Genomic DNA, 72,089 nt, shown 5'->3' with positions numbered 1-72,089 from the left:
TTCAAAATAATGTCTAAGCTTCCTTTTTGCGTTGACCAGCGACAAGATCATTTGTTCGGCCCTAGAGTACCTTCTCTCCGGTTCAGGCATTATCTTGCTAACATAAAACACCGGGAACTGCTTGCCCTCTTTGCAACGGATCAGAACGGCATTGGTTGCTATACTGGACACCCCGAGATATAGAAAGAGTTTCTCATTCGGTTCTGGAGCAAACAGAACCGAAGGACTACGCATGTACTCCTTCAGGCTGGTTAGCGCCTGCCATTGCTCATCCCCCCAGGTTTGTCTTCCGTGCCCTCGAATTATATCAAAGAAAGGTTTACAGCGGTCTGAAAGCTTGGAAATAAATCGGCTCAGTGCGGCTATCCGGCCTGTGAGTGCCTGCACCTCTTTAATTGTCTTTGGCTCTGCATTTCTGATCAAGGCTTCTGCCTGCGCTGGGCTGACCTCAATTCCTCTATGATTGACCACATGTCCCAGGAATTGACCGGAGCTTACGCCGAATGAGCATTTGGCCAGATTAAGCTTCATCCCATACTGGCGCAACACACCGAACACATCTTGCAGGTGCGCTAAATGATCGCTCTTCTTCTTACTCTTGACCACCATATCATCAATATAAGCCTCGACAGTGCTACCCATTTGGCCCTTAAAAATCTTGCTGATCAGCCTCTGATAAGTAGCTCCAGCGTTTTTTAATTCGAATGGCATGACTTTGTAGCAATAAGTCCCTCGTTCAGTAACAAATGAAGTTTTCTCTTCATCAACTAGGTCCATAGGAATTTGATTATAACCGGAATAAGCCTCCAGGAAGGTTAACCGCTCATATTCTGTGGTGGCATCTACCATTTGATCAATCCTGGGCAATGGGAAATTATCCTTTGGGCAGGCTTTATTCAGGTTAGTGAAGTCGATGCATACTCTCCATTTCCCATTCTTCTTCTGCACTACAACAACGTTAGAGAGCCAGGCCGGGTACTGAACTTCTCTGATGAATCCGGCTTCAAGCAGCCGATCAACCTCCTCAGCTATAATCTAATTTCGTTCTGGAGCAAATCTCCTTTGCTTTTGCTTCACTGGCTTTGCATTCGGATCCACATTGAGGGAATGACAAGATACAGCAGGATTTATCCCTAGCATATCTGAATGGCTCCATGCGAATATATCCGCATTCCGAATCAAGAAATTAGTCAACTCTAGTCTTTCTTCTTCAGTGAGTCTAGTTCCCACCCTTGTTGTTCAGTCTGGTTTCTCATGATCAATCTTCACTTCATGAAGGGGTTCTATGGTCAGAACTGGTGGCTCCTCCTCCCCATCCTTACTGGGAGGAGGGTTCTGTAATTGCTATTTTGGACTGGCTGAACGGATGGGATTTTTGCCTTTTCCAGCAGATTTCAAAGTTACTGAATAACATTTTTTAGCCGCAACCTGGTCCCTGTGTATATCTATCACCTTGGTCCCATCCGGACCCAAACATCGCATCACTTGATGTAAGGTTGACGGAACGCCCTGAATTCTGTGAATCCATCCTCTGCCCATCAAGAGGTTGTATGATGGATGAATTTCCACTACCACAAAACTTTCAGTCAAAACCCGCTCAGCAGCTTGTACTATCAATTCCACCATTCCAATGGGTTCCACTCGCTTCCCATCAAATTCGAGCAACGGATTTCCTGTGGGTTTGAGTTTTTCGGGTTCGATCTCCAGTCGATCGAACGTCACCCTGGGCATGACATTCGCACTACTTCCTGGATCAATCAGGACTCTTCGAACCAGGCACTCTGTAATCGTCAGACTGACGACTAGTGGATCTTCATGAGGAATCTGAATGCGTAGCAGGTCCATTTTATCAAACTTTATCGATGTGGACGCGTTCTACTGGTGCAAAGCATGCACACTACCAATTCTTCTTTTCAGCTGGGTCTGGCGTAACCTCGTTCTGAGCAACTCCTCTGACTCCGTCATTTGTTCAGGCCGGCCATGAATTACGTTTATAATCCGGACGGGCTGAGAGTTGTGTTGGTTCGGCCTCTGGTTCCGCTTGATTTGTTCAGTCGGGCGGTTATGCTCTTGCGCCGGACCTTGAACATAGCTTGCAAATTCCCCCTTTGCGATTAGCATCTCTACCTGCCTCCTTAGGTTCCTGCATTTGTTAGTCTAATGCCCAAAATCACTATGGAAAGCACAATGTTTAGTCTAATCCCTCTGTTCAAGAGGTTGCCTGATTGGCAGAGGAGGACGAAACTTATCTTTGTTCTCCTGGTATAGCCTTGCTAAGGTGACTCTGAGTGGAGTGACTGATTCCTCCTCCCTAGGCCTCTTCTCCGCCTTCCATAAGGGGTGACGTTGCGATTGAGCTTGTTTCTGCCGGATCTTGGCTTTGGACTTCTCCTCTGTCGAAATAATTGACGTCTTCCTTGAATTAGCTGCTTCTTCCTCCTCAAGGCGAACAAAACCGTCAGCTCTCTCGTTCAGCTCGTCCATTGTCTTTGGCGTATTAACCACCAAGCTGGTGTGGAACGGCGTCCCCCGGTTCATTGCGAGTTTAAATGCTTGGACTGCTGTTGACAGGTGACACTCCATTACCATGCTTTTAACGAGGTTGAACCGGGTGAGAAAAGCTTGGAGCCGCTCATCCTCATGCTGCTTCATTGTGAAAAGGCTCGATACATCCTTAGCCGGACGCTTATTCCCGTAGTACTGGCTTATGAACTTATCGCATAAGTCCTAGAAACTGGCGATTGAGCCTTAAGCCAGATTCTTGAACCAATTAAGAGCTGGTCCAGCCAAGCTCGTAGGGAAACACTTGCACATCAAAGGATCATTATTAGTATTCAAAGCCATTTTCAACTGAATATGGTATATGTGATCGACCGGATCGGTTGTTCCGTTAAACAGAATGAAGATCGGCATGGAAAACTTTTTCGGATTCGGCGCGTTCATAATTTCATCAGTGAACGGCGATGCGACCGTCCTTGCTGAAGAACACAATGCTTCGTTTTCTTTTGAAAATCGTGACGGAAATCCCCGATCGACAGATCTCCTTTCTGAGCTATGGTAATCAACTGTCGCTAATAAAGGTCGGTATGGCGGATCGAACGACCTGTCCTCCGTAAATTCACTCCGCCATGGTGACGCAATCCCATGTTCATATGCCGGTGCTTCCTCCCTCATAATCCATTTGTGATGCGGTTCCAGACGAACAGATCCTTCTCGATCCTCTACTCGGCCGACATTCGGAGGCAGATTACCGATTATACCTTCATCACGACGTGGACCACCACGATTGATATCTTCTGGATCACCTTGACGATCAGCTTCGGACGGTAAAGCTCCCTCTCCTTCAGGAGGCGGCCTCGAAATTGCAGGAGCCTCACGATGCTCTATTCCAGCTTGTAGCTCTGCATTTTCTTTCCTCAGAGCATTGATCATGTTCATTAGCTTATCGAGCTTTGTCTGCTAGCCGTTCTCCAAAGAATTCGAGTTCGCCTCTCCGATCATCATTCCAGATCGGAGCAAAGTCATCAACTGTAGGCTTCTTGACCAAATCAGAGTTCCGCTAACGCGCGCACACCAGATCTGAACTTACACTTGCCGAATTCAGTCCACTACTGGCCGGATTCAGTAATCACAACCGCGCAGTTCACCGGATCAAGCACGGATCTGATCTGCTTGGATCGGACGCCAATTTTCCGAAATCAACCGGAGCCTGGACTCGTCAAGACAGATCGTATTATTACTAATGTTGATTCAGCTTTCACAGATTAATCGTCTTCCTCGCAGAATGCGTTGAATCGATCCGATCCGGAATGATATCAATCAATCCTTCCTGTTCTTCCCACAGACGGCGCCAATTGAAAGTACAAAGAATTTCCCCTTCTTACAAAGAGAGAACATCTTCACTCCAATTGCCTTTTTCCCTCTCGATTCCCCTTATTTATAGACGGTTACAACCTCCTTTGGCCTGGGCCTTATCCGCTTCCCTTTGCCTAGACTCAACTTCCCTCATTTTAATATGGGCTTCTGAAATGACTTGATGGACCTGGGCCCATCCGGCGCGAACTTGCTCCATCCGTTTGTCCACACCCGACCCGTCCTATGCAATGTGGATCACACCAAACCCGGGTCATTTTGGTGTCCTCAGTATTATCATTAGTTTTTTTTATTTTATCGATATTTCAACTATGTTCAATCCGATATATAAGATTATCATTGGTTTTTTTTATTGCTAACAGTTTCATAGCTGAATGCACAGAGATCAAGCCTCTACAACACCCTGCAACACTATAAGCTACCAGAGACTGCCTCACTTCAAATGACCCAAAAAAATAATAATAATAATAAAATTTGCTCTCACCGGACCGAAACACACCATGAAATACAAGTTACAACCATGTGAATTAAGTTCTATACAAAGAAAATATTTAAATATAAATTTCAAAACTTATCCGATTATTCTCAATTTGATACACGCGAAGGAACTTGTTAAGGAACTCATGAATACCAAGTTAGAAACTTAATCAAGCTCATAGAACAATTGAATAGATTTTAATTAATTCTTTTAATTAAAATCTCTAGATTTTGAAACTCATCAAAATGCTCTCAAATTAAAGTATGGTATAAAATATGCCAAGACTTGATTTAATAGCATGATACAAGTAATTTTCATGCAAGTTACAACCATGATAATTAAACCTTCATACAAGAAAAATAATAAATGAAAGGTTTCAAAACCTAATCAAATATTCCCGATTTAATATATGTGAAAATATATGGCATGCACATCAATAATATCAAGTCAGAAATCTATATCAAGTCAGAAATCCATATCAATTCAGAAATCTAATGGAGTGAATAGTACACTTGGAATAAATTAATTAATCAAATTAATTAATCATCTCTAGATTTTAAAACACCTCCGATTACTCTCAAATTCACCTATGTTAAAGAGTATGCTAAGGCATAATATAATATGATATTAGATAATGATTTCAAGCTAGATAAGGCCACATGAATTAAATTTTCTTTCAACAAAAATATTAAATAAAAACTTTAATACTTGTCCAAATACTCTCAATTTTAATATATGTTAATGAACATATCAAGGGGTAATTTAATGTCATGTCACATGTTTAAACTAAGCTATAACCAACCGAGAAAATCAAATCTCACACAAGAAAAATAAATAATAAAATTTATGGATTTAATACAAAGACATGTAAATGAGTTGTATAAGCATCAATAGCATGCAATACATCAAGAATATAAACTATAACATCCCTTACCTCAATTTGAGATGAAAATCTCAACTCCCCACCGAAAGAAAAGTGTTCTGAATCCGACGATACTGCAGGGTTATGTCGGGGACAATGAGAGGAACAACTTTAACCTTTGAGGTACCATAAAAATCCAAACCCGAACACAAAAATGGTCAAAAATGGATAAAAGGTAAAGCACGAAGAGGCCTACGATAAACGTTAAGGCGGAAGACTTTTTACAAAGGAAATCAAGTGGAGAAGAAGAAAGAGTGGTGGCAGCCCCTTGGGCTCCCATGGCTGCCGGCCAAGAGGAAGAAGAAGGGCTGAAATGTTGTCTTTAGAAATTAGGGCAACCTATTTATAGAAATTCCAAAAAGTGCCCCGAAAGGGCCACGCCAGGTCTGGAAAAGTGGAATTTTAGCAAACGCGCTCAAATGGCAAAACTCCATGAACAAGAAAGAACCAAAATGAGAAAATATGAATAACGGAAGAAACAACATCAAAAACTGAGTTCCGAGCAAAAAGATATGCCCCAAACAAGTTTAGCAACAACCAGGGTCAGAAATCCCTAAAACTGGGGAAAACGACCAAGAGGAAATTCTAAGAGTTCACGAGTTGACGAAAAGTGAAAATGAATTCCGTAAGAGAATTCAGGATCAAAACGAGATATTTTGCAATAACTTTCATTAATTGCACAATAGCCCCTACAAAAAGGGTTAACTGTACTAAGACCTAGAATGAAAATATCTTCCAAAAATATTTTCTTAAAAACCCCTAAAATAAAATATCTTCGAAAAATATTTATGAAAAACACTCCAAGAAAAGAAAAAGATTTTGAAGAATTGTGCATCAATGCCCCTATGGACACCGAGAGCAACCAGAATACTTTTTTACAAAAGTAAAGATACGTATTTTGTGGAAACCACATAGAATGAAGATATGTGAAGTCAAAAATCAACTCCGAGCACGAAAAGTGAGGTTGTGCCAAAAAGTGACAAACGGAGAAAAGACAAAATAGAGAAAATGACGAAAAGTGAATAGTGTCTAAAAAGTGAAAATGTGGAAATGATTCGGTCCTTAAAGAAAGTTGTCAATCCAAACGAAAGAGTCTCAGAAACAATTTCCAAGCACTCGAGACGAGACGCAATCACGAGAAACAAAACTCGGAAAAGAAAATTAAACGAAAAAAATTTATCCATAAAATTTGAAAAAAAAAAAAAAAAAAAAAAAAAAGGGAGAAAAATGACTGGGTCATTACATGTAATACCCTTAATTTTAAAAAGGATATTCCTGGTATCTAATGGTATTTAATTTATTATTTAAGTGCATTTTATTTGATTATGTGTCATTTTTTTTTATTAGGTGCTTAATTATTTCTTTTGTGGTGATTTAATTTATTTAAATGATATTTATTTTTAGTTATTTGATTGGAATTACTTGTTAGTATTTTAATTATTTAATTGGCATTAATGGTTTAAGTGTAATTGGTTTAATTATTCTATGTGTGTCTTATTTGGTTTAATTGGGTTTACTAATTATTATTTTGTTCAATTAGATTATTTGTTAAGTATTTAATGGTGAATAGGGTAATTAGGTAAATACATCTAACTAGGGTTTTAATTACAGTATAAATTAGGGTTTTATATTATAGCCGTCGTAGGTTTGTACGTTAATTGGATGGGCCGGTTAGGATTGTGAGTTGGACTTAAATGAACCTAGGGTTTAGGAAAACTCTATAAGTATAAGGTAGACGTCTGTGTAGGGTTTTTTTAAACAAAACACACGTTTTGTGGAAGTGGAAAAGGAAAAACGCAGTTTTTCACATTCTGTCAAGGTTTGATCAAAGCTCCGATCCCGCTTCGTCCGTGGTCCGATCGAGCTGAATTTTGGAGGAGAGGTTCACGACTCAGTGACGCACAATCTGAACGGTGAAGATCATAGTTTGACCTTGGGAACAGTGATTCGTACTCGTGAGCAGTAATTGGGTCGCACAGGTTTTTTTCCATTCTGCCCAGATTTCATCAAACATCCGATCCCGCTTTGTCCGTGGTCCGATCGAGCTGAATTTTGGAGGAGAGTTCATGACTCAGTGATGCACAATCTGTACGGTGTAGATCAGAGTTTGACCTCGGGAACAGTGTTTCGTACCCGTGAACAGTATCCGGGTTTTGGAACTCGCCGGGATTTTTTTTAAGAAGACGACGTTGAAACTTTGAACAAAAGTTTCTGAGACCGGCCTGTAGTCCAGTGAGAGTCCTTTAGTGTGACTATATATATATATTTACGGACTATTAGCTATTGTTGAATTGTTTAGGATGTACATGCGTATCGGGCCTCTGTTTGGATTGTAGTAGTATAGAACTTGCGCGTGGGCCTGACCCACTTCTATTTTTCAGGTATACGACAGTTCCAGGCTTAGACGTGTTCGTGCTGAGCAGAGGTCTCTATTCACTCTTCCGACGATGTAGGGCTCTCTCTATAGTTTTATTTCTGGACGTTTATTACAGTTGTTCTATCTTCCGTTTGGATGTTTAATAGGGGTTCACTAGAGATGGATTCCCAAGTTGTAAACTGATGGAGTTTTGGAGTTTGGGTTTGATGGATTTTAATAATTATAATATTTTGCGGATTCTATTTTTAGTTCTTTCCAGCTTTAATTTCATTTCTTAATTTATTTTGTATTCCGTGTTCATTATAAAATATTAATTGTTTGATATTCCCTCGGGTTTGGGCCTGGGCCTGATCAACCCGTGTCTCGGATCCGAGGGGTATATAGAGTTTTCCTAAACCCTAGGTTCATTTAAGTCCAACTCACAATCCTAACCGGCCCATCCAATTAACGTAGAAACTTACGACCGCTATAATATAAAACCCTAATTTATACTGTAATTAAAACCCTAGTTAGATGTATTTACCTAATTACCCTATTCACCATTAAATACTTAACAAATAATCTAATTGAACAAAATAATAATTAGTAAACCCAATTAAACCAAATAAGACACACATAAAATAAGACACACATAGAATAATTAAACCAATTACACTTAAACCATTAATGCCAATTAAATAATTAAAACACTAACAAGTAATTCCAATCAAATAACTACAAATAAATATCATTTAAATAAATTAAATCACCACAAAAGAAATAATTAAGCACCTAATAAAAAAAATAATGACACATAATCAAATAAAATGCACTTAAATAATAAATTAAATACCATTAAATACCAGGAATATCCTTTTTAAAATTAGGGGTATTACATTCATCCCCCCTAACAAAAGGAATTCCGTCCTCGGAATTCACTCTTACCTTCTTCCAATATTTCAGGAAACCGTGAGCGAATGACATCCTCTCATTCCCAAGTGGACTCAGACTCACTGTGATGACTCCACTGAACACGAACCAAAGGAATAACCTTATTACGAAGAATCTGATCTCGTCGGTCGACAATACGACACGGTGACTCTAAATAAGTTGCATCCGGCTGCAACGCAATCTCCCCAACATCGATATGCTGATACCGATCCTCATCTCGAAGAAATTTCCGCAACATGGAAACATGAAACACGTTGTGGACGTGATCCAAAGTATCCGGAAGTGCCAACCGATAAGCAACAGCTCCAATGCGATCCATAATCATGAATGGACCAACAAATCGCGGTGACAACTTCCCTTTCTTCCCAAAGCGCATAACACCCTTCATAGGAGACACTTTGAGTAGAACCTGATCCCCAACCTGAAACTCCAAAGCCCGAGTACGACGATCAGCATAGCTCTTCTGCCTACTTTGGGCAGTACGCATGCGATCTCAAATAAGAGCAATCTTTTCAGAGGTATCCTTGATGAACTCAGGACCTAAGAATCGATTTTCTCCAACCTCCATCCAACAAACAGGTGACCGACACGGTCGACCGTACAATGCCTCAAATGGTGCCATACCAATAGTCTTCTGGAAACTATTGTTATAAGCAAACTCCACAAGTGGCAAATATTCCTCCCAGTGGCCCTTGAAATCCAGAACACACGACCGAAGCATATCTTCCATAATCTGATTCACCCTCTCAGTCTGTCCGTCAGTCTGAGGATGATAAGCAGTATTAAGGTGTAACTCCGTACCTAAAGCCTGCTGAAAACTCTTCCAAAATCCAGATACAAAGCTCGAATCCCTGTCCGATATAATAGACAATGGAATGCCATGTAGCTTCACAATCTCTGAAATGTAAAGCCTCGCCAACTGCTCCGAAGTGTAGTCAGTGCAAATAAGCAAGAAATGAGCTGACTTGGTCAACCTATCCACAATGACCCATATAGAATTATGCCCCTTGAAAGAATTTGGCAACCCTTCCATAAAATCCATAGATATGCTCTCCCATTTCCACTCCGAAATTGGTAGTGGCTGTAGAGCTCCTGGCGGCCTCTGATGATCAATCTTAACCATCTGACAAGTACTACATTGAGAAACAAAAAGAGCAATGTCCCTCTTCATACCTGCCCACCAAAACTGCCGCTTCATATCTTGATACATCTTATCGCCTCTTGGATGAACAGAGAACTCAGAGTGATGAGTCTCAGTCATCACATCCTTCCTCAAATTATCAGCAGAAGGTACCACTAACCGTCCCTTGTACCTTAAACCTCCATCAGCCCCAACATAGTAGAATGGAACCTCTCCGGAAGCTATCTCTGTGACCTTGTCGACACACTGCTGATCGGTGAGTTGTGCTTGTAAAACCTTGCGAATGATAGAAGGTGTAACCACCATGCAAGCCATAAAAGCATCCGATAACTCATCCACACTCTTTAAAGCATTCCACTCAGTAGTGAATAGAGCAAAAAGACTACCAATAGGTCGGCGACTGAGGGCATCCGCCACTACTTTCACTTTCCCTAGATGGTACTGTATAGAAAAATGATAGTCTTTTACAAACTCCAACCACCTGCGTTGTCTCATATTTAGCTCCCGCTGAGTGAACAAGTACTGCAGACTCTTGTGATCACTGAATAATCTGAAGGACTCACCCAATAGATAATGCCTCCCAATATGCAAGGCAAAGACCACTGCTGCCAACTCCAAATCATGTGTTGGATAATTAAGCTCATGAGGCTTAAGTTTCCGAGATCCATAAGAAATCGGTCGCTCCTCCTGCATCAATACACATCCAAGACCCTGCAATGAAGCATCCGTGTAAACAAGATACTCTATCCTGCTCTGCGGAGTAGCCAGAACCGGTGCAAAAATCAGCTTCCTTTTCAGCTCATCAAAAGCTCGCTGACAGTGTTCATCCCACACGAACTGTACACCCTTCTTGGTCAGATGAGTGAGTGGTCCTGCTATCTTGGAGAACCCTTGGATGAATCTCCTGTAATATCCTGCCAGACCGAGAAAACTCCGAATCTCAGTAGGTGATATAGGCTGTCCCCACTCAACCACCGCTGAAACCTTGGCCGGACCCACTGCTATCCCCTTTTCTGACACCACGTGACCCAGAAATTTCACCTCCCACTGCTAAAATTCACACTTCTCGAACTTGGCATATAACTGGTGCTCACGAAGCGTCTGCAAGATTATGCGAAGATGTCTAGCATGATCGTCCTCCGACCGAGAATAGATCAAGATGTCATCAATAAAGACAATAACAAATTGATCCAAATAAGCCCGGAAGACTCTATTCATTAAGTCCATGAATACTGCAGGTGCATTAGTCGTCCCAAACGGCATAACTCGAAACTCATAAGAACCATATCGCATGAGAAATGCTGTCTTAGGAACATCCTGCTCCCTGACCCTCAGCTGATGATACCCAGAACGCAGATCAATTTTAGAGAAATATGTGGCTCCCTTTAACTGATCAAACAAGTCATCAATCCTGGGCAAAGGATACTTGTTACGAATCGTAACCTTGTTTAACTCCCTGTAATCTATACACAGACGAAGCGAACCATCATTCTTCTTTACAAACAGAACCGGTGCTCCCCAAGGTGATGTACTCCTACGAATAAAACCCTGGCTGAGTAACTGCTGAATCTGATCCCTCAGCTCTCTCATCTCTACCGGTGCCATCCTATAGGGTGCCCTAGCAATAGGCGCAGTGACTGGAGCTAAGTCTATCACAAAATCGGTCTCACGACTAGGTGGCAACCCTGGAATCTCCTTAAATACATCCCGGAAATCCTGTACAATCGGTATGTTATCCAATGACACAGTAATCCCCTCCTCATTTTCCTCCTCCACATGGAACAAATAGGTGCTACCGCCCCCTTTAGAACGTGGCATAGCTACTACATACATATCCTGACCAGGTATGGTAAAAATAATAGATCTATCAAAACAAACAACTTGGGCATGGTAGTGAGACAACCAATCCATCCCAAGTATCACATCATAAGTGTGCATGTCCAGGACCAATAGATTGGCTAGAAATCTGAGTCTGCCAATATCTAGTGTCACAGGCCCATCACTCTCATGTATAATAGCTGTATCACCCAATGGTGTAGAAATACCCTGAGGTCTAGTGCATACCCTCGTCCTCATCCCAGACAAAACAACAAAAGTCCTAGCTACAAATGAGTGTGTAGCACCCGTATCAAATAAAACACGTCCATGCAAACCATGAATAAGAAACTTACCCTCAATAGTCTGAGGTGCCTGAACATCCTGTGGCATGGGGTTATACACCCTGCTATAGTGCAACTGCTGTGGTGTCTGTCCCTGAGTCTGCGGCGGTGCCGGTAAAGCCAGATGTGTCTGTCCCTGAATCCGTGGAACCTGTGGAGCTGGTAGAGGCACTGGCGCCCTCTGTCCCTGCTGCACATACTGTCTCTGTCCCTATCCTTGTCCTGCTTTAGGACACTGCCTGGTGGTATGACCATACTCTCCACAAGTGTAACAACTACCATGGAAAGTACCAAATGGCCTCCTCTGTCGGTTAGCCTGTGGCTGACCCTGTCCTGCCTGTGGTTCCCCATTCTGTTGCCTCTGAATAGGTGCCCCATTCCGGTGAGCATCTGAACCACCTTTGTGCTTCTTCCAAGGCTGTTGTCCTTGGAACTTGCCTTTGTCATTCTGCCGGTGACCATTGCCATTCCCCTTTTCAGCTGACTGATTAGTAGAGTCTTTATCTCCCCGCTTCTCACCACAAGCCTGTCTGATGTCCACAGTCAACTGATACTGTTGTAGAGCGGCGTCTACCACCTGAGCAAAAGTAGTATAGGCTGGACTACCTATAATAGCTCTCTTGATAGACCACATCAGTCCCTTAACAAAACTGTTGTGCTTCTTCTCCTCTGTATCCACCTCCTCCGGTGCAAAGAGAGACAAGCGTGTGAACTGTTGCTCATACTCCGCCACTGTCATGTTTCCCTGCTGCAGACTTAGAAACTCGGTCTTCATAGCTGCCCTGACTGCATAGTGAAAATATTTCTCATCAAAGTGAGCACTGAACTCATCATAAGACAATGTCATCTTCTCCTCTGAGGTGGTAACTGACTCACACCACTGTAGTGCATCCCCGACTAGCTTGAAAGTAGCAAGCATCTGCTTCTGAACCTCCGTGCACTGAACCAAACGAAGATGACGCTCAATGTCCTGTTTCCACTAGTGAGCTGCTCTCGCATCGGTTGAGCCTGAGAACACAGGTGGACTCCCCTTTATGAAAGAGCTCCTAGCCTTTCCCCAAGAATACGTCTAAACCATTGGTGCTGGTACAGGTGCCGGCTGTACCTGAGGCTGATTCCGAAGTGCAGCTGTTACCCCAGCCTCTATAGCCCGAGCAACGAGGTCATTGAGGTGAGGAGGAATCTCTGGATCTCTGACCTGGTCCAGAGTCTGTTGAACATTCTCCTGTTCCTCCTGAAACTGATCCATGTCATCTTGAAACCCAAGCCTTTGCTGCTCTTCCTCCATTTGTTGACGCCGTAAGAGATATTGTTGCCTACGTGCCGTTCTCCTTTCCTTCCTAATTCCTTGCATGTTCTGTCCATTTCTAGCGTTAACCATATCGTCGGAAGAGTGAATAGAGACCTCTACTCAGCACGAACACGTCTAAGCCTAGAACTGTCGTGTACCTCAGAAATAGAAGTGGGTCAGGTTTTAGCTTTTTTTATCATGTATCAAGACTTCTTGTAACTTGACTTCATTAGTGTGTTTAATGAACTAGCACAACTGTCTTAGAATGATTTAATAATCCATGTATTGCTTAGTAAATAATTAAATCATTAATCTTATACTTGTGGTATATTTACATCAATGGATTCCTTGTGGTTTAAATCCTAATTTGTAGTCTATGTAAATGCATACCATGATCTCTTGACATTTCACATGCCATCACAGTTGAGAATTTAGAGCATAACTTGTGTGTTTCCAAAATCTTGGTTGTGCATGAAACGTGGTTAATGCATTACTTATATCTTGATACTATCTTGATTTGCACAACTTGTTGATTTTGGAACTCGGGATATCAATCAAGATTTGACATGGCTAGAACTTGGTTCTAGTACGGGAGATAGAGAGCTCCCTACACTATAGTGCGCACTAGGGGAAGGTACCCATGGGTTAGTAGCCCTAAAGTGATCCCAAGAGTACGGTTTTAATCTGGGCAATATCCGAGTATCTACATTGGTTGATTTCATTCTTTAAATTTCAAGTTGCTATTTCTTAAAGATTTAAAACTTGTCGTGTTAATTGGAATGTTCCAATCTTGTTTAATTGCATAGATATTATGCATTATCCTTGATTCATGTATTATTCTTGTTGTGTTAATTCGAATGTTCCAATCATGTTAATTGCATTGATAATGTGATCTTTGTTTTCAAGTACTCTTCTTGTCGTGTTGTATGGATTATTCCAAACCTTATGCAATTTCATTAATAATGAGAACTCAAATTTGTGAAGCTCCCCGGAGCAGTTTGAACTTTGCAACTCACCGGAATTGTTGGTAAAGAATCTGTTCACTTGAAATATGTATATGTTGAAATTTTGAGTTTTGGCTCTCGGTTTGGTGTAGAGAGATGAAGCTTGGTGTAATTTAAATACCCGTGGATAGGGGAAAATTGTTAAAGTAACGAGTTATCTCATAAGATTGAGATAGGCTCTACAGACTAAGATAAGGATTACAGGTTAAGACAAGGATTACAGATTACGAATAAGGATTAGGCCTACAGATTACCTATAAATAGAGGGGGCTAATCGTCGTTTAAAGGTACGCAATAAATCCTAATTCAATTTCTTAATTTCTCCATAGAGATTATTTCTCACACTGGCTTATTCGTCGGAGCCTACTCCACCGGTAACACACCGGTGTTTGTATTTTTTCTTCTCTTTATTCAGGAAATCAGATCAGATCCAGGTTACGCAGAATCCATCATCAACAGTGTATATGCTGAAATATGTTCACTTGAAATATGTATATGCTAAAAAGGGTAAAATAAGAATTCTAATTAATTTAATACTTGATTGGAAATATTCAGGTAAAGTATGACTTCTTTGTCCTATAAATTTTTTTTAAGACTTTTTTATCTTTAAGGTTGAAAAGTAAGACGATTGTGGAATTTTTCCTATTTAATATTAGAGAATTAGCACATGTATGTTTAGTGCAAGAGTAATATAGTAAAATTAGTAATGAAAATGCTTTAAGCAATATTATTACCAAACAAATTTTAAAGTATTTCAAGTATTAAAAGTGCTTTATACAATGTGTCACCAAACGTATAAGTGCCTCTTACTGACAGCAGTTTTATAACAGCTCTACTAGTAAAAGCGTTTTTAACGTTCTAACAGTAATCCCAAAAGGAAAAAAAATTAAAAATAAAAAATATAAAAAATAAAAAATGGTGAAAAATTAAGAGGAGATGAATTTTTTCTCTTTCCAAAAACTTAAGCTCCTGCCGGCCATCCCCATATGCCTCTCGTAATACATGAATGTATACAAATATTATATGTTGTGCGTGTAATGGCATTATATAGCGAGGAGTCCTTTTTATCTTTTAATTGTTATTCTTGATATTAGGGTCTTTCTTCAAAAACTATAGCACACTGGAAATCTCTTCAATCCAAGGAAGAAAAAGAAGTATGGCAAGTACATTTCTTGAATATACATTAAATTTCAAATTATTGTTTTTTTTAAATTAAAAAAAAAAAAGAAAAAAGAAAAAAGAAAAAAATGCTTGGAAGGTCTTTTTAAGGCCATGGGAAGCTACACAAACAAGGCTCCATCCTACTTGAAGCCTTAGTATTACATAATCTATTTTGGGGTGCTGTGACAGTATTGGACAAATAGACGTGCATGGAATACTGATAGAAGTGTCATGTAGTTTAAATATTTATTTTTTTGTGGTTGGACACGACTGAAACACGGTTCGGACACTTTCAAGAAATGACGAAGTGATTTTGTAATTTTATTTCTTAGAAGTATATGATTCAATGAAATTTATGAGTTGCTCAGAAACTAATATAAAATTTTAAAAACCAAAAACAATAAACATGTAACTCTAAGTTGTAAATTAGCGATTTCATGAGCAAAAACTATATATATATATATATATATATATATATATATTATAATATTATTTTTGACATATATCTGCCATATTCGTATCCTATTAATTTGAGATTTTTCATATTGTCGTATCTATATTATATCGTATTCTTGTCTATATCCATAATTCCTAGATTACCAGCCATCAACAACTTCTTTTCTTGACTTTAACTTGAGCTACACTGCTACATCAACAATGCTAAAGCTCATAAATGAAAACTCACTAAAATTATTTTACTTGAAAAAGAAAAAAAAAAATTCAGCTTCCTAAAAGGAGGTTCAAAAAGCAACATGTTTGTATTATTTTACTTCTCTAGTGTAACCAAACAACTTATTCTTTTTTTTTTTTTTTTTTTAAAGAGTAGTGATACTCATTGAACACTTGCAATGAATTGTCTAACGGAATAATTTTTAATTGGATATTTATACCAAATACAACTAAGTGATGGCTCCACTTCCTTATTTGTCATGTAATTGACCAATTAAAAGAGTATGTCTAGCAATTCATTGCAACTATTTGGTGTGACAATGATTTTCCTTTTTTAAAAGGATTTTTAAAACTTGGAAAGACTTTTTGAGGCCTAGGAAGCTCCACAAACAGCGTGGCAATGATAGAAGGATCCTGTAATTTAAATATTTTATTTTCTAGTTGAACATGACCAAAACACAGTTCAAACAGTTTAAAAAAAAAAAAAAACAAAGTGATTTTGTAGTTACATTTCTTAGAAGTTTGTGATTTAATGAAATTTAAAATATATTATGGTTTACTTAGAAAATAATATAAAATTTTAAAAAACAAAAACAACAAACATACTCTAAGCTCTAAATTAGCAATTTCATGAGAAAAAACTATATATATATATATATATATAATTACATTATATTGTTATTTTTGACGTATCTCTACCATATTTATATCATATTTATTTAAGATTTGTTATATTGTCATATCTGTATCATGCCGTACTTGTGTTTACTGTCTGTATCCATGCTTCCTAGATAACTAGCCAAAGCATTGACAACTTTTTTTGTCGACTTTAACTAGAGCTACTGTTTTCACAAAATTGGGACACTTGGAATGTGCAGGCGTGCCAGAATCTCGAAAGATTCAGAGAGGTCAAAAGAAAAGGAAGATCATTTTCAAATGATTAAGCAATTGTGAGGTTTTGGATTTTCCTTCGATGAAAGGACTCTTAATTAAGACTACAATGCTATCTAATGAATTGAAATGCAATACTGAAAATAAGTGCATAAATGTAAAGGAATTGAAATAACTTGTATTGAAATTACTTGAATTGAAATACAAAGTATTGAATATTGATTGATATCGTTGAGAGAGTTTGAAATATAGTCCTAAGTAAACTATTTATAGGCATTACAAGCCTTACAAGAAGGACCCATGTCCTGTTAAGCAACTGCCTATTTCTTCTCTACAAGACACTTGTCCCATATCTAGCTGCAGAATCCTAACTTCCAAACTCACGAACTGTTAACTTCTTTTATCGCTACCATATGTCCCACATTCTTTTAATTGCTCATCTGAATATATATATATATACACACACACACACCACGTACTTCAAATGCTGCTGCTTCATTCCTTTTCAAAATAGATTTAGTGCATGCAATACCACGATCCCATTATCCCTAGAATTTAGGAACCACCTTCCTTAGCCGTTCCTTGATTTTGAACTCCTTGATAATAGGGACTTCTAAGCTGAGTTGGGTAGTTTATAGCAGTTTTCATACGTGTCCAACTTGTTAGGCCAATCTTTTCCTTGATTATAGGAAGCAAACTATCAAAAAATTCCCATTACCAGCGGCAGAAGTTCAACTTCCAGGCCCACGAACTGCAGTCTCCTTCCATCGATGCCATGTGTCCCACGTCTTTGCCTAATTGTTCGAATATATATATATATATATATATATATATATATATATGTGTATATATATTTATACCACATTTTGCAACAACGGCATCATTCCTTTTAAAATAGGACTTCTCTTAGTGCTTATAGTTCTAACTTTCTGCTTATTTTTAGGAACCAACTTATCCCACCTTCTTTAGCAAGTACTTGGCCCACTTCCCTTGTAAATAAGAACTCCAAACAAACTAAACTAAGTAGTTTGTAAGAGTTCTTCTATGTGCAGACTTTATTTGGCCAATTTCCTCCTTAAATATAGGACCTACCTTATCCATTATGGTATTCATATCTTAGTTTCATTCTGGGCTCAAACAAGGCTTTATTCGTGGCTGAATTAAGATGGTCAACTATCCCTATTATCTGGCTCAACTAAAATGGCCAACTGTCGCTATTTTTCGGCTGAACTAAAATGGCCAGCTATCCCTTTTTAATTTTGTCATGTGTAATATTTCAACTAGCACAAGTGTAGCTTCCTCTAATGTCCACATGTTAGAATTTTGTTCATCATTTATTATTGCCATGTGTCGACCCAAAATTGGACCATGAGTTGGTCCAATTGTCTTCTTTTCATTGGCCATGTCAACGCCGAAGTGGCTGCCACCTCGGCTGCCATTTTGTGTGTCAACATTATGCCCCCCAAATTTCAAATGTTTTTTAGCTGCCTAAGCCAATAAAATTTTTTGAAATTTAAAATATATTTAGGAAAGGATCATGGCTGAACTAGCAGTTGGAATAATACAACAAACCTCCAAAACAATCATCAACTTTCTTTATTTCGATCCATCACTAAGATGGTCTTTATTCTATATCAGCCTACTACCTTAGCCGATCACATTCTTCCATAACTTCTCGAAAAGTTAGCTAATACCCTTCAAGGCTTCTGCCATTTATAGACCTAAGATGGAGTTCACCATCAAAGTTTTCAAACACTGCTAACAAGGCATGATCGTGATCGGTTAGAATCAAGTTGTTATATAACGTCATTTTAGCCGATATAACTGCCATCTCTACTGGAAGAACGATATTATTCTGGTATGGAATTATTCTGGTGTCTGATCTTCTTGAATTTTTATATGCCGTTGAATCTTTTGACAGCAATTCATGCCAAGTCTTTGGATTTGCATCTTCTTTAATAATTTCAGCCATGTCGGCCGAAAACATTTGCATAGAATTTCTCTGATGGTTAATTGTTTCTCAACCGAGTAAGCTATTAACATAATAGAAGCGGCCCGGAAGGCATGCTCCCTCCATGATTCTTTATTGGGCTCTTCCTCCATCACCAGCTGTTTGGATTTTAATAACTGGCTGCGGAAGATCTATAATCGGCCGTGAGATTTCTTTTAGTAACTTGTTGAAACCAACACTAGCCAGAATTCTTTTCATAGCGGTCGATGTTGGTCGCCCTTTTACTTCCATGCCTGCGAACCTGATAAACGTATAATTCTCATCATAGAGAATTGCATCGGCTATGTAAGACTTTCTACCAGATGGCCAATGTACTTCTTTCCATGAACTCAAGGTTACGATAGGAATAACATTAATGGCCGATTTGTTATCTTCCACCACCTTTTTGACTGGCTGTCCTTTCACCCAAACCTTCACATAAAGCGGCCTTAACTGTTGGGTCATGGCTAATGGAGGTTTTTCAAATACCACCTTATTAGCAACATATGTTACTTCCGTAGTAACCCATCCCTTCTTGGCCGAATCAGTGTTTTTCATTGTTGACTCAGCAGCTACCACTTCTTCATTAGTGGTTTTGAGTGGTTCTTCTGCCTTAAGGCTTTCTTCTGTTATCATTGACTGAGATGGAATAGCCTCAAAGACTGCTGGCAGAACAAAAGCCATATTACAAGCCACTTCTTTTGGAAAAATTCGAAAACGAATTCTGTATCTAGGAGCATGCTTGGGATCTACATCTGTATTAGTTTCATATCCCCCAGGTGCAGCCTCATTATTAAAGGCAATGGCTATGTCCATGTCTTCTGGTTAATGCTTTCCTATCTCTGCTCATGGCCGATTTAGAACAACCATTATAAGATTCTTCCTTCTTCTGTCCCTCAGCCCTTCTGCATTATAGCCTTCTCTTCTGGGTCCGAGTAAGGCTATACTTGGCCGAAGGCCTTTGTTTCAGGAACTATGGAGCATTTCCATCTCTCCGGCAAAGTAACAGGTGGTCTAACCATTCAAAATTTGTATGAAACATCACATTTTTGTACCCAAACCTCATATTGAATCTGGGGTCTCCTTCTGAAAGTAAGAAAATGTTGGCTTGAACGTACCACTGTAATTCCCTTCTGCCGGTCAAATGTTGGCCGAACATCTATCAACCAATCATGAATACTTCTTTTGGAAGAATGAGAATCCCTTCTATAATCTTAGTGGTGTCTTCTATTATCACGGCCCTGGCAGTATGGGCATCAGCCGTGATTAATAAGAGTAATCTGAGCTTTTCTCAACTTCTTTTCCAAGTCTACTATTACCTTACTACTGGAAGAATCTTGTTCTGGCTTAACTGGAACTACTTTTTATCCCCAATATCAATCTTCTTCCTTGGAAACTTTGGAGCAAGGCTGATCATATTACTAGTAACAATGGTAGGAAATGGGTCACTGTCCACTCCCATTACTTCTAGTTCTTTTTTTTAGAAATTTCAGCATACCTTCATCAATGGCTTTCTGTAAAACGTTTCGGAATACAAAGCAATTATTAGTACCATGATTCCACGAATTGTGGTATTTGCAGAATTCTTTTCCTTTCAGCTCATTAGCTATAGGAATAATATGTCCTTTAGGCAACGATATTTGTTTATCGGCCATAAGGTGATCAAATATTTGCTCCATTTTGGACAGGTTGGAAGTATAAATTTTTCCAAAATTGGCTATTCCTTTCTTGGCCGAAAAGGTAGATGTTTGTCCATCACTTATGGAAGATTTTGATTTGACCAACACCTCACAAACATATGGCTTTTTGATATGAACATCTGCCACATTAGCTTCCAGATCATCTTCCAACTCTGCTAAGAAGACTTCGTAGTTAGGATCTCTGTAATAAGTTCATTTGGAAGAATTCTTCCTGTCTTTTTCTTCTTTAAGTATGAACTCAAATCTACTGGCCTATCAGCTAACTCAAATAAGTCTCTAAACTCCATTCCTTCAAACCTCTTTCGAAGCTCAAAGTTAAGGCCATTAAGGGCTAGCCTAACATACTCCCTTTCTGGAAAAGAAACACAACACTTAAGTTTGGCCCTTCTGAATCTAGCAATAAATGTTTCCACAGACTCATTAGCTATCTGGCACGGCCAAGATATATCAGCCAAAGTTGCCTTGGATTCTGTCCTGTAGAACTGCATATGGAAGAGCTCCTCCATCTACTGCCAAGAATGAACAGAATCTGGTGGTAAGTAAATATACCAAGAGAAGGCTGATCCCGTGAGGGAGTTTGGGAAAAACCTTAATTTCAACCACGGACTGGCTCTTGCTTCCCCACTTTGAACAGTGAACTTGCTGATATATTCTATGGTAGATTAGTTACCTTCCCCATTGAAAGTTACAAAATCTAGAACTTTATACCCTCTAGGGAATTCAAATTCATCAACTATTTTTGGGTATGGCTTTATATAAACCGGTCGGCTTACTCATTTGGCAGCTAAACCAAATTCTCGATCTATTAATTCTGTCAACTAGCCTCTATCCAGAAGAACTAGTTGGGCGCCAGTTGATTAACTCCCGGCGGCTAATTGGCCGTTGGTGATAGATTATTCTCTGGCCAAACCACCCCTTTGGCCATTGGTTGCCCCTCGGGTACCACAGGTGGTAGCACTGGTGGGAATGGTGGGTTATTCCTCATCTTACATAATTACCCCTGGGTCAAGATAATCTCTTCCAAGGAAATTTAAAGGAAATACTTGTGGTCTTGGAGGTGGCTAGTACTATGGCTATGGAAACGGCTATTGTACCGGTGTTTGTGGAAATAGTGAAAATTCCAGCCAAGTCATTGGAGGGTTTTGTGGAAGACTTGTAACATGAACTGGCTGAACAGACACTATAGGTGGAAGGTGGGAAATCAACTGAGATACAGAATCTTGAGCACTCAAACTTCCAGCTTGAGCCGGCCGATTGTAAACGATGGCTGATAGCTGAGAGATATTCTGAAACATGTCATTAAGATGGGCAGATATCCTACCCAATGCCTCAGCCAATGGTGCAACCAATGATTGCACCTTAGCACGTACTCCTGATTCTTCAGGACCAAGATTAGAACTTCCAGCTTGAGACGGCTGAACATCTTCTTCTGGCTCTTTATCATTTGTTATAGGTAGACGAGTCGATTTTCATTTTGGTGGCATTGCAATCTTTACCGGGTGTCTTGGCCATGCCAATTAATGTTTCCACAAAATTGGGACACTTGGAATGTGCAGGTGTGCCAGAATCTCGGAAGATTCAGAGAGGTCAAACGAAAAGGAAGATCCTTTTGGAATGATCAAACGATTGTGAAGTTTCGAATTTGCCTTCAATGAAAGGACTTTTAATTAAGACTACAATGCTATCTAATATATTGAAATGCAATACTGAAAGTAAGTGTATAAGTGTAAAGGAATTGAAATAACTTGTATTGAAATTGCTTGAATTGAAATACAAAGTATTTAATGTTGATTGATGTTGTTGAGAAAGTTTGAAACATAGTCCTAAGTAAACTATTTATAGGCATTACAAGCCTTACAAGAAGAACCCATGTCCTATTAAACAACTGCCTATTTCTTCTTTACAAGACACTTGTCCCATGTCCAGCTGTAGAATCCTAACTTCCAGACCCACAAACTGTTAACTTCTTCCACTACTGCCATATGTCCCACGTTCTTTTAATTGCTCATTTGAATATATATATATATATATATATATATATTCACCACGTACTTCAAATGTTGCTGCTTCATTCCTTTTCGAAATAGATTTAGTGCATGCAACACCACTATCCCATTATCCCTAGAATTTAGGAACCACCTTCCTTAGCCGTTCCTTGATTTTGAACTCCTTAATAGGGACTTCTAAACTGAGTTAGTTAGTTTATAGCAGTTTCCATATGTGTCCAACTTGTTGGGCCAATCTCTTCCATGATTATAGGAAGCAAACTATCCAAGAATTCTCATTGCCAACAACAGAAGTTCAACTTCCAGACCCACGAACTGCAGTCTTCCAGCGATGCCATGTGTCCCACATCTTTGCTTGCTTTTTGAATATATATATATATATATATATATAAAAACATATAAATGTGTATATATATTTATACCACGTTCTGCAACAACGGCATCATTCCCTTTAAAATAGGACTTCTCTTAGTGCTTATAGTTAACAAATTCTGACTTTCTCCTTAATTTTAGGAACTTATAACTTATCCCACCTTCTTTAGCAAGTCCTTGGCCCACTTCCCTTGTAAATAGGAACTCCAAACAAACTAAACTAGGTAGTTTGTAAGAGTTCTTCTACGTGCAGACTTTATTGGGCCAATTTCCTCCTTAATTATATGAACTACCTTATCCATTAAGGTATTCATATCCCAATTTCATTCTGGGCTCAAACAAGGCTTTTTTGGTGGCTGAATTAAGATGGCCAGCTATCCCTACTATCCGGCTGAACCAAAATTGCCAGCTGTCCCAATTTTCCGGCTGAACTAAAATGGCCTGCTGTCCCTTCTTAATTCTGTCATGTGTAATATTTTAACTAGCACAAGTATAGCTTCCTCTAATGTCCACATGCTAGAATTTTATTCATCATCTATTATTGCCATGTATCAACCCAAAATTGGACCATGAGTTGGTCCAATTGTCTTTTTTTCATTGGCCCATGTCAACGCCGAAGTGGCTACCACCTAGGCTGCCTTTTTGTGTGTCAACAGCTACGTTGCTACATCAAGAGTGCTAAAGCTCATAAATGATAAACCCTTGAATGTTATCTAATCAATTGGAGGATTGTAACATATTTTAAACTTGGAAGCGAATGAAATGGTGGCACTTATTACTCACTCAAGTTAATGAGAGACTGCTTTAAGTTATTATCTTGTTTTATAAAGTAAGCGAAAAGTACGACGAGTAACTCATTTTGATTTTAGTAGACGTATCAATATGAATTAGCAAGAGGGCAAGTTCATCTTGTTGCGATAATGAAATAGTATAACCATATTCATACATTGAAGATTATAAGTGAAAAAAAATAATAATAATAAAAAAAATAAAAATAAAAATAATAAAAAAATCATGTGTAAAATCATCACTGGAGGGGTCTAATTACTTATTAAGACTATACAATATTTTGATTTGGTTTAAAATAATGAAGACCAATAGCCGAACCAAGATGACAGTTTTACTTATTTATTTTATTTTATTTATTATTATTATTATTATTATTTTTTGCATGAAATTGAAATTAATTCTGTAAATGGTCAGATGGAGGTGGCTTATCATGAGAAAGGACTGAATTTAAAATAGCATGAAGTACAATAATTAAATAATCATGCCTTTGGCATAAATATTGGTTAACAAAGTTATTGCTTTTTATACCACAAACTTCGCAGATGATGGATATGTTTTTGCTCTTATTTTCACGCTCCTCGCTCCTCTTATACTTTTATGTGTCTACTTATATTATCATGGTTCTATCATCCTGTATTTATTTTGGAAGTTTAGTTTGTCTTTTCAAATATATGGTATGATTTTATCCTTTAAATACATTAGATACATAGTTGCATATCTCCAAGTTTCCATAAATACTTCCCATTCTAACCAAATTTTGGATTTTAAATATTAGATGTTGGAGTAAACTAATTTATGTTAGAAATAAATACCTCTTCCTGTATTAACCCATGATAAATGCAAAAACAAAAGAGTACTATATTAGATTGAAGTTTATTCTGTATTATCAACCTACCGACCTCAATTACATGGTTTGAGATACTTACTAGTTTGACCTTTTAAATTCATTTACACATCCATAAAAAACATTATTTCAACTCTCCACCGCATTTATATCCATAGTTTTGTATTTTGTTTATGTAAAAAAATATATAAAAGCGAACTTTTTAAAAGTTAATATATTAATATTAAATAATAGTTAATATTTTTATTAAAATTTATTATTCCTACTTTTTGAGATGAAAAAGTCACTTTTATTTTTCACTACTATATAAAATTCTATTTCTTTTAGGTTCATTGGTTGAAATTTCACCTAAATTCTTTTTTATATTTTGATCACTAGTTCTAATAAATTTATTAAATAGCTCATTTTTACTTTATCTATTTCTCTCTTTTTGAGTATTTCAAATCCCTTATTGATACTTTTGTTAGGGATATTAACTCCCTCTTTCATTATATACAGTGAAGTATTATCAATATATATATATATATATATATATATATATATATATATATATATCAATCACACCCGCATATACGGAGATAACAATTATACACATCAATATTACAAATGTAAAAATCCGTCAACTTTGAAAAGTCAACACATAAAAGCAAAACACTCAAAGAAGTTGATAGATTCAATGAAAAAGAATAATAATTCAATGAAAAAGAATAATAATGGTGCAAATGTTGCGTATCTTTTATTGGGGGACCTTGCCCCTATTTATACAAATATATTCAGATTAGGATAAGACTCGTCTTGCTTATTCTCCACAATTTTGTTCGTCATTATCCTTCTACATTTTGTTCCATATAATGCTTTTCTTCTATACGGGTCTTTCTTTATATAGATTATTCCATATAAGGTTCTTCTGATGCAGTGATTGATCTGATCCGAATCATGGATAATGTTTGTCCAGGCGGTATGTTTAACTGAGAACAAATTAAGCTGATCATGTGATGGGCTGATGATGACTCTTTTGGGCTTGATCAAACTATGTTGGGCTGGAGAGATAACTTCGATCGGTCTTATAATGGGCTGAGGTACCAATGAAGGTTCATCTGAGCTGGGCTTCGTTTTTGGGCCTTGGAAGGACCCTGGTTTGCTTAATCCAAAGCTGTTGTGTTGGGCGGGACCCTTGCTAGCTGACGTGGCTTGTCTTAATTGGAAGGGGAGATTTTTGCCCTCACACTTTGCCCCCAATTCCCTTTAGTTTGATGTGGCAGTCATAACTAGAAGGAATTAATCGTAGCTAATGAATTGTAATGGTAAATGTAGTGAACCAAAAGTTATGTCAGTTGAAAATTGGGACAGTTTGCCTTGACAGCGGTGATCTATATTTGTCTTATTGGAAAGTACGAAGACCCAAAATCAAGGCCTTTGAGGAGGTTGTAGCTGAGGTGCCCCCATGTTCAAAGGTAGTGCCTTATGTTTGGCCTTCTTCTCTTCAAGCTGTTAGTGCTTTTATTTTCTCAGGCTTATAGCGATCAATCTTGGCAGTTAGCTTAGGTGACCAACCTTGATGAAAAATGTTGGTGACGAACCTTGGTGATCATCTTTAGTGATTAACCTAGTGATTTTCATTAGCAATTAGGTTTAATGATCGACTTTTATGATTAGCCTCGGTGATCAGCTTTCTAGACTACTTGCTACTATTTATTAAGAGCCGACTTTTCATGCCTTTTGCTACTTTAATCATTCTTTGTAAAATTTTGGCCTTCAAATTTTCTTCCGAGGCGACATATTTTGTTTCGACACTCTTCTATGTCTTTAGGCAATTATTTATAAAATTTATACTTTGACTCTAGTGAGTCCGAGGTAATTTTTATGTAATTTTTGCTCTTTGGCATTCTCCTATGCCTTAAAGGATTTATAAAAAATTTAACCTTCGACTCTTATGAATTTAAGGTAAATTTTATATTACTTTTATCCTTGGCACTATTCTGTGCCCTAGAGGATTTTATATGAAATTTTAACTTTCGAATTCTTTAAGTCCGAGGTAAATTTCATATTATTTTTATCCTCAGCACAATTCTATACCAACGACAATGGCTTAGCGGTATCAGCCTCTTACCTCCCAAAGAGAGATCAGGGGTTCAAGTCTCAAAAGAAACATGTGTGTGTGAGTACCAACTAGGAAAAAAAAAAAAAAAAAAAATTATGTACCTTAGAGGATTTTATATGAAAATTTAACCTTCGAATTCTTTGACTTCGAGGTAATTTTCATACTATTTTTACCTCGGCACTATTCCGTGCCTTAGAGGATTTTATATGAAAATTTAACTTTAACTTCTTTGAATTTGAGGCAATTTTCATATTACTTTTATCCTCGGCATTATTCTGTGCTTTAGAGGATTTTATATGAAAATTTAACCTTCAACTTCTTTGAATTCGAGGCAATTTTCATATTAGTTTTATCCTCGACACTATTCTGTGCCTTAGAGGATTTTATATGAAAATTTAATTTTCGAATTCTTTGAGTCCGAGGTAATTTTTATATTATTTTTATTCCTCGGCACTATTCTGTGCTTTAGAGGATTTTATATGAAAATTTGACCTTCAAATTCTTTGAATTTAAGGCAATTTCATATTACTTTTATAATCGGCACTATTCTGTGCCTTAGAGGATTTTATATGAAAATTTAACCTTCGAATTCTTTAAGTCCAAGGTAATTTTCATATTATTTTTATTCCTCGGCACTATTATGTGCTTTAGAAGATTTTATATGAAAATTTAACCTTCGAATTCTTTGAAGTCGAGGCAATTTTCATATTACTTTTATCCTCAGCATTATTCTGTGCCTTAGAGAATTTTATATGAAAATTTAACCATTGAATTCTTTGAACCCGATGTAATTTTCATATTATTTTTATTCCTCGGCACTGCTTTGTGCCTTGAAGAGTTTTATGAAAATTTAACCATCGGTTTTCTTGAATCCGAAGTAATTTTCATATAATTTTATTCCTCAGCACTTCTTTGTGTCTTGAGGATTTTTATGAAAATTTAACCTTCGGCTTCTTTGAGTCCGAGGTAATTTTTCATATAATTTTATTCTTCAGCACTCATTTGTGCCTAGAGGATTTTTATGAAAATTTAACCTTTGACTTCTTTGAGTCTGAGATAATTTTCATATAATTTTATTCTTCAGCAATCTTTCGTGCCTAGAGGATTTTTGTGAAAATTTAACCAATGGCTTCTTTGAGTCTGAGGTAATTTTCATGGAATCTTACTCTTCAGCATTCTTTGGTGCCTTGAGGAGTTTTATGAAAATTTAACCTTCGACTTTCTTGAATCCGAAGTAATTTTCATATAATTTTATTCCCCATCACTTTTTTGTGCCTTAGAGGATTTTACAAGATAATTTAACCGTCGACTTCTTTGAGTTCAAAGTGATTTTCATGTAATTTAATTTCTTGGCACTCTTTTGTGTCTTAGACGATTTTACATTAAAATTTAACCTTTGATTCCTTTAAGTTCGAAGTGATTTTCATACAATTTTATTCCTCAGCACTTTTTTGTGCATAAAGGATTTTTATGAAAATTTAACCTTCGTCTTCTTTGAGTCCGAGGTAATTTTCATATAATTTTATTCTTCGGCACTTCTTTGCACCTCGAGGATTTTTATGAAAATTTAACCTTTGGCTTTTTTGAATCCGAGGAAATTTTCACATAATTTTATTATTCAGTACTCTTTGGTGCCTTGAGGAGTTTTATGAAAATTAAACCTTCGGCTTTTTGAATTCGAAGTAATTTTCATATAATTTTATTCCTCGGCACTTTTTTGTGCCTTAGAGGATTTGACATGAAATTTAACCTTTGACTTCTTTGAGTTCGAGGTGAATTTAATGTAATTTTATTCCTTGGCACTCTTTTATACCTTAAAGAATTTTTATGAAATTTAACCTTCGGCTTCTTTGAGTCAGAGGTAATTTTCATGTAATCTTATTCTTCGGCACTCTTTGGTGCCTTGAAGAGTATTATGAAAATTTAACCTTCGACTTTCTTGAATCCGAGATAATTTTCATATAATTTTATTCTTCGGCACACCTTTGTGCCTAAAGGATTTTTCTAAAAATTTAACCTTCGGCTTCTTTGAGTCCGAGGTAATTTTCATATAATTTTATTCTTCAGCACTCCTTTGTGCCTTGAGGATTTTTATGAAAATTTAACCTTCGGGTTCTTTGAGTCCGAGATAACTTTCACATAACTTTCACATAATGTTAAATTTTATGAAAATTTAACATTTGGCTTTCTTGAATCTGAAATAATTTTATCCCTCGGCACTTGTTTGTGCCTTAGAGGATTTTACATGAAAATTTAACCTTCGACTTCATTAAGCTCGAGGTGAATTTCATGCAATTTTATTCCTCGGCACTCTTTTGCATGTGCCTTACAGGATTTTACATGAAAGTTTAACCTTTGACTCCTTTGAGTGATTTTCATGTAATTTTATTTCTCGGCACTTTTTTGTACCTTACAGGATTTTACATGAAAATTTAACATTTGACTCCTTTGAGTTCGAGGTGATTTTCAAGTAATTTTATTCCTCGGCACTCATTTGTGCCATGAGAATTTTAATAAAAATTTAACATTTGGCTTCTTTGAGTCCGAGGTAATTTTCACATAATTTTATTCTTTGGCACTCCTTTGTGGCTTGAGGATTTTACATGAAAATTTAACTTTCGACTCCTTCGAATTCGAGGTGATTTTCAAGTACTTTTATTCCTCGGCACTCATTTGTGCCTAGAGAATTTTTATGAAATTTCACCTTCGGTTTCTTTGAGTCCGAAGTAATTTTCATATAATTTTATTCTTCGGCACTCTTTTGTGTCTCGAAGATTTTTATGAAAATTTAACCTTCGGCTTCTTTGAGTCCGACATAATTTTCATGTAATCTTGTTCTCCAACACTCTTTGGTGCCTTGAGGAGTTTTATGAAAATTTAACCTTCCGCTCTCTAGAATCCGAAGTAATTTTTATATAATTTGATTCCCTGGCACTTTTTTGCACCTTAGAGGATTTTACATGAAAAATTAACCTTCGACTACTTTTGAGTTCAAGGTGATTATCTTGTTATTTTATTCCCCGGCACTCCTTTGTGCATAGAGGATTTTTATGAAAATTTAATCTTCAGCTTCTTTCAGATCAAGTTAATTTTCATATAATTTTATTCTTCGGCACTTTTTATACCTTAGAGGATTTTACATGAAAACTGAACATTTGACACCTTGGAGTCTAAGGTGATTTTCATGTAATTTTACTCCTCGGCACTCCTTTGTGTGTAGAGAATTTTTATAAAAATTTAACCTTCAACTTCTTTGAATCCGAGGTAATTTTCACATAATTTTATACTTCGGCACTCTTTGGTGCCTTAAGAACTTTTATGAAAATTTAACCTTCAGCTTTCATGAATCCGAAGTAATTTTCATATAATTTTATTTTTTCGGCACTTGTTTGTGCCTTTAAGGATTTTACATGAAAATTTAACCTTCGACTTCTTTGAGTTTGAGTTGAATTTCATGTAATTTTATTCCTTGGCACTTTTTTGTGCCTTAGAGGATTTTAGATGAAAATTTAACCTTTAACTCCTTTGAGTTAGAGGTGATTGTATGTAGTCTTATTCTGCGGCACTCTATTGTGCCTTAAAGTATTTTACATGAAAATTTAACCTTCGACTACTTCAAGTTTGAGGTGAATTTCATGTAATTTTATTCCTCGGCACTCATTTGTGCCTTGAGGATTTTTATGAAAATTTAACATTCGGCTTCTTTGAGTCCAAGGTAATTTTCACATAATTTTATTCCTCGGCACTCTTAGGTGCCTCGAGGAGTTTTATGAAAATGTAACCTTCGGCTTTCTTGAATCCGAAGTAATTTTCATATAATTTTATTCTTCGGCACTCTTTTGTGCCTTAAAGGATTTTACATGAAAATTTAACCTTCGACTTCTTTGAGTTCGAGATGAATTTTATGTAATTTTATTCCTCGGCACTCTTTTGTTCCTTAGAGGATTTTATATGAAAATTTATCCTTTGATTCCTTTGAGTTCAAGATGATTTTCATATAATTTTATTCCTCGGCACTATTTTGTGCCTTAAAGGATTTTACATGAAAATTTAACATTCGACTCTTTCCAGTTCAAGGTGATTTTCATGTAATTTTATTCCTCGGCACTCATTTGTGCCTTGAGGATTTTAATGAAAATTTGACGTTCGGCTTCTCTTTGAGTCCGAGATAATTTTAACATAATTTAATTCTTCGGCACTCTTTGGTGCCGTGAGGAGTTTTATGAAAAGTTAACCTTCGACTTTCTTGAATCCGAAATAATTTTCATATAATTTTATTCCTCGGCACGTTTTTTGTGCCTTAGAAGATTTTACATGAAAATTTAACCTTCGACTTCTTTGAGTTCGAGGTGAATTTCATGTAATTTTATTCCTTGGCACTCTTTTGTGCCTTAAATGATTTTACATGAAAATTTAACCTTTGACTCCTTTGAGTTCGAGGTGATTTTCAAGTAATTTTATTCCTCAGCACTCATTTATGCCTTGAGGATTTAAATGAAAATTTAACCTTCGGCTTCTTTTAGTCTATAGTAATTTTCACATAATTTTATTCTTTAGCACTCTTTGGTGTCTTGATGAGTTTTATGAAAATTTAACCTTCGGCTTTCTTGAATCCAAAAGAATTTTCATAAAATTTTATTTCTCTACACTTTTTTGTGCCTTAGAGGATTTTACATGAAAATTTAACCTTCGACTTCTTTGAGTTCAAGGTAAATTTCATGTAATTTTATTCCTCGGCACTCTTTTGTGCCTTAGAGGATTTTACATGAAAATTTAACCTTTGACTACTTCGAGTTCGAGGTGATTTTCATGTAGTTTTATTCCTCGGAACTCATTTGTGCCTTGATGATTTTTATAAAAATTTAACCTTTGGCTTCTTTGAGTCCGAGATAATTTTCACATTATTTTATTTTTCAACATTCTTTGGTTCCTTGAGGACTTTTATGAAAATTTAACTTTCGGCTTTCTTGAATCCGAAGTAATTTTCATATAATTTTATTCCTTGGCACTTTTTTTGTGCCTTAGAGGATTTACATGAAAATTTAACCTTCGACTTCTTTGAGTTCGAGATGAATTTCATGTAATTTTATTCCTCGGCACTCTTTTGTGCCTTTGAGGATTTTACATGAAAATTTAACCTTTAACTCCTTTAAGTTCGAGGTAATTTTCATATAATTTTATTCCTTGGCACTCTTTTGTGCCTTAGAGGATTTTACCTAAAAATTTAACCTTCGAGTGCTTCGAGTTTAAGGTGCTTTTCATGTAATTTTATTCCTCAACACTCATTTGTGCCTTGAGGAGTTTTATGAAAATTTAACCATCGGCTTCTTTGAGTCCGAGGTAATTTTCACATAATTTAATTTTTCGGCACTCTTTGGTGCCTTGAGAAGTTTTATGAAAATTTAACCTTCGACTTTATTGAATCTGATGTTATTTTTATATAATTTTATTCCTCTGCACTTTTTTGTGCCTTAGAGGATTTTCCATGAAAATTTAACCTTCAACTTCTTTGAGTTCAAGGTGAATTTCATGTAATTTTATTCCTCGGCACTCTTTTGTGCCTTAGAGGGTTTTACATGAAAATTTAACCTTTGACTCCTTTGAATTCGAGATGATTTTCATGTAATTTTATTCCTCCGTACTCATTTGTTCTTGAAAGATTTTTAAGAAAATTTAACTTTCAGCTTCTTTTAGTCTGAGGTCATTTTCACATAATTTTATTCTTCGGCACTCTTTGGAGCCTTGAGGAGTTTTATGAATATTTAACCTTCATCTTTCTTGAATCCGAAGTAATTTTCATATAATTTTATTCTTCAGCACTTTTTTGTGCCTTAGAGGATGTTATATGAAAATTTAACCTTCGACTTTTTTGAGTTCGAGGAGAATTTCATGTAATTTTATTCTTCGGCTCTCTTTTGTGCCTTAGGATCCGTTTGGTTGGACAGAAAATTATGATGGAAAGTGAAAGAAAGGAAAAAAAAAGGAAAAGGAAATCAAGTTTCCATCATACATTTGGTTAGCAAGAATTTTTTTCAAGAAAGTTATGTGAAAATAATATTTTGTGTGTTTGGAGAGCATGAAAGTGGAAAAAAAATGATTGTATTTATTAAAACTACCCTTTTAGTCATAAAATTATTTTTGAGATATCACTCTATCTTTTAACTTATAAACAAAATTAAAATTTTAATTTCAAAATGAAACAATGAATCTGATATTTAATAATTTGATATATATGATTATAGGTACAAGTTTAATTAATAAAAAAATTATTCCGAAAAATATTTAGGAAAAAAGATTGAAGTTAATATATATACTTTTAGTCATAAAAAAATAAAAAATAAAAAAATGTTTAGTCTAAACAAAATACAGTGCTTCAACTAAATTAGTTTGATACATCTAATATATGTAGAATTAATTAAAACTAAATTAGTTTGGTACATCTAATTTACCTAGAGTCCTAAAGTCAAGATAAGTCCATGTATAAAAAAGTACATGTATAAATTAAATTGTAAATTGTATACGTAGAAAGGAAAAAAAAATAATAATAAATAAAATTGTATGCGGAGAGACACTAATCCTAGTTTTTCACCCAACCCTCAACTCCTAAATATTCAGATTTTCATATATATATATATATATATATATATATATATATCACTCTAAATCATTTTTAATTATGGAAGGAAAAAAATATAATAAAAATTTAATTTTGTATGCACATTTAAAACTATATACAATTAAATTAGTATTACATTATCATATAAGCAATTTACAATAGAAGGGAACTTACCTAATGAAGTTTGTGGAGAAAGTGGTATGGGCATAATAGGAAGCTAAGATATGAAGGCACCACTTTTACGGGAAAGTAAAATTTCCCTGTGTTTTTTGCAAGAAACATTTTGAGGAAAATTAAGTGGCCGTTAGAAATTTACTTTCTTAAAATTTTTCTCTTTCACACTAACCAAACTCCTAACAAATTTAAAAAATTTATGTTTCTTTTCCTTTTCCTTTCTATCTACTTCATGCTAACCAAACATACCCTTAGGATTTTGCATGAAAATTTAACCTTTGACTCCTTTGAGTTTGAGGTAATTTTCATGTAATTTTACTCCTCAACACTCTTTTGTGCCTTGTAAGAAATTTTTATTTTTGATACCTTCGGACTTTTGAGGTCCGTGATTTTTTTTTTTTTTTTTTTTGGGTTCTGACGCCACATATAGCATAGCTGCATAGTTGAGCTATTTGCCACTTCACTTAGGGATCGGTCTTTCTTGCAATGCAAATAAACCAAACCCAAAAATTATTAATCAACATACAAACATGGAGCAAATATAAAGTTATTTGTAAACAAATTTACTAGAAGCATGTAAAAAAATTACATGCAGCATATACCAATTGATTGAAGGAAAGAAAGAATTTTAAGAACTTCTTATATATCACAATTGAATATATAAATAGAAATTCCAATCAGCAACAAGTATTTATTCGTTATCAGATATAGCAACTCTAAAAACATTTAAAGTTCAATTGAAATTATTTGATGCCTATAATATGTTTAGGACTTCATTTAGTAGACCAAATAGCACAGCTTGTGCATTCACTAGTATATTGTTATTCATTAAACAATAAAACAACAAAATCTTAACTGTAGTTACCAAAAAAACCATAGTACTCTGTACTGCAATATTGTTCAATGGCTCAATAGGACTATGTGATTGGAGAATGTCTCATGAAAACCTTGACCAAATTGTTTTCTTGAGCTAATAACAACAAATTTTATTGTTTATTAACTTATAATCATATAAACTAATCAAGGGAGAACTTTAGTTTATATGAATAATTGCACAAAGGCAACTACTGAATTCCAAGTTTAAAAAGTAAAGTTTTCTTGTTTGACGTGCATTTTTTTAAAACCAAAACCAACTATGGAGTTTAAGCAGAACACAAATATAAGCAAATAAAAAGTGATGATATCATGTAGCTTTTGCATCTATCAAAATCCATTTAAACATTAATCACAAAGTATAAGCATCAATTTTGCACTCTTCATCTAAGGAGTGATGACATCATCAATGCTCATATTTGATACACTTCATATATATATATATATATATATATATATATATATTAGATTTTGAAATTTTTTTTTCTTTTTTTATATACATATAAATTGCTTGAAAAAGCAATGAAACATTCAATCACCTACAGTTTTCAATTTGGAGCAGCAATGGTTCATCAACAAACTCAGAAAGCTTCAGCATTTGCAATGCCATCTCATGTTATTGGAACCTTTGGATACGTAGCCTCGGAGTACATGATGTATGGCAAAATTAATGAAAAGATAGATGTGTACTCTTACGTTGTTGTGCTCCTAGAGCTAATCACTGGGAAAGAAGCTATTGAAACAACCCAGACATCTAATCACGAAAGCTTAGTACTCTGGGTACTTCTCCAAGAGAACATGATTTTTAATTTTGAAAAAAAAACTTTTCATCCTAAAGTTCTGGCATTTATGCCAATTTGACTTGCAAGCAAGGTCTTTAAGTACTCTACTGCTCTAAGGATCATGATTAAAATCAAATAAAATAATCCAAGTAAATCAAGATTTTAATATATACTTTTGTGGATCAACGAGATCGCGGTTTTGCATAAAATCAACGTCCCAATATGCAAATATAAATTCTATAGATTTATCATCTTCTTAATTTCTACAAGAAAAACCTTGGCCCTAATCATGGCTCTTAGATTTTGATTCAATAATAGAAATCAAGAATAAAACATTAATTAAAGAGGCGAAGGCGGCAATCGTACCTTGATCGAAGATTAAACCATTGGAATACCTTTTAAGTCCTTTGAATATTTGTTGCAAAATTGTATGGGACTATTTCTTTGGCAATTAGCCTTCGGCTTGTTGTCCTTCGTGCAAACACGTTCAGCGTGTTACGTGTTGTGGTTGGACAACTACACTTGTTATGCAAAGATCTGGCCGTGTGAGGAACACGGGCTTCAGTCGCCTGCGTTTGTTGTGCAAAGGAAGATCTAGCTGTGTGAGGAACATGGGCTTCGAACGTCGGAAAAGGGTTGGATTCAAATTCATACTCTCCTTCGACTTCGTCACGTTGCTGACTTCGAAATTTTAATTTCAAGTCACGTTGCTGGAATTGGGACTTGGAGTGACTTTTGTGTTTCTCCGGTTCCCACAGACGGCGCCAAAGTGTAGGTGCAAAAATCCGTCAACTTTGAAAAGTCAACGCATAAAAGCAAAACACTCAAAGAAGATGACAGATTCAATGAAAAAGAATAATAATTCAATGAAAAAGAATAATAATGGTGCAAATGTTGCGTATGTCTTTTATTGGGGACCTTGCCCCTATTTATACAAATATATTCAGATTAGGATAAGACTTGTCTTGCTTGTTCTCCACGATTTTGTTCATCATTATCTTTCTACATTTTGTTCCATATAAAACTTTTCTTCTATACGAGGTCTTTCTTCATATAGACTCTTCCATATAAGGTTCTTATGATGCAGTGATTGATCTGATCCGAATCATGGATAATGTTTGTCTTGGTTGTATGTTTGACCGAGAATAGATTAAGCTGGTCTTGTGATGGGCTGATGATGACTCTTTTAGGCTTGATCAAACTGTGTTAGGCCGGAGAGATAACTTCGATCGATCTTATAATGGGTTGTGGTACCGACGAAGGTTCTTCTGAGCTGGGCTTCGTTTCTGGGCCTTGGAAGGACCCTGGTTTGCTTAATCCAAAGTTGTTGTATTGGGCAAGACCCTTGCTAACTAACGTGGCTCGTCTTAATTGGAAGGGGAGATTTTTGCCCCCACAAATACATAACATAATATTTTACATGATTCACCCAACTCTAAGACTATGTTGAGGGAGAGATAAATTTTACATTATTATTATGCATCAAGGCAGAGAATCTACAACCAAACCAACACCAAAATCCTTTTATTCACAGGAATTACATAGGCCCTGCTTGGATTGAAGTTCAAAGAATGGTTTTGAAAAACAGTTTTTAGAGAATGAAAACTGTTAAAATTTCTGAGTTTGAAATTCTCCTTGGTTAGAAAACTCCAAAACAGTTTTCAGAAACCAAAAACTAAAAAAACTGTTTAATTGTCTAAAAATCTTCCAAGACCGAACATCTCTACTAGGAATTTCAGCAAACACCTTTTGTGCATGACCCAAGTTCTGGGATTTTACATACAGACTCAAAACATGGTTCCCCACTTGCAACTGTTGGACAGAACCGTTTTTTATAACTTTGGCATGAATGATCTCTACTATCAATTCACTAGTCGAAGAAGTCAACAAATTGGGTTTTGGGTATTCAATTCGATAGGATGCTGTTCAAGTGAGACTGGAATTGTTGAATTTCAAGCAAAGAGGTACCTACGATGTTTCTAGTGAGAGAAACTAGTGAGAGAAAGTGTGGACATCTCAAATTTACATTATTGGAAAAGCAAGCAGTGCCCAGATAGCTCCATCTCATAGATAAATTGAACACTGATCTCTAATGTCAATTCATTAGCTCTGTTATCACAACCATTTTTTTTCCATAGATAAATTGAACAACAAAGGAATCACAAGCTCCAAACAATCAATAATGTCCTCCAACTAGACCTGCAATGGGCAAAGCCGCTTACGATTCACAATTTGAGCCAGATTTAGCATTCATTTATACCTAAACCCAATAGATATTCCAACTCCATTTCTATCTGAACCCAAGTGGAATTCGAGCTTTGAAGAATCAGTAATGTCTTTCTGGAGCTTGATGATCAAGGTAGGTGTAGCAATCGTTGTTCTGCAATATAACAATTTTAATTGCAAACTTGCCCTAAATTGCAATCGAATAATTTCTAAAATTTCCTAAATTACTGTCGCACAATTCCTGCAATTTTACTTCTAATTCATCACATCGGTACTTCGAATTCATACCAGTGACTCTGAATTTTCCCTGACCTCGCATCAATCATCTTGGTAGTGTCGCAACCCTTCGTATCGCAACCTCTGACATCGGCTCCCAACTTCAGAAGGAACTGAATAAAGAAAGGACTTCCGAAGTTCAGCCCGTATCCGACCACCCTCGTCTACTGCGTCACATCTGCCTTGAGTCAATCGTTCTACCTGATCTGCATAAAAGAGAAGAATCCGGCCACAACCAATGAAATACCCATGAATTCAAAGAAGCCATAATCCTTAAACCTGAATCGGGAGAACTTGATGATCTAAAGATTGGGCTCCATTCCCTGAAGGCGAATCCGAAGCCTGAGAGAAAACTCACCAACATGGGACGAAAGACGGCAAAGCGCTAGAGTTTTACAGTAGAGAGAGAAAGAATGAAGAAGGTACGGTTTAGGTTTAGATTTAGGTTTAGGTTTAGAGAGAGAACATACAGTTTGGGCTTAGAGAGAGAAGCTTTAAACGACAACCCCTTTAGCGTCTTTTTTTTAAGCGACCTTCCTATCTCCGTGTTTTCATTCTTTCTGAAAACTCTCAAAACAACTTTAAGTTGTTTTCAAAAAACCCATACTCCCTTAACTCAGTTTTCTAAAAACTCTTTTTCAAAAATAGGCACCAAGCAGTGCAAAAATGGGTTTTTTGAATTTTTGACACTCTAAAAACAGAAAACTGTTTTGAGAGTGTCAATCCAAGCAGGGCCATATACTCTCCCCTTTCCTCACAACAGTCACTAGCCCCTTGTATCTTCTCTCTCTCACTCTCTCCCCAAACCCATCTGCATTTATAGAGTTTTCAAAATCCAATTCCTTGTTGAACAAGAATTCTACAACTTGACTACAAGAAGTTATCATATCAGTCAGAACTCTAAAATAAAAGCATCCCAAAAGGAAAAGGAAATTAATTTTAATTTCTAGCCACAAACCCATCAATCTCCACATTGGCTTGAATTTGGTCTTTATGCGCTCCTCTATAGCTCCACCTCGACTGACGAACTCTTCACCTTGGATCAAACCACTTCTTGCTTCATTCCTTCAATTTATCACTCAATTGCTCAAGCATGGCAACCCATATATCTTCAAACTCATCCTCATCCATTGTTTTTCTGGCTCAAAGCAACAAATCTTTTCTTCACACCATACTCACCCCATCTTGAGAACTAGCTACCAATCTTTGGCTTGTCCCCAAAACATTCCTCATGGGCTTCACACAATCAATATACCTTGTGTCATCATCAACTTTGGTTAAATCTCCATAAAATCCATGATAAAGCTTATGCTCTAACAAAATTCACACCAATTTTTTGCTCTGATCTTCAGGACCAACCACAGGCTCCAACTCACCATCGACTCGGATACCACTTGTTAGGGATACTAACTCCCTCTTTCGTCACATTCAGTGGAAGTATCATGATTATATCAATCACGCAAACATATAAGGATATAACAATCATGTACATCAACGCATAACACAATTTTTTACATGGTTCACCCAACTCCAGAACTGCGTTCATGGAGAGAAATATTTCACTATTATGTATCAAGGAAGAAAATATACAACAATAGATGTCAAAATCCCATACACTCTTTCACTCGTTTCTTCTTTCTATCTTCTGTTCTTTTTGGGGCTAAACGCACCAAGACCCCTTTCTGTTCTTTTCCGAGCTAAGAACGCTAGAAACCCTTTCTTCATAGGAATTACATATACTCTCCCCTCTCCTCACAACATTCACCAGCCCCTTACATCTCTCCCCAAACCCATCTGTATTTATAGAGCCTTCAAAACTCAATTCTTTGTTTATAACAAGAATATCCACAACTTTACTATAAGAAGGTACCATATCAATCACAACTCTAAAATAAAAGCATCCCAAATGAAAAAGGAAACTAGTGCTAATTTCGAGCTACAAATCCAACGACTTTCTACTAAACATATTCAATAATATAAATAAACAAAATTTTCACACTTTATTCCTAGTAGAAAATCTCTATAGTTGTTTTTTAAATTTAAAATCAAAATACTAACTTAAAATCCTTTGGTATGATCCAAAAACACCAAAAGATGTGAGAGAATAAAATATAGAAGATGAAATGAGATAGTGAGAGAGATGGAGAGGATTTTTGTTGCGTTTGAAAGTCATAATGAGAAGAAAAATATGTGAGGAGAGATGATGATAAGAAAATAAATAATAATGATGATAAAATGAAGATAGTAGTTTTGGAGTTCAATAGAAAAGTTATTATTTTTTTTTTCTTGGATACAGAGAGAACTAAGAGAAAAGGGGGGAGGCTTCAGCCTCAATGGCAGAAAAGATCCGCCAATGAAGATCACTTTGTTTGGACTACAGGGCGCATTTGCCAATCATGTGGGCTATGGAATTGCAGCACCTAGGGGACCAAGAGAGAGAATACCCTTGCTAATTATCCAAGAGGATACAATGCCTTCGCCTAGAACTTTTGACAAACAGTTTGAAGGCGAAAAATTGCAGAGGTTGAGGCAGTCACTTTCAATGATAATCTAGTGATATCCCCATTGGGAGAGGAGAGAAAGTCTTCCACGAATGACATGACCCTCTGCTACCTCCAAATTAGGAATATTGAGCATGAAAATTGAGGCTGTCTTGATAGCCATACCTTTGGGGTGGCAGAGGCCGAAACCACCTTAGAGTGAATGAAGCTAGGCTTAAGAGAGTCTTGCCATCTGGATGGGGCTGCCATAGTTCAATAAAGTGTTGCCATTGCATAGCCCATGGGAGGAAGGTGGAGTCAAAATGGAGACGAAGCGGGCTTTGGCGCCAAACAAGTTGAGAGGAGGGGCACTTACAGAGAAGACGAAAAATTATCTCAGGTTCAAGACTACATATTGGAGATGTGTCATCCTGAATGATGCTCTGTACTTAACATTGGATAGAACTGATATTTTCTCATAGGCCATTGCCAGAGGAAGAATGGATTTTTCGTTGGGTTTTAATGGACCAAAAGTTCTTCCATTGGGACTTAAATTACCGAGAGTGACTGTTTGAGGCTTGATCAGATGCAGGAGTCCGGGGAGAAGGCTTGTGACGTAGATTATAGGCCACTTTGTAGGCACTTTTGACAGAGAATTTGCCATTTGATAAAGCATTCCAAATAGGAGAGTCAGAGCCTAAGGTGATCCTGAGAGCGATTTAGAGAATGAGGGAACTGTCTCTATTGTTAAAGAGCTGAGAGATAAGGTTAGCTTTCCGGCTAGAGGTGTCATGGTTGATGAGGTCCGCAACAACAGTTACTGGTGGTGGAGTGGTGATGCAGGGATTGGAGGGGTCCGGCAGCCATGGATCCATCCAACAGTTAACTTTTGAACCATCTGCAATCCGCCACTGAAAACAATGCAAAATGATATGCTTCATTGACTGAATTCCTTTCCATGCCCAACTCGATCTCCCTTGATGAGATTAATCCTCGAACTAACTCGATCAGCTAGGTCATTGAAGGTGCCAATTTTTTATCTACCCATAAATGCAGGAAGGCCTAGGTAGGAGTTAGTCCACCCATTTTCATGAATGCCAAGAATGGTGGAACACTGAGCTTTAGAGGAGGCAGAGGTGTAAGGACTAAAATATGCATCAGACTTGTCAAAGTTAATCATTTGGCCAGTGAGATCTTCAAAGAGCATTGGCTTGACAGAAAAGGTTGGCCTCATCTGCAAAGAGAAGATGGGAAAGGGGAGGGAGATCTCTAGTTAGAGGACGACTATGAAAAAATTAGTTCAATAGAAAAGTTCGGAAAGTGGAGAAAATTAAGAGTAGATGATTTTTATTTTTTTCTCTTTACCATATCAACTATCCATTAGAATCATTAGATATGAATGGATACAGGGTAACCAAACATTACTTTTTTTTGAAAGGATTTTAAAGCTTGGAAGAACTTTTTGAGGCCGCCGAAGCTCTCCAAACAGGGTTCTGTCCTAATTGAAGCCCATAGTATTACCAACTAGGAAGTGCGAACAATTTTTTTAGAGGTGTGGTGGTAGTATTGGACACGCAGAGGACACATCTAGAAATGCCCTAAAATTGAAATATTTTATTTCATGGGGGGAACACGGCCGAAACACATTTCGGACACTTCTAAGGCATAACAAAGAGATTTTTTAATTGTGTTTCTTTTAAGAATGGAATTCAATGAAATTTAAAATTTATTATGTATCACTCAAAAACTAATATAAAATTAAAAAAAACAACAAACAACAAACATCGCACTCTAAGCTATAAGTTAGCGATTCTATGAGCAAAATCTATATATATATATATATATATATATATATAGTTATTTTTGCCCTATCTCAGCCATATTCTTGTGCTATTTATTTGAAATTTGTTACCAGCCAAAGAACAGTAACTTCTTTTGCAGACTTTAAGTTGAGCTACATTGCTACATCAAGAATGCTAAAGCTCATAAATGATAAACCCCTAAATGTTCTTAAGTCAATTGAATGATAGTAACATAATTTAAACTTGCAAGTGAAGGAAATGATGATAAATACTAATTACTCTTTTAAGTTAATGGGAGATAAGTAACTCATTTTGATGTTGGTAGGCTACCAATTTGAGTTAGTAAGAGGGCAAGTTCTCTTTATTGTGACAATGAACCTGTATCTTATTCATGCATTGAAGATGATAAATTCAAAGAAATTCATCTGTAAATCATCATATGAGGGGTCTAATTACCTGTTAAGGTTATACAATATTTTGATGTGAATCCTAAGGGGTTGGTTTTGACCCTGGTGCCTCAGAAAGTATCAGGTTTAAGTTTCGACTCCTCTTGGATGCAAACAATTCGGGAGGGGTGTATCAACTAGAGAAGAAAAAAAAAAAAAAAAAAAAAAAAACCAATGTTATTTAAAATAATGAAGACCAATTGCCGAACCAAGATGACAAATGTTGTGAATGCACTGCATTACGAGTTTTGAGAGTCCTTTCTATGGAGAAAACTTCATTGTGCCAGTTGCATAGTGCAACGGGCATTCGGACCGTCCGTATAATACGCATGTCCATGCAAAATTAAAAATTTGCATCCAAGAGGAGGAAAATTATACGAGGATAGTGGGAGGTTGACATGGGATGTGAACTTCTTCAGAGCTTTTCAAATTGGGAGTTGGACGACGTCTATGGGTTGTTGGAATGGTTGTATTCTCATGAGATTCGAGGCGGAGGTAGGGATTCTCTAGTTTGGGTGCCTTCTTCTCGAGGAATTTTTAAAGTGAGATCCTTTTTTTGGTGTTTTTCAGATATTGTTGGGATTGTGTTTCCATAGAAGGCAGTGTGGCAATCCAAGGCGCCGCCCAAAGTGGCGTTCTTTGCTTGGACAGCGGTGTGGGGCAAGATTTTGACACTTGACAACTTGAGGCGGCGAAATCAAATCATAGTTAACTGGTGTTGCATGTACAAGTGTAATGGAGAGTCGGTTGATATGTTACACTATCTAGTGGCTTATGATTGTTGGAGCCTTTTGTTAGGTATTTTCGAGGTTTCGTGGGTTATGCCTAGATCTACGAGAGGATTGATGGACACTTGGAGAGGGTGCTATGTGGGATCTCATGCTCGTGGATAATGGAGGATGGCGCCTTTGTGCTTTTGGTGGTGTTTGTGGAGGGAGCAAACAATAGATTCTTTGAAGGAGAGGAATCTTCGATTGTTGTTCTTAAATATTTTCTTATCAATTCTTTATGTTGTTGGATTTCGGGTAGTCACTGTTCCTCCCCAAAGGAGAGGATCGATTTTCTGAGTTCCTTAGGACCTTAGGGTCCTCTGGGTCTGTTTTGTTGTTTCGGGAAACGGTCCCCTTTTGAACGCTTTTTTTGAATTCTCTTATTTATCGAAAAAATAAAAAAAAAAAGATTGTTGAATATCATAATGGACTTATTGAATTTCGTAGTTAGGGAGAATTTGAATTTGCAAATATGTTATTTTTATTTTTATTTATTTTTAGTTGAAATTCACAAAGTAGTTAAAAATAGTTAACCCAACAAAGAAAGCCTCTAGATCGGTTTTTTTTTTTTTTTTTTTTTTGGATAAGTAAGAATTTATTAAAAGGCGTTCAAAAGAGGAACGCATCCCTCAAAAACAAAAGAAGGCCAAATAGGGCCTCTAAACGCTCATCAGATCCAAAAACTCTACGAGCTCATCCAGAGATTTATAATTTCTTCCTAGAACCCAACAAAAAAAGGTGCTAAGAATAGAGAATTTCAGCGACCCAATATGATTTTCCTTTCCATCAAATGATCTCCTATTCCTTTCAAGTCATAGACACCACAAGACACGCAAAGGAGTGACTCTCCAAGAGTCACGAGCTTGGGCCCCAAGAAAGCCTCTAGATCGTGGACTATAAATCAGTGGCTAGGGTTTTGGTCCTTACAACTATCAAAATAAATAGAACAAGTAATAATGAAATAAATAAATAGTTAGTTCCAAAAAGTAAAGGAGTATTGGAAACATTTACACCTATATGATCAGCATGGGCAAGAAAAAGTAAAAGTAAAAGTAAAAAGTTGGAGAATTTACTTACAGTTAACCCAACCAAGAAAGCCTCTAGATAAATAAATAGAATAAGTAATAATGAAATAAATAAATAAATAGTTCTGAAAAGAAAAGGAGTATTGGAAACATTTAAGCCTTTATGATCAGTTTGGGCAAGAGAAAGGCAAAGTAAAAATTTGGTGATTTTACTTACAGCACCACAAAAACGATGAGCACAGAAAATAAAGGAAGTAGATAAGTTTTGGTGGTGACAACATGAGCTTTCAAGTGAATTTTATCTTCCTCCTCATCAACTTGTTTAGAAACTAGTATTCTGGAGCATCGAACCAGAGAATGTTTCGGCTGGCTATCATGCCAAATAAAGTAGAACTCATTATCACGGAAATGAAAAAAGCCTGGCACATGATAGATTTGGCCATGAAAAAGCTTATAGCCGTCAACAAAACAATCAAAGCCTAAGATAGTGCTGCTGGCCGACAAATGCGTTTCCATATCATACACAGATAACTTGAGCCTGGGCTGCAACTTACAAGAAATCCAGTAGAGAGTATTGTCAACCAATGCTGCTCCGGTTATATTCGAGGATTCAAATTCAAACTCATCGTGTCTAGAATATGCCACGAAGAACCACCGACTATTGGTGTGGTTAGGCAAGGAGGTATTTGGTTTTCATGGAGCCGCAGATAATCCTTTTTTTAGCATCATCATAATTTGCAAAGAATCCATAATGGTAGTACTTTAGAGACACAGGAGATGAAGGAGGAGTGACAGTTACCCAAGAATTGTTGATTGTGTCGAAAACCTCAATCTCCGGATTTCCTCTATTGCCCCAAAGACATAGATCTTGTCATCTACAGCAACTGGGTGAGGGCAGCTCCTTATACTTTTCATCGGAGCAACTTGCTTAAACTGCCTCAATGACAAATTGATGGCACGGACTTCATCAGAGTACTTATCATAGTAATCACCACCACCGATGCTGTAAATAGTTGAGCCAATAGGTACACAGCGGCTCCACAATGGAGTCTTCACATTCTCCCAGATCGGATTCATTGCTGCCATATGAGGAAAACCTTTTCCTTTCCTTCTTTTCGTTTCCCCACCGCGGTCATTGCTTGACAATTTAACTTCGTACCAGTTCATCTTTGATCCACGATAGTTCTCCAATTTACACGCACGAATACACATAGTTCTCTCAACCACCGGCAGACATGGATTTGGGTCTCCTGGGAGCATCATCAATTGACCAGACAAAGATTTGGGTATTGTCAAATCTTTTCTTCTATTCTCCTTCATCTTTCTCACTTTCAAAAGTTGCCCAAACGTTGCCATCGCCAACCCACCCGAGATCGATCGTCAGCCAATTTCCTTCTGTATTGTCACCCAAGCGCCCTAAATGTTAGGGTTTCGAAATTTGAACGAGATTCTTCACCAGGCCTCTCGACCACGCGCTCCTTACTTCATTATCACATACTATTTTTATTATTTTATTTTATGTCCGTAAATTACAATAACACCCTCTTATTAGAGACTTGTTATTTTGTTAAGGTCTGTCTCCACGGGTTGGCATGTCAAATGGTTCCAACCATGGTTCGGATGAAATCTAATTCATTATTTTAAGAGTAATAATATTTGAACCGATTTGTTGTATTGAATTACCTAATCAAGTATTTCTGATTTATTATTTATGCACAGTACATGTAAATGGAGGGTGATAATTCACTATAACAAATCGAATAAATAAAGAAGTAGGGTCTCCACTTATATGTATTGTACATAAATAACCAATCAAAAAAATTCGGTTAAGTAATTCTAAGGGTGTTCAAATAATCTGCTAATCCGTCAAACCGATCCGAACTAATCCAATCCGTATGGCTCGGTTCGGTTTTTTGATTTAATGGTTCGGTGATGGTTTTAAAAATTAGCAATCCGCAATGAGCGGTTCGGTTAACAGATTGAACCTTGAAAAAACCGATCCGATCCGTGAATTATATTATAATATATATATATATATATATATAATTATATGTATATTGTAATATATTATTTCTATTTATTTATTTTTTATTCATTATTTGCTTTTAAATTTTAGTCCTACATAAGCGTATCTAACCCTTGGTTTTCTACTCCCAGCCTCTAAATCTCTGCATGTATATCAACTCTCTCTTCGTCACTCATCTTCAGAAGAAACTATATTATATATTATTAATTTATTACCATAACATCTAAAAAATTCTTGCAAATCTCCATCACTCACTTTCTTACTATTTTTTTTTAGATTAAATGTGTTACAACACACTGTTTTGACAGATTTATTATTTGGCTGAGTCATAACTAAAATAGTAAAATATAATCATATATTGGGTTAGGCATAACTACAATATAATTATATTAAGTTATTTGAAAAAACTCAATCCGTTATTTTACAATTCGGTTTGGTTCGGATTAATAGTCTCTGCGGATCGGTTCGGTTTTAGATTTAGCCAATCCGTGAGGACCGGATTGGTTTGAATTTTATCTAAAACCGAACCAATTCGATCTATGATAATTCACTGTAACAAATTGGTGCAAATATCATTACTCTTATTTTAAAAACATTCGGTTAGTAATTTATTAATGGTCTCTCATAATAATATCATTACTCTTATTTTAGTTATATTTTTTTAAGTCAAATCTTCGTCCAACAAATTAGTGGTTTATTAATGGTCTCTCATAATAATATTAGTTAGTATAAGTCACCACTTTTCATGTGTAATAATGAATTAAATTTTTTTTATTTTTTTTCCCTGAACAGTAAAAGATAGATTCTTCTTTTGCGCATTCAGCCACGCGTGTGTATTACACGCTCGCTATCGAACGGTTAAATGTGCCCGTTATACAGTGCGACAGGAGTGCAAGGAAATTTTTCTCCTTTGTATGGTGTAAATAATGCAAATGCCATTTGAACATTAAAAAGATAGATTCTTCTCTTCTTTTGCCTTCAACTATTATACCTATTAGTTTTTTCCACCCTAAAACTCCTAACCAGTCTTAAAGCTTCTGCTTTGTAGGACCACTGGGCACCTCTTTTACCACCGTTGGACCTAATTTAAAAGGCTTACTTGAGAAGTAGGCCTTTTTGTAAAGAAAGATCTCAGACCAACTAAAAGAAGCTTTAGCAAAGCAGCCTTTGGGTTCCTCTTTTAACTTTGTTTGCTGGAAGACAAAGAAGGAATCCCATTTCTTGGAGGGAAGTTTCCTACAATTTCTTGGAATACCCCATTTCAAACTTTTTGGGCATAAATTGAATCACCCCAAAATGTGTACGTGTCTATATATCAACCAACATACCCATTTTATTGTGTGTTGGTCTCTCACCTGCCTTGTGCTCACATCTCTCCTTCATAATTTGTTCCCTCAAAAGATTTCTCGAGTAGTATTGCTGCTTTCCTTTCAAGAATTCAATATTCTTGATATCACAAAGCATATATATATATATATAAATATATATATTGAAGCCATTGCTATCATTTTCCAAGCTTGTTTCTTGGAACCATTTCCATAAAAAAGAATTTTCTTAAGAAACAAACAGAATGGGAGTTGGAGGAACTTTAGATTACATCTCTGGGTGGGTGAGCAATGGCCATAAGCACAAGAAGAAGAGGAAGCAATTTCAAAATGTGGAGCTCAAAGTGAGGATGGACTGTGAAGGCTGTGAGCTTAAAGTCAAGAAAGCCTTGTCTTCACTAAGTGGTATGCTGATTTCAAACTATTTATTTTCTTGGTGGTGGTTGTTTTACAAATGTAAATTCCTGAAAAATAATGTTGTTGTTGTTCTCAACAGGAGTTAAATCAGTGGAGATAAACAGGAAGCAACAGAAGGTGACTGTAATTGGGTTTGTTGATGCAAACAAGGTGTTGAAGAAGGCAAAGTCAACAGGGAAGAGGGCAGAGATGTGGCCCTATGTTCCTCACAACATTGTGTCTCAGCCTTACAATGCTCAATCTTATGACAAGAAGGCACCTCCTGGCTTTGTCAGGAAGGTTGACAATCCAACAAGTGGCACCCTCACCAGATTTGAGGACCCCTACATCACCATGTTCAGTGATGACAACCCCAATGCCTGCTCCATCATGTAGATATATGCATGATGGAAATAACTCTCTCCCCCTCCCTCCCTCCTGAGGGAGGCCTAAGCTCTCTCTCTCTCAGAGGGTATTTTTCATATTTTGCAAGTCCTTGTAAGTTCTGTTGTGAGTGATTCAGGTGGACACACAGCTTTAGAATGGTTTTAGCAGATTGATGAAAATAAAATGGTTGTTATGAGACACCAAGTATTAGCTTTACTTTAATTTAGTTTCCTAATGCATTATTGTGGTTTTACTTTTGCTTACCACAACAGAAAAAAGGTTATTATGTCTGTGATGCTTTGGGGATTGTACACAGCTGTAGCCTGTAAAAAGATGCAAATGCAAGCTGTCTGAGGCGAAATTTCTTTGTATACGCTAGGAATCTGAAATTCTTCACCAGCATTTACTAATACTATTACCCACATTATTAGATTTAAATCAAATCTATGAACACATTGTTTAGGTAGAGCTTGGCTATGCTCTCCAAGGAGCTTTTTCATCTGGGTTTTGGGAAATGTCTTCCTTGTCATTCTGACATTCAGGGGAAAAAAAAAATTTTTAAAATTTGTGAATTTGGTTCCATGAAAATTGGGGCAAATACAAGAGGGTACAATGGAGGTAATATATATATATATATATATATATATATATATTTTGGTGGGGTTGTCGGGGGGAAAAGATACTGGTAAAAGAAAAATATTTGAATGCATACTGGTAAAGCACATACTGTTGGGGCATCCATTTTCCATCCAAAATGGCGACAAATTGTTCCTCTATGGACGATGAGGGAGGTCCGAGGCAATGTCTACAAGTGGTTATATCAGAAAGTAGGGAGATTCAAAGTCTGCTTCATACAAGAACATTTAAGAGAGAATATGAGCATACTTCAATTATACAAAAAAATTTCCCTACCCTGTTTTGTTTTCCTTGGTAATCAAATACAGAAAACGATTTCATTTTTGTTTTCTTTAATTTTTCACTCACCAAACCTACAAACAAAACATAGGCTAAGATCAATATCAACAAAATTCATAAAGCAATTCATGAGCAGTGCATAAAGTTTAAGAAAGCACAAGTATAAACCAATAGTTATTGGAGAACACAACCATACCACAATTTGCTTCTTTACAGGGTATTTCACCAACTATGCAAACATGATTAGCAATGTGACATTCATTTAGAATACCCCTTCCAATTCATATAAAGCTTGGTGACCACATAGAGAATAAATGGTTCCTAATAAGTCCCCTAATCAAGTTGGTCTTTCAAATTTGATGACTACTGTACTATATCCTGCTATCACAGACATTAGTAATCGATGTGGTCTTTTTGAGATGGCAAATTTCAGAATGAACCTAGAAGATTCTCTAGCAGCTACCTCAAGCCTTGCCCCAAAAAAACATATGAATGGATGGAAAAATAAAAATGATGAGCCTCAAGGAGCTCCATAAAAGGAAATAAAATTAGACAAGAAAAAGAAGATCAAGGAACTTGCTACCAAATCAAATTTAAGTGGTATCCGAAAATTACATATACAAAAGGTACTGAATTTAAGTTGCATGCCGTGTAAAACACAGATCCTATACTAGTTTATTCAACCAGGATGGCCAATTACCTCTTCTGAATCCCAAGCAATCCCAGCTTAGCATGGAACATCTTGTCCTTATAAGTGGCGACTTGAATCAGAAATAAGATTCTGCCATCTTTTTCTACTCGAAGACATCTGCACCTTTTGCTCCAAATCGTTAGAACCAAACTATTTTCAGGTGAGTTCTAAATAAAAACAGAAAGCATATTGAGACAAGGTTACTAGTCCCACTAAGACATGTCTAGCATAAAACAGTCCTCGAGGATTTGAGTGATAATTTTTTTCTTTCCATGCCCTATAAAAATTTGGAACTAGCAACTGCTACCATTCTTGTTAAGTTCAACTAGACCGTAATCTGCAGCCAAAATATTTAATAAATCATCCAAACAATAAACAAATAACTATGAAATGTCCACAAGATGAGTGTGAATACGTCATTCAACATATATCAACAATCATATCCTCAATTGTGTGCTCCACAGTCCACACTGCAATTATATCTAGCTATTTAAGTGATCTGCTTTTGATCCTTAGAATCAAACCAAGGAGTTTGCACTATAGCCAATATGTGGCAAATGTATGGTGATGCAAGACATACCACAAGATGCACCCAACAAAGGGAACTGTAAATGTTCATTAAGCATCATGGTAATATATAATTGCCAGATGATCTAAATACATGGAGTATGGTCATTCCAATTTCTTACCACGTAAGAGGAAAGAGACCTTCTCATTGTTTCTGGAGCCCAAACTGATGTCTTCTGAGGTTTTGAAATTTCACTAACCCACCAAAGTTTCTCATGAAATGTCAAATGCTTAGGAATTGGTCATTTCATGAGTTCATTTTACTTCAGGGTTAAGCAACTCTTCCCAGCTTCTTAAACCAAAGAAAATTCTTCGTCAAAATCAAAGGGGAAATGATGACATTAGCGCGGGGGGGATGGCGGGGCGGCTGTTCTTAGGTTACTGGATTGTATTCGATGTCCCTTATAAGAATGTATCTACCTAACGCGCAATGGACAGATGGTGAGGTTTAGATCTTTATCCCAGAAGGGATGTGCACAAAAAGAAATGAGCTTATTGAACTTTGAGTAATCTGATTGACGCTTGGAGAGGTAGTACAGTGGGGGCACATATTCAGGATGCTTGGAGGGCTATGCCTTTGTGCGTGTGGTGGTGTATTTGGCCCGAGAGGAATAGGAGATATTTCGAAGGAAAGGAGATGCCTATTTCTATGCTTAAATTCTCTATTCTTTCCACTCTTTTTGTTGGGCCTCAGGGAGAAATTATAGATCTTTAGAGGAGATTGTTGATTTTTTGGCCTCTTTGAAGGCTTAGAGGCCCTTTTTGGCCTTGTGTTTTTCTCTTGGGCTTCGCTCCCCTTCTGAGCGCTTTTATACAATTTCACTTATCAAAAAAATAAAAAGTTTGAGTAATCAGATCCCTATTTGAGTTCTAAGTTCTAACAGACAAAGTGAAAAGTTATTTTTAGGAGGAAGTGTCAAAAAACTTACCTGAACAAATTGCCGCTGGCTTCTCACATGTTGTGTATTGCATGAGATAGAACTCCTTCATTTCCTATTTCCCGAGTAGATATTGATGAAGTTGATATCGTAGACAAGAGTTGCATTTGCAGGAATATTGCAGTCACCTCCGTAAAGAATATAATAGGTGTCAGTATTTTATTGCATAATAATTTATTGCATCATGTCTCTTTCTTCATGTTCATGAACCAAACAAACGCCAAACCTTTAACTTGTCATTCTAGCCAAAACATTCACTTCTCATGTTATGATCAGGACTATTCATCTAAGTTAGTTAGGACAACTGAATTTGATAAAATCCAACAAATGTTTTTGGTCTTGTGAGTGTCTATAAGAGTCGTTTGGTACCAATATCTAATCTAATGAAAATCAAAGAAAAAATGTGCAATTGGAATGTTCCCTCATATATTACTATGATATAATATTTACTAGGTCATGATATCATATATAAACATGTATCGACTCCATATATTTTTAACATTAGATTCCCTGAACCAGATTTTCGATTTCTTCTTGTCAAATCGAACCAATTACTAGTTTAACAGCACTAAAAAATAAATTGTTAACAGCACTAATTTTAGACACCAACGAGCCAGTGGCCTAGTGGTATCAGGCCCTTACTTCCCAAAGGAAGGTCAGGGGTTCAAGCCTCCATGGAGGCATGTGTGTGTGAGTATCAACTATGAAAAAAAAAAAAAAATTAGACTCATGGTTAATAATTCTAACCATGTCATTGTTGTTGTATCTTTATGAGATATTTCAGGTTCCGGATTTCAATCAACGTGAAGGTTCCATTTGTACTTTGGAAAACACGGGGGAAAGGGAAGGAAAATGATTAAAATGACTTCTTTTTATAGCAATTTTATTTTTTTTCCTTTCCTAATTCTTTTCAAGATACAAATGGAGCCTAGGAACCAAGAATTATAATTTTCAGTTTATTGCAACTCACCTGAAAAGCAACCAGCAGGTTCAGGCCCATATGCCAACTCTGGAGGAATTTGAAGCTTCCGTCTTCCACCTGTTTAAGAATGCTAAGTTAAATCTCCTGGGAGTAAAAGAAGTAACAATAAAACGAGCAACTACAGTAGCCTATTTAGTATATTCAGAACCCTACCGACTAGCATGGGTGGTACTCCTTCACCTCCTAAGATTCCTTGATCCAATCCCTTAATCACCTGGACACAAGGTTGAAAAATGATATTAGTAAGACTTACTGAAGGTAAATTACAGGACATCATCAATAACCTAATTTATATACGTGGAAGTCCTATGTCTTCACTATGGAGAGAAAAGGAAGGGCATAAAAGCTTCAAACGCAGAATGTTAGCACAAGAAAACGTCAACCAAGCTTGAAGTTTAAACATATGGTGTAGATTGAATACGATCCTAACTTCTAAGTTAGTCAGTGTATTCATTATTTCCCTTCACCAATTAGTCTAGGGTAAATTACACTCGCACCTCCTCAGGTTAGGCCTAATTACACACAGTGGTTGAAATAGGGTTAGGCCTAATTACACACAGCGGTCGAAATAGGCCTTCACTACAATGACCACCCACATCACCGTTAAGTGGTTACGGACATAAAAAATGTGAATGAAATGTTAATTGTACCCCTGAATTTTATAAGATTAAAAATAAAAATAAAAAATAAATAAATAAATAAAAAATATTACCTTGTAAATTACATTACTATACTACCCCTCTTTGTCTCTCTCTCTCTCTCCAAGTCCACAATAGCCATTCCTCTCTGTCCTCTTCTCTCTCTTTCTCTCTCTTTCTCCAACCATCCCCAACGCCAATACCAACCCATCAAAATCCCAAACTAACCCATCAACACCAACCCATCAATGGAGACCTTACTACCAGCTTTAGCTTCCACATGATGTGCGAAGAAATGCAGAAGTCAAACTCAACCCGCCATCTGCATCCTCAACTCGATCTCCATTGTTGATCCAACTCCATTCCCATTCATCCCATCAGTGATCGTGGGTCCCAAATTCTCCGCTGCCGCTGACAATGGGAAGGACTCGACGGAGAACATCGCCACCATATACTGAGTCCTTCGGGCATCATCCCCAACCCCGTTTTCGGCTTTTGTGTATTCTATTGGGAGCGCTCCCCTCTTGAGCACCTTTAATGAAATCTTACTAATAAAAATAATAATAAAATAAAATAAAAAACAAATCATTGTAGAAAAATGCCAGTTTCTTTCAAGTGTGCACTTATTATTTTTCACTGTATAAGGCCAAACTAACTAGTCGATTTTTCTTTATTTCTTTCCATTGGTACTAATTCCAATGTTTTATGAATGTGTTAATACTCTATTTTATCCTATCTTCTTTTACCACACATTTGATGAACAAGTCGTTTTTGAATTGCCAACATTATGCACCATAATGAAATATCTGCCTCATAGTTGTTTTATTAAACCTACCTTTCAACTTTATAGGTAGATGCCAGGGCACATTACTCCAGAGGCCACTTTGCTATGTTACCTAACATATAAGAAGAGCAGAAGTCGACAACAAAATCTTTCAACTTCACAGAAACATCCTTATGTTCAAGTGTCTAGACAAGCTACATGTATAATATCACTTGTTTTGGGGTTTAGTTAAACAATACACGTATAATCATGAGCAACAAGTTAAAAACTTCAGCAGTTACTGTCCACATGTATTTCCATCTAAGTTTATATGGAGTGATTGAGTGAATGCATTTCACATTATGTGAAACAGATAAATTATATGGGTGATGAAAGATTGAGAACGAATAACAAATTTATATGGAGTGAATGCATTTCATATTATGTGAAACAGATAAATTTTGTGGTGATGTCACATTGAGAATGAGAAACAAATTATGGTCCCTTCTATGTACAGAAAGCTGCTTTGATTATTAGTTATGATTAGTCAAATTTTGGATATGAACAGGTAATATCACTGTTGTAGTAATTGACAAGATGTAACAGAGATTGCGACAATAGTTCAGCAGTAAAAACTAATACTTACCTTGCCAACACCAATGCGCATGGTGAGAGGTCTAGCACGTTTGTAGCTGCTGTCAAAAACTATCCCATCAGCAAACCTTGCAGTGTAGTGAACCTGAAAAACAAAAAATAAAAAATAAAAATCATGAAATTGCAACTGGCAATATGTTTATTATTACATGATAATATCCTGAACTATATTATGGCAATATAAACTACTTAAAGACTTGAAATTTTAACTCAGGCCCAGATTACATGTCCATTGTAGGATTTATTAAAAACAGGAAGGAAAATTTAAAGCATGGCCAGCTACAATAAGGAAATAGTGGGTATATTGGTTCCCATCATCTTGCTCGAAGAATGTCTCCACTTCAAATAGGCTATTGAAGGTTGGTTTTGTTTGTGAGTCTCCGAGTTTTTGGACAAAACATATCTTAGCAGCTTGGAACAACATCAATCAGCAACAAAAGATGCAATAAATTTTACTCATCATTAAAAGATTCCGCACCTGACAAAACCAATCCACAACAAAAGAAGCAATCAATTCACTTATCTTTAGATTATACTCGACGTAACTTTTCCATGAGGCAATTCATTAAGCCACGGCTTGACTGATTTGTGCATTAAATTCTAAATACTGGATGCTATGCATTGTGCACTGGGAACTAACTGAAAGGGGGTGATCCAATGTCATTATTAGTAAAAAAATGCATGCCTCAATTAATAAAGATCAATGAGGCCTACTCCAATCATATACATGTTTATTTTGCTCAATCTTCTTCAATACAAGCATTACATTATGCATCAATTAATCATTAAGATGCGGCTTTGCATTTGCAATAAATAACAATCATGTTACTACATTTTTTACACCAAGGATTTGGCACACTTAGATTCTTTCTCAGACTTGTTTGTATCATTGATGGTGCAAATTGGTATCAAATAAAATTGGTTTTTGTTTCTATTTTTTCTCTTATAATTTTTGCTTTGGAGCCAAAAAAGTGAATAACCAGAAACAGCCTCTCCATACGGAGGTAAAACAACTTACATTTGACCCTCAGCTACCCCCTTTTTTAATCAAAGAAGTGAATAATAACCTCATAAATCACATAAATTCAGTAGTACAAAATTATTATTATTATTATTATTGATAAGTAAAAGCAAGATTGAGCAATCCAAATTGGTCCTTAACTGAGGATAATTCTACGAGAAGGGGAAGACTAAAAATAACATAAAAGGTCATGTTGGAAAGAGACTGTTGATACGGAATTCTTGTAAAGAATCTGGAATAATTGGAAAAGACTGTTGAGCTGAACCAGATCAAAAGTACATTTAGTACAAAATTAATGAAACATACTAAGGGTTTTTAGAGAACATCGTGAATAATATGTTTACTTCCTTAAATGAGCATTAGACAGTAAAAACTAATCTGACCCTTGTTGCCACAAGCCCAGTAGTGGCACGACCAACAACTATCAACAAACATCCTCATTAACAGGTATTCTGACTTCTTAAAATTCATTCTAAACAATTTCCACTAGTTGTTCTTCAAAGAAACACCAAGACAAGCTCCAAGAACAAATTCAATAAAATACAATAGGTGTGAGATTCTCTAGTCTTTTTATAGGTTTTAGATTTAGAAAGCCTAGTCCAAGTTAAATTGATAAATGTCAAATTTTTGGATTTAGAAGCTCTTAATGATATCTAACTTGTTAACTTGAATAGTCGATATTTTTGTCCAAAGCTTGATCAGTAGGTAAGTGTGCTCAATTGATTGTCAACTTGTCGCCACTAACCTGACCGGTTGGCCCTTCACTCAATTGGTTCCTGACCTCCTGTCTTGTTTAGGATTGATTGAATACACTAATAGGAATAGTCCAAAGTGTTCAAATCAGATAAAAAACGAATTTTATTTTTTGAACATATTAGATGCTTATTTGGGGTGATCAAACTTCCTAATCCATTAGGTTTACTAAGTCAAACTTACCATGCCTAATAGTGTGCAATTCAAGTTGACTAAGAGCATTGAATCCATTCGTTTTTGTGAAATTTTCAGTTTTGAATCTTCAGTTTTTAGTCACTTCATTTCAGGCAAATCAACATATGCTGAATGAACAAAGTGACTTTCGAATTAACTAATTACAGCCAATGTTTTTATTACAGAATTTGCCAAGACATAGACACTAAGTTCTAACAATTCTCAGGCAGAAGAACAAAAGAGGAAGAAGAAGGTAATTGAGTATTCAGGACTTGAAGGATATTGATGTGACAATGGTTTGTACCATGGATATATATTAAATGTGGCATCGAAAGTATGAATTGTATTGCATAGCATCTGAAATAATAGAGGAGGGTCAAGGGAAATTTCATTTACAAAAAGATTAAATCAATGGTTACATCGAATCCGGATATTTTATTATTTGTTATATACAAATAGGCCAGGCCTATTTCAGAAGAGGTCACTTAGGGCCTTATTGAATGTCCCCATGAATTTTAATGGTTCCATTCATTTCTTCATATAAGAAATGTCATATTCAATGGAGATATTATAGAAAATGGAAGACTATCATATCTCATGTTACACAAGCTTTTTCAGTTTTTATTGGAATGACAACAATTAGTATCATTAACATTATTTTTACATATAAGATTCCAATTTCCAAAATGGCTCCAGTCAAGATGATATATTTTTATAATGAAAAGACATTTGATAGTGGGGCAACTAAATTCAAGGGATGTCCAAACAGGCTCTTAGTGTATGTTGCTTAGTAATGGTATGGTCTTCACTGCATAGGCAAGAGAAAGATAATTATGCAAGAATACTTTAGGGACAGAAGATCTGAAGCCATGCTAGAGCAAGATTGAATATCTAGACAAATAACTTTGCCTAAATCAGTTTTTAGAAATTAGATAATAAGTGAATATTAACAAGAACACCTAGTAACAAATTCATTTATCTTGGGTCATGAAAAGGACGTCAGCAATAGAATTATCAAGAAAACCAATTACAACTTATCACATTATAGATTGGCATTGAACCAAACAATTGTATAATGGTTATGAATAAATTAACAAGGCATGTTGGGGAAGAGGTCTCTGAATGCTTGCAGTTTACTAACGACGTAATTTCTATTGAGTTGACTGAAGTAACGATAATTTTTATTTTAGAATTAAGAAGAGATAATTAAACTACAAAAGATTTTAATCTTAGTACATAGTGCATGACTCTTTATCTTAAACTAACCATCCATAAAGAGGGTGAGAGTGGAGAGAAATCTGTGGAATTGAAATACCATATAGTGCATGACTCTTTATCTTAAACTAATCATCCATAAGAGGGGAAGACTGGAGAGAAATTTTCCAATAAATCATATAGACAATGAAGGATGAATGGAGGGAACTAAAGCTGCTTCTAGAGTACTATGCGACCAAAACATACGTATCAATCTCAAGAAAAAATTATATAACATGGTTATGAGGCAATCCATGCTTCGTGATGTACAACATTCCAATCAATTTATAATCACATCTCCACAATTGTTCTAATGGAAGCAACATAATGAGAAATGTATAGATGTGTGAGAAATCAAAGGCAGCATCAGCCAACATCAAGCTGAAAAAGAGAAACCTAACATGACTTGAACCTGTGTAACAAAAAATCCATAACTAAAATTCAAACCAATTTAGATTTGGGATACAGACACTGAAGATGCAAGAAACTCCTTCTATTCTTTCTCTCTCTAGAATTCTTACACCTCAACCCGGAAAGATCCCTCTCCTCTTCATTCCAACTCCTATTTATAGACACTTACAAGATATTTACAAGATATTTACAAGATATTTACTAATTGCTGGACCTGGGCCTATTCCTCTGTAAGCCCTGGTCACCCTTGATGGGCTTACTCCCGCTCGGCCCATATGGCAGTGTCTTTCTATGGGCTGACCCAGCTGTTCGGACTGAAGGTTGTGTTTTGCGAGTCGGACCTGGCCCATGTCATCCGGGGCCTCCTCAACTGCCCCCATAATTGCCCCTTATTTAATAAGGGGTAATTATTGATGGCGTCTCATCATGACGCTGACGGCTCGAGATAACCACGTGGGGAGCGAACGGTCAGATCCAGAATCAATGTTCCGGGGCTCGAGGGATTTCTTGCCTTCCCGACGCTTCGGCCCTCGGGCCCCCTTGCCTTTATAATGCTCTAGAATTCCACTTCACTTCCCTTTACCGTCTCCATCATCAGTCAAATCTCCCTCTTTCTAGAACTGTGCTAAGCCTTTTCCGGTGAAATCCTTCGAGAGTCATTCTCCCAGCGATCTTGCAGTCCTCCGAGGTTAGTTTCGTTCTTTTTACTTTCGGCAGGCTTCCATTTTCCCTCTTTTAGATTCTTCTAGTACTTCCACCATGGTTGTAGATCTGGGTGTTCTTCGTATGAGACTTAGACTTCCTGACAACATCGAAGTTAGGGTTTGCCCCCAAGACGTTAATATTACGACCGGCGCCGGCCTCCTGCCCGGCGAAGTCTTATTCACGAACCTTCAACTGAATGTTGTTAGGTTCCCTCTGCACCCTTTCTTTAGTTATGTCTTCAATAGATTGGGGATATCCCCTCTGCAGGTCAACCCCAACTTCTTTAGGATCATATCTGTTATGCTCTTATTGATGCGTGACAGAAATCTGGACCTTGACCTCATAGACCTCCTTCTGTGCTATAAGGTCAGTAAGATCCGTACTAACGAGCCCTTCTACCACCTCTACCCGTTCGAGAAGATGTCCATATGCACTGACACAATAAAATCTGAAAAGGGTTGGAGGGATAGCATAGTGGGCATTAGTGGGGCTTGGTCTTCGCCTGCTGCAGAGGATTACCCAATCCCGAGCGCCTTTGGTGTCTGCTCTGTCTCTTCCTATAAAAAATTCAAATCCCATAAACATGACTGCCCCTGTGAAACATGCGTTCCTCGTTTTTGCACTTACTTATGCCGCTCCTTGGGAATACCTTGTGATGATTTGAGCTATAGTGTTTGCAGGGATAGGAGTAACTACTTGAAGAGATACGTTCTGAACGATATTCCTTCCTGCTCAGATCTCCTCACTTCAGACAACCTCTTTGCGCTCTCATCACTCGGCTACAATATGAGCAGACTGCAGATTCCCTCTTTTGGCAGGAGGAAAAATACTCCCCCAGCCACTCCTGCTGCTGGGGCGACCTCCTCTCCAGCGTCGGCTTCTTCTTCAGCCACCATATCTGACACTGTCCCGAGCGCAGTGGCCACTAACCCTGTTGCCAGCGCCCCTGCTGCCAACCAGAACGCGCCCTCCCCAGCTACCATAGCTCCTGCTGCTGCGGGGGGCGGTCGGGACAAAGAGCGAGGCAAAAGGCCTCATCCTGACAGTGAAATCGATCCTGAGGAGGAGCCTCTTATTAGAAGGACCCGAGTCTCTGGGCCGGGTACTCTCTTGCACCGAGCGATCAGAGCTCCTTCTCCCTCTGGGCCTCCTGCAGCTGGTGGCTCTGCTTCTGCTTCAGGCCCCCCTTCTATCCCCAGCTTACCGCCATGGGCCCCTCGGTACACCCGAACGGATGGGACGTTCGTGAAACCGAACGAGACCATGCTGAAGGATGGCCAGACCGCTATGGCCTACTACAGGAGCATGTGGACTCCGAAGGACATTGAGGCGGCAAAGGGCCTTTCCCAGAAGGACGTGTTCAGTCGCTTCCCCCAATCTGCTATGGAGGTGACTTTTATTTTCTAACTCATGAATTCTCTTATATTACTTGGTCTTGCCTTCGCCCGTTCTGACTATTGGTTTAACCGTTCTTATTGTGCGCCTATGCAGACATTGTTCGGGATGATGGCCATGCAGAAGCAGGTGGAGATGGGGAACGCCAGGGCCCGAAAGTATTCTGACAGCCTGGAGGTGGCTAATAAAGAAAACGACCTCCTTGCCATGAAGAATACCGAGGTGCTGGTTCGGCTTGACAAAGCCGAGCAAGAGAGAGATGTCCTGAAAAAGGAGAATGATTCCCTTCAGGATGAGAAGGACGCCCTCCAGCTTGAGAAGAGCGTCTGGCAGACTGAGCAGGAATCACTCAGAGAAGAGAAGGCAGAACTCCAACGCCTTCTAGCTGATGAACAGTCTGCTCGGATGGCTTTTGAAAAAAGAGCTCTGGACGAGCGTACCGCTCTGATCGACGCTATCAGCAGAGTGGGTGGTGGGATGCTGGCCCTTCACGCTCGGTTCTCCAGGGTCGGTGCTCTTCGGTATGCTCAAGGATTCCGGGAAGGTTTCGCCGACCGGGTTCCGGATGAGGGACAGACCAGCTCCACTCCGGATGAGGTAGACAAGGATCTGGGGATCGAACCTCTGGGGGTCTATGTCGACCCAGAACCTACCGAAGCGGAACGTATATTTGATGAGTGCCAGGACATCGCATCCTCAAGGATCATCACAGCTCCTCCTGCCGCTCTGCCACTGACCGCTCCCCAATCGTCAACCGTGGCTCCCTCTGTAGCCACTGCTGACGCTGAACCCCAGCCGAACGACTCAGTTATTCACCTGGATTCCCCACCTCATGAAGGTGAGGCGGCTGATGGGGCCGAGGAGGCGAGTCGGCAAGACCAAGATGCTGTTGGTACTGAGGCGTCTAGCTAGGGCTCCTTCGAATTCTTCTAGTTCATATCTTCTTGTAATGATGGACATCTCTCTTTTGTAAACTAAATGTTCAATATTAATGAAATGGCCGAACTCTTTTTCTCTATGTGTTGTGCTCTGTTCAACTTATCTTCAGTATATACATATCTTTTCTCTCTTTTTCTTTTTATATTAGCTTCGCTGTGTGTTTGTACGGCAAGTGCCTGGCGCTCGGCTAGAATGCCACTTGCCACTTGGCTTTAAATTTTTAGCAAGTGTCTGGCGTTCGGCTTATAGTGCCAGCTGCCACTTGTCTTGCTCAAGTGCCTGGCGCTCGGCTAGAATGCCACTTGCCACTTGGCTTTAAATTTTTAGCAAGTGTCTGGCGTTCGGCTTATAGTGCCAGCTGCCACTTATCTTGCTTAAGTGCCTGGCGCTCGGCTAGAATGCCACTTGCCACTTGGCTTTAAATTTTTAGCAAGTGTCTGGCGTTCGGCTTATTGTGTCAGCTGCCACTTGTCTTGCTCAAGTGCCTGGCGCTCGGCTAGAATGCCACTTGCCACTTGGCTTTAAATTTTTAGCAAGTGTCTGGCGTTCGGCTTATTGTGCCAGCTGCCACTTGTCTTGCTCAAGTGCCTGGCGCTCGGCTAGAATGCCACTTGCCACTTGGCTTTAAATTTTTAGCAAGTGTCTGGCGTTCGGCTTATAGTGCCAGCTGCCACTTATCTTGCTTAAGTGCCTGGCGCTCGGCTAGAATGCCACTTGCCACTTGGCTTTGAATTTTTATAGTAGACCATTGGAAAAGAAAATTCTTTTTTTTTTTTTTGTAAATTCCAGTAACTTGCTCATTCATACGTATTTGATTGACAACAATTAACATCCAATTAAAGCCAGAACTTAGCTTCTATTGGTAGTACCTCTTCAGAGACGTGGCGTTCCAGGGCTTGCTGACCAACTTTCCCGCCATGGTTTCCAACGTATATGCCCCTTTGCCAATGACTTCTGCAATTCTGTATGGGCCTTCCCAGGGTGGCATCATTTTTTTGACCATCCCCACCTTTCTTTTCAGAACCAGATCGCCCGGGGCAAAATCCCTGTGTTTTACTCTCTTATTGTGACTATTCGCCAGCACTTGCTGATACGATGCTAGCCTTATAGCCGCTGCGTCCCTCCTTTCGTCTATCATATCGAGGTTCAGTCTTAACATCTTGTCGTTCTGATCTCGACTCCATGCTAAGCTTCTGATAGTGGGGACTAAATGCTCAACCGGTATAACTGCTTCGGTACCATACGCCATTGCGAACGGGCTCTCCCCAGTCGGCCGCCTTGGGGTGGTTCTGTAAGCCCATAGAACGTTCGGGAGTTCATCCAACCACTTCCCCTTATGATCTTCCAGCTTCTTCTTAATGCAGGCGAAAATGGTTCTGTTTGTGATTTCTGCTTGTCCGTTAGCCTGAGGATGACTTACTGCAGCCAGCTTCTGGTTGATTCCATACTCCTCCAGCAGCTTTCTTACTTGCCTGCTGTCGAGGTTTGTGCCATTGTCCATGACTATTGTTCTGGGAACACCGAAGCGGCAGATAATGTTGTTCCAGATAAATCGTCTCACCTGAGTCTGAGTCACGCTAGGATACGGTTCTGCCTCCACCCATTTAGTGAAATAATCCGTGGCCAGTAACACATACTTGTTCTGAGCTCTTGCAGTTGGCAGAGGACCGACCACATCCATCCCCCATTGCGCGAAAGGCCACGGCGAGGCCATTACGTGCAATTCCTCAGGTGGTTGGTGGATCATTGGTCCATATCGTTGGCACTTATCGCACCTTCGAGAGAACTCCTCCGTATCTCTTGACATGTTTGGCCAGAAATACCCTTGTGTCATTGCTTTATGCGCTAACGATCTTCCCCCAGAATGATTGCCACACACTCCCTCATGAATAGCTCGCAGTACCTGCTACGACTCCGCGGGGGTGACACATTTCAAGTACGGGCCAGAATAGGACCTTCTGTACAGCTGGTTCCGCACGATGGCGTACTTGGCAGCATTCTTTTTGAGTTTCCTAGCTTCATCCCTTTGCATAGGCAAAACGCCATCTCGAATATAGGTAATGATTGGGTCAATCCAACTCGGTTCATACGGTATGACGTTGACTTGCCAAGGGTCCGAGTCCATCGGTTCTTCGAAAATGGACGGCTGGGTCACTATTCCCACTGGAATCACCCTCGCCAATGTTTCACCGCAACTCGAAGCACTGCATGCTAAACGGTCTGCATCTGCATTCTGTTCCCTCGGCAACTGTATGAATTCAATCTTTGCAAAGTCCTTGGCTCTACGCAGAACGGTAGAACGATATGCCCCCATCATGTCATCCTTGGCTGCGTACTCACCATTTACCTGCCGAATAATCAGCTGCGAGTCACTATACACTGTCAAACTTTTGATCTGTAGCTCTCTGGCCAACTTTAATCCATTTAGCAACGCCTCGTATTCCGCTTCATTATTGGTGGCTCGGAACTCAAGTCTGAGTGCTTGGCTCAAGGAAGTACCCTCTGGGGTTTGCAGTTTGATCCCAATCCCAGCCCCCATCTGGTTAGAGGAGCCATCCACAAAAAGTTTCCAAGAGCCGCTTCTAAGGTCCTCTTCCGTATCTTCGGCATCACATTCTAGTAGGAAATCGGCCACCGCTTGCCCTTTAATAGCTGTTCTCGGCTCGTACGTTATGTCAAATGAACTCAACTCTATGGCCCACTTTGTCATTCTGCCCGAGAGCTCTGGCTTGTGCATGAGCGTTCTGATTGGGAAAGTTGTTAGAACAGCTATGGGGTGGGATTCAAAATAATGCCTTAACTTTCTTTTTGCATGTACAAGTGCAAGTACCACCCGTTCGGCCTTTGAGTATCTTTTTTCTGCCTCCATCAGTGTTTTGCTTACATAAAATACCGGGTATTGCACCCCTTCCTTGCAACGAATCAGAACGGCACTCGTCGCGACACCAGATACTCTAAGATATAGAAATAACTTTTCTTCCGGTTCTGGGGCTGACAGGACTGGAGGATTCTGCATATATTGCTTTAAATGAGTCAATGCCTGTCGTTGCTCATCCCCCCAGACCTGCCTTCCATGGCTTCGAATCGTGTCAAAGAATGGTTTGCAGTGGTCTGACAACTTTGAAACAAATCGACTTAACGCAGCTATTCGTCCTGTTAGGGCTTGCACCTCTCTGATCGTCTTTGGCTCGGCATTCTTAATCAAAGCCTCTGCTTGAGCGGGGCTAACTTCGATGCCCCTGCGGTTGACCACGTGTCCCAGAAACTGCCCGGAACTCACACCGAACGAGCACTTGGTCGGATTGAGCCTCATTCCATATCGCCTTAGTACATCGAATACATCTTGCAGATGCTTCAGATGATCATCCTTTTTCCTACTCTTTACCACCATATCATCAATATAGGCTTCGACAATCTTACCCATTTGATTCTTAAAAACTTTGCTAACAAGTCGTTGATAAGTTGCTCCCGCATTCTTTAGCCCGAAAGGCATAACTTTGTAGCAGTATGTACCTCGCTCGGTGACAAAAGAACTTTTTTCTTCATCTGCGGGGTCCATAGGAATCTGATTATAACCTGAATATGCGTCCAGAAAGGTCAAACGCTCATACCCAGTGGTGGCATCCACCATTTGATCAATCTTAGGCAGCGGGAAGCTGTCCTTCGGGCAGGCTTTGTTCAAATTGGTGAAATCAATGCATACTCGCCATTTCCCATTTTTCTTCTGCACTACAACGACGTTGGACAACCACTCAGGGTAGTGCACCTCTCTGATAAATCCCGCATCAAGCAGCCTATCGACTTCTTCCGCTATGATCTGATTACGTTCTGGAGCAAATCTTCGCTGCTTCTGTTTCACTGGTTTGAAACTGGGATTTACATTCAGGGAATGACAGGATACGGAAGGACTAATTCCAGGCATGTCTAGGTGACTCCATGCGAATACGTCGACATTGTGGGACAAAAAATCCACTAGCTCTTGCCGCTCTTCTCTGGTCAGTCTTATACCTACTCTGGCAGTTCGTTCTGGCCTGGACTGATCGATCTGCACATCCAGAAGGGGCTCCTCGGTCAAGTCGACTGACTCCTCCACCCTATTCTGTTCGGGCGGAGGTTTCTGTAATTGCTATCTGGGGCTTGTCGAACGGACGGGCGCCTTTCCTTTCCCAGCATGCTTTAGTGTGACGGAATAACACTCTTTGGCTGCGACCTGATCCCCCCGAATGTCTATTACTCTATCCCCATCGGGCCCGAGGCACCTCATGACCTGATGCAGAGTTGAGGGTACACCCCGGACTCTGTGAATCCATCCTCTTCCCATCAGGAGATTATACGAGGGGTGAATTTCCACAACCACAAAAGTTTCCATAAGAGCTCGTTCTGCAGCTTGAACTTCTACTTCCACCATCCCGACGGGTTCCACCCTCTTCCCATCGAACCCTAATAAGGGATTTCCGGTGGGCTTGAGCCTCTCTGGTTTAATGTCGAGCCTGTCAAATGTGTCCCTCGGCATAACATTCGCACTGCTCCCAGGATCGATCAGAACTCTGCGCACCAAGCAATCCGCCACTGTCAAACTGACTACCAACGGGTCGTCATGAGGCAGTTGAACACGCTGCAGGTCTGTCCAGTCGAACTTTATCTGCATTGACGGGCTCTGCTGGTGTAGAGTGGACACATTGCCGACCCTTTTCTTCATCTGCGCCTGCCGCAGGCGCACCCGTAGCAGCTCATCTGACTCTTCACTAGGCTCGGGTCGACCATGGATAACATTGATTATACGAACTGGTTGCGAATTGTGGGAGCTTTGTTTATAACTCCTTTTTATTTGTTCCACTGGTCGATTCTGCTCCATCGCCGAGCCTTGAACATAACTCGCGAACTCCCCTTTAGCTATCAACATCTCCACTTGCCTCCTCAAGTTCTTGCATTCGTTAGTCTGATGTCCGAAATCAGAATGAAAAGCACAATGTTTAGTTTGATCCCTCTGCTCGAGGGGTTGTCTAATTGGCAGTGGTGGATGAAACTTGTCCTTGTTCTCCTGATACAGCCTTGCCAGAGTGACCTTCAGCGGAGTAATCAACTCTTCCTCCCTGGACCTTTTTTCGGCCTTCCAAGTGGTCTGACGTTGTGGCTGAGCCTGCTTCTGCCTGATCTTTGCCTTGGACTTCTCCTCGGTCGACACAAGCGACGTTGTCCGAGCATTAGCTGCCTCCTCTTCTTCGAGGCGCACAAAGCCATCGGCTCTCTCATTGAGTTCATCCATGGTAGCCGGCGTGTTCACTACCAGACTGGTGTGAAAGGGAGTTCCGCGTGTCATGGCTAACTTGAAGGCTTGAACTGCCGTAGAAGGGTGGCATTCGATCACCATACTCTTAGTGAGATTAAACCTGGTAAGAAAGGCCTGGAGACGTTCATCCTTGTGCTGCCGCATCGTGAAGAGGCTCGAGATGTCCTTCGGCGGGCGTTTGTTCCCATAGTACTGACTTATGAACCGATCGCACAGGTCTCTGAAACTGCCAATGGAGCTCCTAGGCAAGTTTTTGAACCAGCTGAGCGCCGGTCCGGCCAGGCTTGTAGGGAAACATTTGCACATTAAAGAGTCGTTTTCCGTATTCAGGGCCATTTTCAACTGGATATGATACACATGATCGATCGGATCGGTCGTTCCGTCAAACAGAATAAAGACTGGCATAGCAAACTTCCTTGGATGCGGCGCATTCAAGATCTCGTCGGTGAATGGTGAATCCACCGTCCGAGCCGCGGATCGGAGAGCTTCATTCTCTCTCTGGAGTCCAGCGGTAGCTCTGTGAGTTACGGTTCTGCCCTCCGAACCGTGATGAGTGACAGTAACCATGGAGGGCCGGTAAGACGGATCGAACGACCGTTCCTCTATGAACTCTCTTTGCCAAGGCGACGCTACTCGACGGCGATCAACCTCCATCACTTCCTCTCGGTCAAACCTTTCCCGCTGCGGATCAACGTGAGTCGATCCTTCGTGATCTTCAACTCGACGAACATTTGGCGGCAAATTGTCCATCATCCTTTCGTCACGGTGGTGAGCTGACTGATTGTTCTCGTCCTGATCGCCTTGATGCGCGATATTAGATGGAACACCTCCTTCTCCGACCGGAAGTGGATGCGAAACCGCAGGTATTTGCCGATGCTGCAGTCCAGCTTTCAATTCTGCATTTTCTTTTCTGAGAGCTTCAATCAAGTTCATCAACTCTTCAAGCTTTGTTTGCTGGACAGCCTCCATCGGATTGGAGCTTTCACCTATCATTATTCCCGAACGGAGTAAAGGCATTAATCTCAAGTTCGCGAGTAGATCTGAGCTTCGTGAGTAAGAATTTTTAGATCTGGCTTCTAATTCTCCGAATTATGCTCACTGTTTACAAGATCTGAATTGTCTAAACTCTAAATCCGTCAGATCCTGCCACAATCGAGCAACTCGTGGTTGCGTAGATCTGAAGTCACTCCTGCCAAAGCTTCAAGAATCGTAATTCCTCCAGAGTAGGTCACAATCGCTCAGATCTGGATTCAAATCCGCAAGATCGAGTCTCGATCAACCGAATTGGTTTGAATCCATTCGATACTCCTCATTGATCAACCAAACTTTCATGCGTTTCCCACAGACGGCGCCAATTGAAGATGCAAGAAACTCCTTCTATTCTTTCTCTCTCTAGAATTCTTACACCTCAACCCGGAAAGATCCCTCTCCTCTTCATTCCAACTCCTATTTATAGACACTTACAAGATATTTACAAGATATTTACAAGATATTTACTAATTGCTGGACCTGGGCCTATTCCTCTGTAAGCCCTGGTCACCCTTGATGGGCTTACTCCCGCTCGGCCCATATGGCAGTGTCTTTCTATGGGCTGACCCAGCTGTTCGGACTGAAGGTTGTGTTTTGCGAGTCGGACCTGGCCCATGTCATCCGGGGCCTCCTCAGACACAGTGTTAATGGGGATCAATACAACATAGTAAAGGGCAGTAAGGTTGACTATTTGGTGATACATTATTCATATACATAGATATAAATATAAAGAAATTAATAAAACCATGAAAAAATTGAATGGATAATGAAGCCATCATGTTTGTTAAAATGCCTAAACAAGCAACAACAAAAAAGAATCTCACATACTAATGCAAACCAACTTCCAATTCGTTCACACTGCATAAATACGTTGTCATATGTATAACAATAATACTTATACATACATACATATATATATATATATATATATATATATATATATAGTGGTTGTAATACTGACATTGATGAGCTCACCAAGAGGAGCCTCCTCACCAAACCCAACAGCGACGTCGCAGTAACCAAGACCCGAACGGGCGAAATTGAGCTCGCAGGAAGGCTCTGCTACGGTGGCGTAGTACTCGATTCTGGTGGCGGAGGCGTCAAAGGGCGAGGAAGCCACCACTGAAGCAGCCAGAAGCCCAACACCCAGATCGAAAATCTTCCTCCTACTACTACTACTGGAAGGAATCGAGTTCCGAGAGGAGCAGAGAGAGCGAGAAAAACAAGAGTTAGAGTTAGCTTTGAAGGTGATTTGGGGTTTGGGATTGAAGGTTTGAAGTGTGTGGAGCTTTGGTGTCACAATGGATGGTGTAGAGACCGCCATTATCTGTTTATCTCTCTATGTAACTCTCGCTCTCTATATCTACAGCTTGTGGGAGATGAAATCGCGCCAGTATTCATTCCCTTCGAAGAAAAAGGTCCCACCAATTTCTTCCACAAATGCTAATAATCGGATAAGCTTGTGAGACAAAGGAGTGATGGGTTATTCAACTTTTTCTTTCCAAGCAATTCATTTAGGAAAAATACCTATTATTCCGGATTTTCAATGGCAAGGACCAATATTTTCGGCAACAACTTCTGTTTTGTCCTTTTACCTTCACTCGAAGAAGCAATGTTTCTGTTTCACATCTTCAATGGTATTTGGTAATCTGTTTGATAAGTAAATGATACTTGCAACCATTTATTATAGTGAATTGGAATGTTGCTAATCCGTTATTTATGCAAATAAAGAAGTGGGCCCTACTTACATGTATAGTGGATAAATAAGTAATGAAAAACATTCTAGTTAATTCACCTCAATAAATCGGTACAAATATTATTACTTATATATTTCTTTTAAATTTTTTAAAGGGTAAGTACAGTCACACTCTCTGAGATTTGACAAAAGGATACTTAGATGAAACTTATTTATTTTTTAGACAAAGATACCCCTGAAGATTAAAAAATGGACAAATACACCCCTTTACATGAGAAATTGACCAAATTACCCTTTGACTGTTTAGGAGACTTTTTTAACTTTACAATTTAATAAATTGGATCAATCTACTCTCATGAACAATTTATGTATTAAAAAAAAAGTAACAAAAAAAAAAAAAAAACCCTTATATTTGTTCACCTTTTTTTTTTGGTTATTTACTTTATAAATGTCCCAACTTCTTAAAAATGTAAACGTCTAAAATTATATTTTGATCCAATACATATATTTCAATTAAATTATATTTTGTTATTACTTCTTTTCTTTTTCTTTTTTATCTTTAAATTAAGATACTTAATTCTTTCATCTAACAAAATTAAACCAATCTTTTTTTCATAAAAATAAAAATATGGTACCAGTATAACTTTATGCATCTTAAATTAATATTATGCATTTCCCCACATAAAAGGGAAAAAAATAATAATAAAACAAAGGGGAAAAAAAAAAAAAAAAAAAAAACAAACAAACAAAGGCATGCATAAAATTATACTGGTACCTATTTTATTTTATGTTAGGAAATGTATAATATTTGATATATAATTTAAGATGCATAAAGTTATACTGGTACCATATTTTTTATTTTTAAGGAAAAGAGATTGGTTTAATATTTTTTAGATGAAAGATAAAAAGATAAAGAAAAGAAGTAATAACAAAATATAATTTATTTAAAATATATGTATTGAATCAAAAAATCATTTTAGACTTCTACATTTTTAAGAAGTTAGGACATTTATAATAAAATAAAATAAAAAAGTGAACAATATGAATTTTTTTTTTTTACTTTTTTTTTATGCATAAATTATTCATGAGGGTAGATTAGTCCAATTCATTAAGTTGTAAAGTTAAAAAAGTCTCCTAAATTGTCAAAGGGTAATTTGGTCAATTTTTCATGTAAAGGGGGTATCTTTGTCCATTTTTGAACCTTCAAGAGATGTTTTTGTTAAAAAAATAGATATGTTTCTTTCTTAGTGTCTTTTTGCCAAACTTCAGGGGATGTGACTATACTTTACCCTTTTTTAAAATCAAAAATATGTTTGGTAAAAATGTATTGCAAGTTTGAAGAATGAAATGGCTAATTAAAAATATTATTTTAGAATTTTTTTGGTAGAACAAAGTTGTTGCACAATTTTATTTATTTTTAGTTCCCTATCAATGGATATAATAAGTATGCCTGAAAATTTATAATAATGTACTTAATATTCTATCTTATGATATATATGGATTTAGATGATTTTTCCTACAACTAGGCGATCGTGTTCACCCCTGTATTTTCTAGGTTTGGCCAAAGGCAAAAGTAATGAATCGGGACTTACTTGACAGTGTTTTGCTTGATGAACCCTTTTTAATGAATAGATCTGGTCGCAACTGAAGAAGTCGTAGAAGATGGGTCTTTAATTTTAAAGTAGTGATCTAAGAGAAAGTTTACTGTTATATGATAGTTTATTGTCAGATGTTTGTATGCTTAATTTTGAAGTGTTGAAACATTGTAGAAGATGGGTTACCTTTAATATTATAAGATTTTGGGTATTCCATTTTTGTAAGTTTTATGTTTTTTGTTTTATTTTCTTTTATCACATCCCAAAATTTCGGCTGACATGTAACACATCTTCTTCATTTCTTATTTAGATTTTTTCAAGTTGACATTCGGTATCATTATATTCAAGGAAGGATTTAATTCCATATATTCATGTTTCTCTATTTATTCGTGCATAGAACTTAACAACCATCATATTTGTTTGCATTACTTTGTTTATATATGATTTGTTGTAAAGTATGATTTGTTGTAAAAGTAAAACGTCTATCTTAATTACCAAATATTGTAGGCCAGTGATAACTCATTTACTTATCAAATGAAATGGTCACGATTCTAGTTTCAGTAAAGACAAATGGGTGTGTGAATTTATTGCCAATAAATATAAATATAAATATATATATGTATATGTATATGTGTGTGTATATATATATATATATATATATATATATATATATCTTATTTGGACATGTAGAACGTCATGTGCATAGTTTAATTTTATTGAAGTTGTGCACTAGACACTTGGAAACACATAACTTTTCTTGAATATTGTATTGGTTTTAAAAGAAGGGAATATTATAAATATGTGTATTTGGGAAGAAAAAAAAGTCTTTTTTTGCATGCTTTTGGAAACAAATTTTTAGAATTTTTTTATATTTTATTTTGATGACTATCAATACTAGTCCCTCTTCATTTTTTAATTAACTTTTTTCGGTCCATATTTCATATCAGCGCATGAAAGTGAAGATTTTAGTTCACCTATTCATTTTATGTTTCTCTCAGAGTCGATACAAGTTAACAAGATCGATCATTATACATGTTTGTATTCATTTGTTTATATAAAATGATCGATCTTGTTAACTTGTATTGACTCTGAGAGAAACATAAAATGAATTGATGAACTAAAAATATAAGATATAAAAAAATTCTAAAAATTTGTTTCCAAAAGCATGCAAATATATATATATATATATATATATATATCTGTATGTGTTTGATTCATTGTAAAGTCAAAAGATATATATATATATCTGTATGTGTTTGATTCATTGTAAAGTCAAAAGATATATATATATATATATACACATATATTTTCTTGAACAGAGTGAAAAATATATTTCTTATGTGGTCAAGTTAGACACATGTTATGTATAGAGTTTAA

General features: G+C 37.7%; 3 protein-coding genes across 6 annotated transcripts in view; 1 reads left to right on the top strand and 2 right to left on the bottom strand.

Annotated features, from left to right (window-relative positions):
* LOC132266252 (uncharacterized) overlaps positions 1-1,845 on the bottom strand; it is a 3,060-nt gene extending 1,215 nt beyond the window's left edge. Inside the window, exons 1-2 of the mRNA XM_059767110.1 lie at positions 1,380-1,845; positions 1-1,028 (exon numbers count right to left, since the gene is read on the bottom strand). The exon at positions 1-1,028 is cut by the window's left edge and continues 1,215 nt beyond it. Of these exons, the coding sequence (XP_059623093.1) occupies positions 1-1,028; positions 1,380-1,845 (1,494 nt within the window). The remainder of the gene's footprint in view (positions 1,029-1,379) is intronic.
* Positions 1,846-47,506: 45,661 nt separating this feature from the next.
* LOC132267238 (heavy metal-associated isoprenylated plant protein 23-like) lies at positions 47,507-48,716 on the top strand. The gene is made up of 2 exons (XM_059768338.1): positions 47,507-47,924; positions 48,016-48,716. The coding sequence occupies exons 1-2, from the start codon at positions 47,765-47,767 to the stop codon at positions 48,309-48,311; spliced, it is 456 nt and encodes a 151-aa protein (XP_059624321.1). The 5' UTR covers positions 47,507-47,764; the 3' UTR covers positions 48,312-48,716.
* Positions 48,717-49,136: 420 nt separating this feature from the next.
* Positions 49,137-68,867, bottom strand: LOC132267237 (photosynthetic NDH subunit of lumenal location 4, chloroplastic). Of its 4 annotated transcripts, XM_059768336.1 has the most exons (7): positions 68,383-68,866; positions 54,443-54,535; positions 52,549-52,609; positions 52,384-52,452; positions 51,405-51,541; positions 49,918-50,031; positions 49,137-49,291 (listed from the first exon to the last, which is right to left on the bottom strand). In XM_059768336.1, the coding sequence occupies exons 1-5, from the start codon at positions 68,743-68,745 to the stop codon at positions 51,462-51,464; spliced, it is 666 nt and encodes a 221-aa protein (XP_059624319.1). In that variant the 5' UTR covers positions 68,746-68,866; the 3' UTR covers positions 49,137-49,291; positions 49,918-50,031; positions 51,405-51,461. The 4 variants fall into 4 exon arrangements, with proteins under 4 accessions (XP_059624319.1, XP_059624318.1, XP_059624317.1 ...); XM_059768335.1 differs by lacking the exon at positions 49,137-49,291 and having other exon boundaries at positions 49,766-50,031; XM_059768334.1 differs by lacking the exon at positions 49,137-49,291 and having other exon boundaries at positions 49,766-50,025; positions 68,383-68,865.
* Between the last annotated feature and the right edge of the window lie 3,222 nt (positions 68,868-72,089).

Source organism: Cornus florida, unplaced genomic scaffold (assembly GCF_030987335.1).
Source record: "Cornus florida cultivar Cherokee Brave unplaced genomic scaffold, ASM3098733v1 CherokeeBrave_3.0.0_Hap2_Chr07, whole genome shotgun sequence".
Lineage (NCBI taxonomy): Eukaryota > Viridiplantae > Streptophyta > Magnoliopsida > Cornales > Cornaceae > Cornus > Cornus florida.
Note: the sequence above shows the minus strand (reverse complement) of the source record. Positions and strands in the feature narration are given on the sequence as shown.

What these genes read in the sequence shown, in the direction of transcription:
- LOC132267237 (XM_059768337.1), bottom strand. Translation starts at nt 68,745, where the DNA reads ATGGCGGTCTCTACACCATCCATTGTGACACCAAAGCTCCACACACTT. An exon ending in CTCTTGGTGAGCTCATCAAT is followed by an intron (nt 54,536 to 68,382) that starts GTCAGTATTACA and finishes TTTGTTTTTCAG; the next exon opens with GTTCACTACACTGCAAGGTT. An exon ending in ACCTGCTGGTTGCTTTTCAG is followed by an intron (nt 51,542 to 52,383) that starts GTGAGTTGCAAT and finishes TTCTTTACGGAG; the next exon opens with GTGACTGCAATATTCCTGCA.
- LOC132267238 (XM_059768338.1), top strand. Translation starts at nt 47,765, where the DNA reads ATGGGAGTTGGAGGAACTTTAGATTACATCTCTGGGTGGGTGAGCAAT. An exon ending in AGCCTTGTCTTCACTAAGTG is followed by an intron (nt 47,925 to 48,015) that starts GTATGCTGATTT and finishes TGTTCTCAACAG; the next exon opens with GAGTTAAATCAGTGGAGATA.